The sequence below is a fragment of the Populus alba genome, chromosome 14 (genome assembly GCF_005239225.2).
Source record: "Populus alba chromosome 14, ASM523922v2, whole genome shotgun sequence".
Lineage (NCBI taxonomy): Eukaryota > Viridiplantae > Streptophyta > Magnoliopsida > Malpighiales > Salicaceae > Populus > Populus alba.
The window spans coordinates 16,505,815-16,577,903 of NC_133297.1; the positions used below are offsets into that span (position 1 = coordinate 16,505,815).

General features: G+C 30.0%; 3 protein-coding genes across 3 annotated transcripts; 1 reads left to right on the top strand and 2 right to left on the bottom strand.

Annotated features, from left to right (window-relative positions):
• The first annotated feature begins 17,393 nt into the window (after positions 1-17,393).
• On the top strand, positions 17,394-22,863 carry LOC118054062 (subtilisin-like protease SBT5.3). The gene is made up of 11 exons (XM_035065536.2): positions 17,394-17,551; positions 17,712-17,821; positions 17,911-18,008; positions 18,097-18,261; positions 19,455-19,563; positions 20,285-20,819; positions 20,927-21,024; positions 21,176-21,421; positions 21,607-21,721; positions 21,797-22,010; positions 22,138-22,863. Exons 1-11 carry the CDS (start codon positions 17,468-17,470, stop codon positions 22,671-22,673), a joined length of 2,310 nt encoding a protein of 769 aa, XP_034921427.1. The 5' UTR covers positions 17,394-17,467; the 3' UTR covers positions 22,674-22,863.
• A 63-nt stretch (positions 22,864-22,926) lies between these two features.
• Positions 22,927-26,062, bottom strand: LOC118054146 (cytochrome P450 724B1). Its single transcript, XM_035065646.2, has 9 exons — positions 25,520-26,062; positions 25,108-25,432; positions 24,872-25,024; positions 24,429-24,668; positions 24,255-24,341; positions 24,018-24,096; positions 23,774-23,880; positions 23,476-23,597; positions 22,927-23,394 (listed from the first exon to the last, which is right to left on the bottom strand). Exons 1-9 carry the CDS (start codon positions 25,729-25,731, stop codon positions 23,301-23,303), a joined length of 1,419 nt encoding a protein of 472 aa, XP_034921537.1. The 5' UTR covers positions 25,732-26,062; the 3' UTR covers positions 22,927-23,300.
• Positions 26,063-62,858: 36,796 nt separating this feature from the next.
• Positions 62,859-64,371, bottom strand: LOC118048762 (uncharacterized). Its single transcript, XM_035058595.1, has 4 exons — positions 64,342-64,371; positions 63,964-64,242; positions 63,008-63,898; positions 62,859-62,906 (listed from the first exon to the last, which is right to left on the bottom strand). The coding sequence occupies exons 1-4, from the start codon at positions 64,369-64,371 to the stop codon at positions 62,859-62,861; spliced, it is 1,248 nt and encodes a 415-aa protein (XP_034914486.1).
• Positions 64,372-72,089: the final 7,718 nt, after the last annotated feature.

Here is a 72,089-nt window from a genome sequence, read left to right on the forward strand (position 1 = left end):
AATTATAAGTTTTTTTTACCAAAAAAATGACCAACATTGCTTTTTATATTTGTGTTGATTTTAATCGAGTTTGATTTGTATGTTATGAGATAATGTCTACATTCAAAAAAAAAAAAAAAAAACCTCTTTTAAGGATGGTTTTGTCATATCAAATGTTTTGTAGGATGATGAGATTGTATATGTTTTTTCCATAGAAATGCTCTTAAAAAGATTCTTGATATCTCCAATTCATATATATATATATAGTGGAGTGTGAACAATAAAACTCTTTTATTTTATTAAAAATAGTTTTTACATCCCGCTTAAAATTATGGAAATTATTTTTTTTTCTTTGGAAATTAGAATGCATGAACATTTGTTTATCTCCTAAATATTGTTGCAGCAATTGAAGAAAGCTGCCCCTACATCAAGCCTTGGAGCCTGAAACTTCACAATCTTATGATATTTCTAGTTCAAGGATCACTGGTTCATGGACTTGCTCGCTGTCGTGGGTTCACACAAAGTGATTTTTTAAAAACAAATATTATTAAAATTAAAATAAATCAAAACTAATTTAGACAAATATTGACGTGTAAATAAAGTAAATGAATTGCATGTTAAATATACTTTTTTCCGAATAAGAACAAAATAAGTTTCAAACATACATATTGAATTGACAAATAATTAAATGAATATATTCTTATAACTTTTGATGAATCATGAGTTTCATCTCTCATGTTTTGTGTTTGTTTTCTTCTTTTTTTTAAGATAAATCCACAGAGTAATTAATAGAATGTCACTTGTTATTCCCTGAGCACCATAAAAGTTTTCCAATGAAAGGCAAACCTCTTCAAAAATTTTAAATTTTTCTAGGGTTGTATACATATTTTATATATGGCCTTTGTAAAAAAAACAAAAAAAAAATAAGTTTTACCCCCTTTAAAAAACTATCTTTATTTTAACCGCTCTAGAAAGTTATTATAACTTCGCCCTGTATGAATGGGTGAAGAGAAATTCACACAAAGATATTTAGAGACTTGTTTCTTCATTAGTTTTTCTCTTAAAAACTATTAACGAGAAGACTTCAATCAGTCTTGTCACATTCTCCAAAGAGGGATAACGATTCACTTATTAAGCTGAGTGGTTGGGTTACAAGTTTGGGTTTTAGGCGAGGAAGTGAATACTAGCCAAGCCAAGCCAAGCTAATTTTGAGTTCCTTTAGGTTCTAGGGCTGAGTTGCGTCACAAAGGTAGTTTATTACTGAGATCTTGTATTTAGGTTCAAAATATTTGGTCCATGTTGTTCGGCAAGTTGTACAATTGTCAAGAATTATATATATATATAGAGGTGAGGTGGTTGCATCCCGTGTTTTTTAGAGTAGTGAGTTAATTCCAAAAACATTCTCACAAAGGTAAAATATATGTAGAAGTGGATTGTCCATCCTGTGTTTTTTAGAGTAGTGAGTTAATTCCAAAAACATTCTCACAAAGGTAAAATATATGTAGAAGTGGATTGTCCATAATATATATATATATATATATATATATATATATATATATTATGGACAATCCACTTCTACATATATTTTACCTTTGTGAGAATGTTTTTGGAATTAACTCACTACTCTAAAAAACACGGGATGCAACCACCTCACCTCTTTCATCTTTGTTGCTAAAATAAATAGTAAAAAAAAGTGTTTTTTTTTGTATTTTTCTTTTTTATTTCTTTTATTTTCACCATTATTTTTTTTAATTGCATCCTTCAACATGCTTAATTTTGAATTTATTTTTATAAATTATTTTGATTTATTTTCTATTAGGTTATTTTTATCTCAAACTAACCTTCTAACATTTTGTTTGTACTTGGTTTATGCTCGATTTTTTAAATGTCTATTTTTGTTATTATATAATTATGTAAAAAATAGTTTTTTAAAAAATAAAATTCTTAAATCCAATGAAATCCATCACCTGAATCATGGATTTGGTGAATTAAGTCACGAAGTTTGAATCGATCCAATATATCAAAGTTTTAATATTAAAGAAAAAATCATATTGAATATTTTTTTAAAAGTCAAACAATGCTTTTTACCGATCGTTTGGATTGCTTTTGGACCTGTCAAGTCGAATGGGTTATATTGGAACAACTCCTACACAATTTGATTTTAAACTCAAGCTAAGTTAGGAATCAAATCGAGAAATTTTAAAATTTGACTAATTGAGCCAAGTTTAATAATACTATCAAATAGTTTCATGGGACTTGGATTTTTTTTTTTTTTACTTTCAAAAATTTTTAGCTTGAATTGTGCCATATAATGACAGTTCTTTCTCTTATTCCATAATAACCAAATAAATTAAAGTTGATGAAACTCAAATCTATTTCAGTAAAAAAAGTTATCGATTATACAATGATTACCTTATATCAACTACCTTTTCCTATCAAATCCAACAATTGTCAACATTTTTTTGTTCACATGAACTTAATCTAGCGAGATGTCTCTGATGATGTCCTAAAATATCCAAGTGGTATGGAGGCAAGGCTTATGTCTTGAATAATCAATTAATCTCCTGGTTTTAGCAATCTAATTCATTATCCCTAACCAATATGATTGGTGGCTGGTACCCGATACCTACAAAAGGTCCCTTTTGGTGAATTTAGGGACTCTTCAATACTTAATTAAATATATTTTTAAGAGATAATGCAACGATATTTTAGAGAGAGACTTTGCAAATAAATATACAATAGAAAATAGAGATTGAGAACTTGAAGTTTGAATGATTCATGGTATATTTATAGCCTATAAGTCTTGTCTCTTATAAAGAGGAGGAGTTAAATTGTAATTTTGCTCTGATAGTTTCAAGGATTCAAATGGCATATACCAACCACCAACCCCTCCACCAATAGAACAACGATCAACAACTCATTTTTCTTCACTTACCACAAGGTAGTTTTCCATCATTATACCACTCTATATGAGTAAGCTGATATGTGATCAAGGTTTATAAATACCTTGTTTACTAGGTAAAAATTTTAAATTAATAACTTAAGAACAATCACAGGTTTGTTTACCATTCATGTTCCTCACTCCGCTACTTTTTAGTCTCTTAATGAACATCTGTTAGTCAATACTACTTTATGATCCTTACCACCTCATATCACTACCATTTTATGGTTAACATCTCTTAGTCATTACTACTTTTTTGTCAATATTTTCTAGTCACTACTACTTTGTGAGCACTATTACCTCATATAACTACCACTTTATGATTAACACCCCCTAGTCATTACCACATTTTGGTTAACTTCTTTTGGTCACTACCACTTCTTGGTTAATACCTCCTAGTCATTACCACCATCCTATCACATCATGATCCCTTAGCCACCTTTTCATAATCATAACCAATTCCTTGTACCCTTGATCTTTTTTCACATCTTTTGCTCCTACACAATATTCCCCTCCTATATTTACTAAATCATCAAAAACCCTTTCTATTCTGATAGTGAATTTTTTTTTATGAAAGCTTTATTTTTTCCTAAAGTGAAACCAAAAAGAAATATTGTTCTTGTCAAATTATATGGATATAGAAAAAGGAAAAATTGTAAGAATTGATTGAATTGACAAGTCAAGGCATAACTGAATACAAACCCTTGAATCTTAGGGTTGGCCAAAAGTTTCTTGATTTTGTTGAATAGGTATATACCAAATCTTGGTATTTCCGTATTGAATTCTTGTTTTTCTTGGATTATCTTGTCTTCATTATAATTTGGCAAGTTTAGATCTTTCTTGCTTTATTTTAATTGTTTTCTTGAAATTATTGAAGTTTAATCTTGACTTTTTGAATTAGTTAGTTTTCTTTTTATCTTTAACATAAGCTCCATTACTTTTATTTTATGTCTTCTTTTCATCATTATATTTCACATGAATTTACATTGTTATTCATAAATTTAGCCTCAAGTTTTGTTTTGTATATTTTTTTAATTATTATGTCTTTATTATTATAAAATTATTATGTTGTTTTGATTGATTATTTGATAAGTTTCTAAGTTACCTTTAAGAACTTAAGTAGGGAAATAGTGAGGTAAAATGCATAGTGAGATTATTAGAGTAAAAAACCCAATTGAATTATGTGAAACATGAGTGGAGTGATATTCAATTGAGTGTAAACACATGAGGAAGTATGTGAGGAAATTTTTCTTTTCTACTAACCCTTATTACAGGTCTTCATAATGTCATAAAAAAATATATAAAACAATCAAAGGCAAAGGTTCTTGTAGAAAGACAAGATAGGTTGGAGGTAATAATAGAGGTTTTGATGGGAAAGATGGGTAAATTGAATATTGAGATGAATAATAGACATGATGTTCCTAGTTGTAAAGGAAAGGAGGTTAAAAGGACTACTAGATGAGCATTTTCTCCTCCAAATGAGAGTGTAGCTGAAAACTCCAATGATGATGATTATGAGCATGATGTTGTTAATCATGGAAAGAAGTCTCAGACACATTAAAATCCTTTATATGAGACACGACCAATAAGCGAATTTGGTGGTAGATTTTAGATAAATAGGGATTTCAACCAAGAAAGGATTTTAATGATTATAATGCTTTAGATCGTAAATTAGGTAGTATAAAACTTAAAATTTCAAAATTCCAAGGAAAGAATGATCAAGAGACTTATTTGGATAAGAAAAAGAAGTTAGAGTTTGTATTTGATTGTCATCGATATTCAGAGGAAAATAAGATAAAACTAGTTTTAGTTAAATCATTTATTATTCTATTATTTTATATGATCAACTTGTTACAAGTAGGAGGCATAATAAAGAAAAATTTATTGACACATGCAATGAGATGAAATAAATTATAAGGAATGGGTTTGTTACTAATCATTACTATAGGGAAGTATATTAGATTTGAATCTTTATCTCATGGTTCTAAAAGTGTTGATAAGTAATTTAAAAAAATGAAAATAACTATGATTAAATTTAATACTTCTGAAGATAAAGAAGTCATAATGACTAGATTTTTAAATAGTTTAAATAGCAATATTGGTAATGTGGCTAAATTTTAGCATTATTTAGAAATTCAAGATATTGTGCATATGGCTATAAAATGCAAAAACAATTGAAAAGAAAAGGTAGTGTAAGAACAAGTGGTTATTTAGGATCTTTTTAGGGTTGGAAGTCAAACTTAAGGAGAGATGGTAATGCATAAACAAAGCCAATAACATACCTAAAGTTGTTGAATCCTTATATGTTAGAAAGCATGTAAGGGAAATAGAGGAAAAAGGAACAAATAATGTTCAACAGAAGAAGTATAAACAAGAGATTAAGTGTTTTAGGTGTCAATGACTTTATGGCATTATGCATCAGAGTGTCCAAATAAAAAGATTATCATTTTGAGAGATGATGGAGAAGTAAAGTGAACTAGTAATGAATTTCAATATAAAGCATGCTAGCACTTAAGATGTTAGTGATGTTGAATATGTTTTTAATGATGAATCTTTGGTTATAAGGAACTATTTGATGTTTAGGTTAGTGAAGAAGATGTTGAGAAAAAAAAAATATCTTTCATAATAGATGTCACATTAAAAATAAGTTATATAGTATGATTATTGATAATGGCAATTGTACTAATATTGCTAACACAATTTTGGTTAGAAAGTTGAACTTGACTATTACTAAGCATGCTACACCTTATAAGCTTTAATGGTTGGATGAATATGGAGAAGTTAAGGTGAATAAACAAGTTTTAATCTTATTCTTAATAGAAAGATATAAGGATGAGGTTTTGTGTGATATTATTTCTATGCATGCTCCACACCTACTATTAGGGAGACCTTGACAATTGGATAGAAAATCCAAGCATGGTGGTTTTGAAAATAAGTGTACACTAGAAAATGATGGAAAAATATACACACTTACATCATTGTCACCGAGACAAGTATATGAAGATATGTTGAAATAAAAGAAGCAAAACATGCATTGTTATAAAATAATGGTGAGGATGTGAGATTAAGTGAAAATAAGATGAGTCATGAATATGAAACACCAAAGGGTGAAGTTTTGGTAATTAAAGATAAATTTGAAGGCTACGTCCAAAATAAAAAATAATAATAAAGGGAAGGCCAGGTGTGGAGAGAAAATAAGTGGAGAGAAAAAAATAAAGAGTGAGAAAAAAAGAGTGTATAGGGAAATTAGGGAAAAACTTTAATTTTTATACAAAATAAAGTGATTTTACACATGCTTATTTTTCTAATATGCCTACGATTTTACTCTTGTATAAGGATGCATACTTTAACACTAACAAACTTGATTCATGTGTTTCCAGTGTTCTTATTACAGGAATTTGAAGATGTATTTCTTGATAAAATTCCAAACGGGTTTCCACCTATAAAAGGAATAAAACATCATATTGACCTGGTACTAGGTTTGGCTATTCCTAATAGACCAGTTATAGAAGTAATTTTGAGGAAACAAAGGAGCTTCAAAGGCAAATAAAGAAGTTAACATCAAAGGGGTTTATTCAAGAGAGCATGAGTCAATGTAATGTTCCAATACTTTTTGTACCTAAGAAAGATGGTACTTGGAGAATGTGTGGATTGTAGAGCAACTAATAACAAGATGGTGAAGTATAAACATTTTATCCTTAAATTAGATGATATGCTTAATGGGTTGCATGGATCTTGTTTGTTTTCCAAAATTAATCTTAAAAGTGGATATTATTAGATTGGAATGAAAAAAGGTGATGAATGGAAAATTACTTTGAAAACTAAATAAGATTTGTATAAGTTGTTAGTCATGCTATAATATGCATAGTGCTTTTATAAGATTGATTAGTACTTAAAAATATATTTTTATTAAGGTTTTATATCATCATTTTGCACTTGAAGTATCAATAACTCCTTAACTAAAACATGTTTTATAATAACATATCTAATAATATAAGATACATTTAATTTATGGTCAATATTCATCTTAAATGTCTATCACATAAATAAAAGGATTGATTGACGAGTTTAAATACTGAAATTGAAAGGACAAAGAGATGGCCAAACTTAGAAAAGAGATGTTGGCGCAGTCCAAACTGGAACATTGTTCGGTAATTAGGTCATATATGGAGTTGTAGATCTTGGATCTAGGTCTGCTTTATATGGATGGAAATGTAAGACATAGACTTATAAATTTCATGGGAGTTCAAGATTTAAAATGTCATTTTCAAGTCCAAATTATAGCAACAACGAAGAAATCTGAATCTGTCTTGCAGCCTAGACACTGTTCAGTGTTCAGTACATATCTCAAGTTCTAGAAGTCCAAATAACCTCTTTTTCTTTTGTTTTTGCTGGAAATATAAGAAAATTTCCTAAAACTTTCATGAGTATAGTTGGTTTCAATTCTGATGTTAGCAATGACGTTTTGTTCAAACAAGAAGATAAGGATTTTCACCAAATCAAGAGTTGGCCACCCACTCAATAATTAGTCATCAAATCAATAGTTACAAATTTTGACCTATAAAAGGAGGCATTTGCCATGCATTTAGGAGTTTGGTTGTTCATATAAAGAACTTGCTCTTACTCTCTCTTTCTCTTTATATTTTTGTAATGCTTAAGTTTTGCTTTTATTAATATCTTGTTTATGCTTTTCATTTCCTTTCCTTTACTTAGTTAACTTGTATCTTATTTATGTTCTTATCTTGTTTATTTATGTTTCTCTCTTTCATTTTGTTTAGCTAAGTTTATTATGTCAAGGTGAAAAGGTTACACTAATGGTGTAAGAATAAGTATAGTATAAACTCAACATGGACCTTAATGTTTAATATTAACATGTCTTATCTTTTTATCTTACTAATTCTTAATACCTTGCTTGTTAAATGGTTAATCTAGATTTGTGTTGTATAACACTTAGTACAACAAATGATTGGCACTCTCATAGCCTAACTGTATGGTATAACCTACACTTATGCTATGAAAGGAACTTAATTTGTTGTTAATATAAGTTAGCATCATGAATTCATGACAATATTTAAAAGTTTGGTGTTACTTAAATAAGATAATTAATATGATCATGTTAACAATTTATAATAAGCCATTAATAACAAATCATCCGATTGGAACCTTCTTTGTTTGTGGTTTCCAGTTGAATAATAAAAGTTTATACTATACTTGTTTGAAATATCATTAGTGGATTCTCTAACCTTGACATTTGTTTTTATCATTGTTTAATCCTTACATTAATCTTCCATCTCAAAGCTCTCATCAACTTCTTATTCTTCTTCTTCTTTATTATTATTATTATCATTACTACTACTACTACTACTACCACTACTACTACTACTATTGTTGTTGTTGTATTATTGTTGTCTATAATTTATACAATTAACCTCTATATGGTTCGACCCCAATCTTGTTTGGTTATTTATTACTTCGACACTCTTGCACTTGGGAGAAGACATCAATCTTTTAGTCGTGTCAACAAGCTTCAAGAAAGTTACTACTACACCTCACTCTTCTTGACTTGCTTACAAATTGTAAAGAAAGAAATACAACCTAAACAAATAGGGAAAGATCTCCTCACGTGAGATAAAATAATATCCAAAAATTGTATCTCCATATATATATATAAACAAACTTTTGATTTTTCAATAAAAATAATAGTGTTTCTTTATGTCTTTCAAATATTTTCCCATGTCTCCAATAAATTCTCCATATCTCCGATGAAATCTCTTATACATAACAAAAATCTTCATGTTTCCAAAATAATTCTCCACACCTCTAAAAAATTCTTCATATCTCAGATGAAGTCTCTATGTCTCCAATAAAAATCTATCTTCAACAAATTCACCATGTCTACGATGAAATCTCTATATCTCCATTCTTTAACGAAATCTCCATTTCTTCATACAATACTTTGAATTTCTTTTAAAATCACAAATCATTCTCCTCTATCTAAGTAATAATATTTTATGATCTAAGAGGAATAAGTGAACTTAAGAAACTCTCATCTCTATTACAAACACTTTAAAAAAATCCATATGAAGGTAACATGACATATATCTTTTTCTCCTTTTACTTTCACTAGTTAAGTAATTCATATATGAGTGTTTAAAAAACTAGGGGGAAATGATATTGCATTAAAAAATAAAAATAAAAATAAAATCGAGACCATTATAGCCAAGCCCAAACAACCTTACATCCAAGTCATTTAGACAAACCCTAAATGATCTTACATCAAAATTGTTCGAGCAACCCCAAACAACCTGACATCATCTAACTGACATGCCTCACTAGGCGATTCAATCCATGGCCTAGCCTAAATAAGTTATCCACCATGCATTTTGGCCTGGACCTTGATGCGATCCAAGTAACACAAAGATATTTTAGTTTGTCTAGTGACAAGATTTAGTGCTAAGAGGTTCAAAAAGGCTTTCAATAGACTTCTTCAAGATATATGGGTTATGATAGACTTCAAAAAGATATTAAATAATGGATACAAGCTTTGATTAATTTAATTCATATTTAAGATATTCTTGTAGATGGGCATTCAAACATTGCAGAAAGAGTGGAATAAGAAGACTTAAATATGCTAGTTTTAGCATTTAGCCACTTTTTAGGTCATAATTAGAGCTATAGAAGTAATTTTAATGCAATTCCAGTTGTATTGGAAATTTGACATCCATATCTTTCTAGTGATATATGGCACGCCTCTTAATTCATTAAGACAAGAGAACACCCAATTTTTAAAGTTGAGCTTTGATTCTGCCAACAAATTTAGTTTTATTTAAATTAGTTGGGCTATTGTTTTATTTATTTTTTAGTTATTATTAGGTCTTTTTAGAGATATTAAGGCTTATATTTAAATTTGGGTTCATTACATTACTATTATTTATTAGGTTTATCCATATTTATTAGGGATATCCTTTTAGACTTAGGATTCTTTCTAGTATAAATATTTTTTTTTTGTAGAGTTTTTTTATGAGAGACTAAATTTAATGAAGAAATCGAAATTCTTGCTATCTTTTATGTGGTTGAGTGACTCTCCTACTAAGTTCATGATTGAACTTACAAATTCTCTAAATTATTGATCAACTTCGTTGTGATTTTATACTACTCATTCATGTCCCTTTATAGGTATAGGGTGATAATGATCATTACATATAACTTTGATTTTGTAAGGCAAGTTCTTATTAGGTCAAGTTGTAAACCATTCCAATATGATTTTAGTTTATCTTGGAAGGTATATGCATCAGACCCAATACCACCTAAATTCCCAGTTAGTGGCATACACCATAATGTAAAATGACAAGCTCCAAGAAAGTTAGTATGATGCCTTACTCTCCTTAACTTGCTCATAAATTGCTAGTATGACACTCATCCCTTCTCGCCAATAGCAATCTCCTGCCTACATATCACCTCAAATGGTATTTACCAATCACCAACCTCTCCACCAATAGAACAACGACCAATAACTCATTTTTCTTCACATACAATAAGGCAGTTTTCCATCATTATACCACTTTATATGGGGTAAGCTAATGTGATCAAGGCCTATAAATACCTTGATCGCCAGGTAAAAATTTAATATTAAAAACTTAAGAACAATCACAAATTCGTTCAACACTCATGTTCATCACTTCACTACTCTTTAGTCTCTAGGTGAAAACCTTTTAGTCACTACACTTCATGATCCTTGCCACCTCATATCACTATCACTTTATGGTTAACACCTCCTAGTCATTACTACCCTTTGATCACCTCCTTCTGGTCACTATCACTTCTTGAGCACTATCACCTCATATCACTATCATTTTAAGGTTAACACCTCTAACTCATTACCACCTTCTGATCAACTCTTTCTGGTCACTACCACTTCGTGAGCACTACCACCTCATATCACTATCATTTTGTTGTTAACACCTCCTAGTCAATACCACCTTTTGATCAACTCTTTCTCGTCACTACCACTTCGTGAGCACTGCCACCTCATATCACTATCATTTTAAGGTTAACACCTCTTAGTAATTTCCACCTTTTGATCAACTCATTCTGGTCGCTACCACTTCGTGAGCACTACCACCTCATATCACTATCATTTTATGGTTAACACCTCCTAGTAATTACGACCTTTTGATCAACTCTTTCTCGTCACTATCACTTCATGAGCTTTGCCACCTAATATCACTATCATTTTATGGTTAACACATCCTAGTCATTGCCACCTTTTTGTCAACTCTTTCTGGTCACTACCACCTCGTGATCCCTCCTACCTCATATCACTATCATTTTATGGTTAACACCTCCTAGTCATTACCACCTTTTGATCAACTCTTTCTGGTCACTACCACTTCGTGAGCACTACCACCTCATATCATTATCATTTTAGGGTTAACAACTTCTAAAAATTACCACCTTTTGATCAACTCTTTCTGGTCACTACCACTTTGTGATCTCCATGACCTCATATCACTATCATTTTATGGTTAACACCTCCTACTCATTACCACCTTTTAATCAACTTTTTCTCGTCCCTACCACTTCGTAAGCACTACCACCTCATATCACAGTCATTTTATGGGTAACACCTCCTAGTAATTACCACCTTTTGATAAACTCTTTCTCGTCACTACAACTTCGTGAGCACTGCCACCTCATATCACTATCATTTTATGGCTAACACCTCCTAGTCATTACCACCTTTTTGTCAACTCTTTTTGGTCACTACCACTTCGTGAGCACTACAGCCTCATATCACTATCATTTTATGGTTAACACCTCCTAGTAATTACCACCTTTTGATCAACTCCATCTGGTCACTACCACTTCGTGAGCATTGCCACCTCATATCACTATCATTTTATGGTTAACACCTCCTAGTAATTACCACCTTTTTGTCAACTCTTTCTGGTCACTACCACTTCGTGAGCACTGCCACCTCATATCACCATCATTTTATGGTTAACACCTCCTAGTAATTTCCACCTTTTGATGAACTCATTCTGGTCGCTACCACTTCGTGAGCACTACCACCTCATATCACTATCATTTTATGGTTAACACCTCCTAGTAATTACGACCTTTTGATCAACTCTGTCTCGTCACTATCACTTCATGAGCTTTGCCACCTAATATCACTATCATTTTATGGCTAACACATCCTAGTCATTGCCACCTTTTTGCCAACTCTTTCTGGTCACTACCACCTCGTGATCCCTCCTACCTCATATCACTATCATTTTATGGATAACACCTCCTAGTCATTACTTTTGATCAACTCTTTCTCGTCACTACCACTTCGTGGTCACTACCACCTCATATCACTATCATTTTATGGCTAACACCTCCTAGTCATTACCACCTTTTGATCAACTCTTTCTAGTCACTATCACTTCGTGAGCACTGCCACCTCATATCACTATCATTTTATGGCTAACACCTCCTAGTAATTACCACATTTTGATCAACTCTTTCTCGTCACTACCACTTCATGAGCACTGCCACCTCATATCATTATCATTTTATGGCTAACACCTCGAAGTCATTACCACCTTTTTGTCAACTCTTTCTGGTCACTACCACCTCGTGATCCCTCCTACCTCATATCACTATCATTTTATGGATAACACCTCCTTGTCATTACCACCTTTTGATCAACTCTTTCTCGTCACTACCACTTCGTGGTCACTGCCACCTCATATCACTATCATTTTATGGCTAACACCTCCTTGTCATTACCATCTTTTGATCAACTCTTTCTGGTCACTAGCACTTCGTGAGCACTGCCACCTCATATCACTATCATTTTATGGCTAACACCTCCTAGTAATTACCACATTTTGATCAACTCTTTCTCGTCACTACCACTTCATGAGCACTGCCACCTCATATCACTATCATTTTATGGCTAACACCTCCTAGTCATAACCACCTTTTTGTCAACTCTTTCTGGTCACTACCACCTCGTGATCCCTCCTACCTCATATCACTATCATTTTATGGATAACACCTTCTAGTCATTACCACCTTTTGATCAACTCTTCTCGTCACTACCACTTCGTGGTCACTACCACTTCGTGAGCACTGCCACCTCATATCACTATCATTTTATGGCTAACACCTCCTAGTCATTACCACCTTTTGATCAACTCTTACTGGTCACTATCACTTCGTGAGCACTGCCACCTCATATCACTATCATTTTATGGCTAACACCTCCTAGTAATTACCACATTTTGATCAACTCTTTCTCGTCACTACCACTTCATGAGCACTGCCACCTCATATCACTATCATTTTATGGCTAACACCTCCAAGTCATTATCACCTTTTTGTCAACTCTTTCTGGTCACTACCACCTCGTGATCCCTCCTACCTCATATCACTATCATTTTATGGATAACACCTCCTTGTCATTAGCACCTTTTGATCAACTCTTTCTCGTCACTACCACTTCGTGGTCACTGCCACCTCCTATCACTATCATTTTATGGCTAACACCTCCTAGTTATTACCACCTTTTGATCAACTCTTTCTGGTCACTATCACTTCGTGAGCACTGCCACCTCATATCACTATCATTTTATGGCTAACACCTCCTAGTAATTACCACATTTTGATCAACTCTTTCTCGTCATTACCACTTCATGAGCACTGCCACCTCATATCACTATCATTTTATGGCTAACACCTCCAAGTCATTACCACCTTTTTGTCAACTCTTTCTGGTCACTACCACCTCGTGATCCCTCTTACCTCATATCACTATCATTTTATGGATAACACCTTCTAGTCATTACCACCTTTTGATCAACTCTTTCTCGTCACTACCACTTCGTGGTCACTGCCACCTCATATCACTATCATTTTATGGCTAACACCTCCTAGTCATTACCACCTTTTGATCAACTCTTTCTGATCACTATCACTTCGTGAGCACTGCCACCTCATATCACTATCATTTTATGGCTAACACCTCCTAGTAATTACCACATTTTGATCAACTCTTTCTCGTCACTACCACTTCATGAGCACTGCCACCTCATATCACTATTATTTTATGGCTAACACCTCCTAGTCATTACCACCTTTTTGTCAACTCTTTCTGGCCACTACCACCTCGTGATCCCTCCTACCTCATATCACTATCATTTTATGGATAACACCTCCTAGTCATTACCACCTTTTGATCAACTCTTTCTCGTCACTATCACTTCGTGAGCACTGCCACCTCATATCACTATCATTTTATGGCTAACACCTCCTAGTCATTACCACCTTTTGATCAACTATTTCTCGTCACTACCACTTCATAAGCACTGCCGCCTCATATCACTATCATTTTATGGCTAACACCTCCTAATCATTATCACCTTTTGATCAACTCTTTCTCGTCACTACCACTTTGTGAGCATTACCACCTGATATCACTATCATTTTTTGGTTAACACCTCCTAGTCATTACCATCTTTTTGTCAACTTGTTCTGGTCACTACAACTTCGTGATCACTACCACTTCTTGGTTAACATCGCTTGGTCATTACCGCCCTCCTCACATTGTGACCACCTGACCACCTCCTTATACCACTTGCTCTTTTTCATATTTTTCGCTCCAACACAATATTCTACTTTCATAGTTATTAGCTTAAACATTAAAGTTCTTTATATTCTAATAATTGACTTGTTTTGTAGGAAAGCTATGTGAAAGTTACATGTAATCTCACCGATTAACATACTTGTATTTATTATTATTTTTTAATCACATTCATCACCACACTTATTTCAAGAGTTCATATGTTCATATTCAAGTGTTCTATATTTTACACCATCATATCCTGAAATTGTTACTCGCATTTAAGTCATTTCTGTCTAGGAGGTTTACTGTAGAAATCGGTAGCGAGAACTAGTTCGCTGCAGGGTACCCAATTCAGCAGCGAGAATTAGTTCGCTGCAGGCTGCCAGTTCAACAGCGCAACTGTTTTGCTACTGGCAGCCAGTCGGCAGCGAAAATTGTTTCGCTGTTGACGCCACAGTTTCGCTGCACAACACACAACTCGACAACGAATGCTAATTCGCTGCAGCCAACACAGTTTCGGCAGCGAATCAGCATTTCGCTGCACAACACACAAATCAGCAGCGAATGCTAATTCGCTGCAGCCGACATAGTTTTGGCAACGAATCACATTTTCGTTGCACAACACACAAATTGACAACGAATGCTAATTCGCTGCAGAAGGCTCAATTTCGGCAGCGAAATAGAGTTTCGCTGCACAACACACAAATCGGCAGCGCATACTAATTCGCTGCAGCCGACATAGTTTCGATAGCGAATTAGCGTTTCGCTGCACAACAACGCAGTTTTGGCAGTGAATCAGAATTTCGCTGAACAACATACATTTTGGCGTGTACACACACCACACATGCTGTAACAACTCCAGTATATACACCGTCGCTAAGTTCCAGTAGGACACACACATCAAAACCATTAATTTCAGCACATAATCCTTCAACAAAAATTCCAGTAGAACACACACATGGAAAACCATCAATTACAGCATATAATCTTTCAATAAATTCTAGCAGAACACATCAATTACAACACAACAAAACCCCAGCAGAACACATTAATTACAGCACAATAAAACCCCAGCAGAACACATTAATTACAGCCTAAGAAAACCCCAGCAGAACACATCAATTATAGCCTATAATCTTTCAACAAACCCCAGCAGAACACATTAATTTCAGCATAGTAAAACCCCAGCAGAACACACACATGCATGCTGGCCCACCCCATAGTTAAAGTCAGCCCTCTACCATGATTTGTTATTTTCATTTTTATTTATTTTTTTCTTTGTTAGATGTTCTGAAATTGGCTTCATTTCACTTCAGTTTCCTTGTTCTCCTAGTTAATTTCAGTTTCCTTCACAGCTGGCTTAGATCTTAGATCAATTTTTCTTAGGGTTTTCTTCTTGATTTCCGTTTCTGGTCTTAAGGGGAAGAGGAAGGGAGTTTCATGACCCCTACCTTCTGAATTTAACTAAGTTTGAGGAAGGTTTAACACTATTATTTTCTCCTCTCCTGCTGGTTCTCCTCCTTCTTCTTCCTCTCACGTTTTCCAGCCATCTTTTTCCTTCCCTTTAGGCAGCTGTCCACTCTTCTCTCAAGGTCTCATCTTTCCCTCACACGTTTACATGCACTCTCTACTGGATTGATTTAAGTTTTTGTTGTGAAAGAGGAAGAGAAGAACGACATGCAGCTGTTGTTTTTGGAAGAAGATGGGTCATCCTCTCTCTCCTCCTTCTATTTATACTCCCCATCAAATGAAGTGGGTTGTTTGGGGGTTGGTTTAGATGTATTTTTATTCTTGTTTTGGTCTATCTAAAACCGGTTTTACCCCTCCCTCCCAGCTCTGCGTTGCTGTTGATCGAGAAATCGGCAGCGAACACTGCATCGCTGCCAATTTCTGCCTCGGCAGTGAAAACTACGTTGCTGCCGATCAAGAAATCGGCAGCAAAAACTGCATTGCTGTCGATCAAGAAATCGGCAACAGAAACTGTGTCGCTGCCGATTTCTGTATTGGCAGCGAAAACTGGTCGCTGCCGATTTCTGTATCGGCAGCTAAGACTGCGTCGCTGCCGATTTCTGCATCGGCAGCTAAGACTGAGTCATCATTTCCCTCTCTCTCTCTCTCTCTCTATATATATATATATATATATATATATATATATATATATATATATATTCTTTTAGGTGTTTACAATATTCTCCTTTCATATTTATTAGCTTAAACATTAAAGTTCTTTATATTCTAATAATTGACTTGTTTTGTAGGAAAGCTTTGTGGAAGTTACATGTAATCTCACCTACTAATAATTAAATACAGCTAGTTTATAAACCCAAGTATAGCCACACAAAGCCCGACCCATTCGAAGTTCACAGCTTCAAAAGAGAATAGTTATTAATTGATCTAAACGAAAAATAAGAATATCTCATAATTTTTTTTTATGAATTCCATAAAAAAATTTATGTGTGTGGACAGCAAATGGCAGAAAATATCTAATCTATTTGTAGCATCCCCACCGGGCATTAAATGGACCCAGGTCATGATTGGCCAATTATGTTATCCTTTCAAAAAGGTCAACGCTTTTTAGATTCCCCATTCTCCCTTGTCTTTCTTTGAGTCCTCCTTTCTTGTATTAACCGAGTGTACAATACTGCTATAAAATTGTACATTCTTTTATTTTAATATGAGAAAATAAGTATTGGGTTGTATATATATTAAATATAAAATATATCTTTATTTTTTTATATAAAATAACAAAAACCATTAAGCTGTCTCATGTCAATCCACGTGGAAACAATATTTGAAAAAGATACACTTTACTGCTTATTCAATGATTTTTTTATTTTTTATTTTCTATAAATGGGAAGGCCTCTTCAGAAACAGGGGAATAGCAGAGCGAGTAGGTTGCCATTGCTATTAGTTGCTAAAAGAGGCAGAAAGCAATGAGACTTCCAAGCCCTACGCTTTGCCTCTTACCATTTCTTTTTCTGACTCTGCTGCAGAGACCCACCTTTGCCTCCATAAAGGTGAGCATTCAATCTCTGTATAAATCAACTATACATTAAAAAACACACCCACTATCTCTTTCTTTTCCCTCTTTTTGTTTTTGGTTGTTGTTGTAATGGTGGCAGCTTGATTTTTCAACATATTTAACCTTCGTTTTCTGTGTATATAATGGTGCTGTAGCCATATGTGGTGTACTTTGGAGGCCATTCTCATGGCCCTAAACCCTCGTCTCTCGATGCAAATCTAGCGAAGGATTCTCATTATGAATTCCTTGGATCCTTCTTGGGAAGGTAATGGATGTTCAAGCATAGCTACAGAAGAAATGACTGTTTATCCAGAGCAAGATATCTAATTTTGTTTCTGATTTTTCATGGAACAGCCGTGAATTCGCTGAAGATGCTATCTTTTACTCGTACACGAGGCACATCAATGGATTCGCTGCCACTTTAGAAGATGAAGTAGCAGCTGAGATAGCTAGTGAGAAACCACTGCTCCTGCTGCTCTGTTTTTTCCCTCTGTTTTGTTTCGTTTGTGATTTTTGAGCTTTCTTCCTTATCCAACGCAGAGCATCCAAGAGTAGTGTCGGTGTTCTTGAACCAGGGAAGAAAACAACACACGACTCATTCATGGAGCTTTCTGGGACTCGAGAAAGATGGAGTCGTTCCTTCTAGCTCGATCTGGAAGAAGGCAAGATTTGGTGAAGATACAATTATTGGAAACTTGGACACTGGTAACTCATTTTTTCTAAGGTTTTTTTTTTTTTTTTTTTTTTTTATCCTTCCCGAGATTTTTAGAGAGGGAGAGAGAGAGGATAGAAATGCGAGCTGAGGTAGTCTACCAAATCTTATACTAAATAAAAATAATGACATTTTTATTGCAATGAAAACTAAGTAATATTTTCTTTTTTCAATGGAGTTGGAAGCTTTCAGGTGATAACGCTAAGTGTCCTTTTCTTCTACTCTAGAAGTAACTATTATGTCTTCATTTGAATTTTCCTATTTGAATTTGGACGTGCGTCGTTGGCTTAGAGATTGCATTTGGAATGTGGAAAATCACTCTCATGTCTATCATTGTAACATGATCAAAGTATTGTTTGGAATGGGATTGAAATTGTGTTTTTTTAAAATATAATTTATTTTATAATAATTTTTTTATTTTTTATATTATTTTAAAGTGTTAATGTTAAAAATAATTTTTTTTAAAAAATATATTATTTTAATATATTTTTAAATAAAAAATTCTTCAAAACATAAATATTGTTATATTTTTTAAAAATTACGATGTTTTTTTTGTTTTTTAAAAGCATTTTTAAAAAGATTTAATTTTTTTTAATTTAAATTAATATTTTTTTATATTTTTAAATTATTTTTTATGTATTGATATAAAAAATAATTAAAAAATATTATTTTAATATATTTTTTATATAAAAATTATTTTAAAAAATAACCATACCTTAAAAAAGTTTAAAAGATAGCGCTCAAAGACTCCACCAATCACGTTCGGTTTCTAAATCTTTCAAAGGTGTTTTTGTTGACTAGCCGACCTCCAGATATGACCAAGAAGAAAATTAATGATAAAAAAAAATTAAAAAAAAAAAAAAAACTGATTAGATTGAGGGTCTCTAGATTTGCAATATTAAACTATATGGCATCGCTAAATCCTCATAATTATTATTTAGCCCCAAGTCTGGATAAGCGTGCCAGAGAGATCCAAAAACTTTTTCCCCATTTTTTTTCCCCCTAACTAGTTATACTAACATGAATACCATGAAAACAAAATGATAGATACATAATTATTAATAGAATAATAATTATTATTATGATCCAAAATGAAGCTTCATTTTCTTGGAAGAGAGAGAAGGAATAATGTAGTTGAGCTGCAATTAATTAGCTTTTAATTTGCTTAACAAATGGAATGTGCTAGGAGTGTGGCCCGAGTCTGAAAGCTTTAGCGATGAAGGGTTGGGACCGATTCCATCAAAGTGGAATGGAACATGTCAAAATGGCCATGATCCTGGCTTCCACTGCAACAGGTCTGCTTTGTTAATTTTTTATTTTATTTTTACTGTTTCTACGATGATGCAATCAAAATCCTGCTATGGTGGCTGAGTCGCGATGCGTTCAGTGTCATAATTTTTCTGCCATTAGTGATCTTACTATGCTTTCGGCCGCCATGGGAGTGCATTTATGAAAAAGGAGTTCTGGGTAAACTCTTGGGAAAAAGCTACAATGTCCAGAAACGACCCATCACAGTCAGAGAAGTGGTGGGATATTCAAAAAAAGCTGATGGACTTTGTGGGATCTATACATGCTGTGTGCTGCCATTGATTTCGAAAAGTCAAAATATTCCTTCCTCATTATGGTGGGGACTGGGGATTGCTGGTATCCCATTAAACCCATCGATTTGGAATTTTCTTGTAAAGCTAGCTAGCTGTGTCCTCATTTCTTTCAGAAATATTTGCTTTTTCCCTATACATACATACATATACATGTAAATACACATACGCTGATCTGTGCTTGACATCATCTAGTCTTCCTTGTTCCATTGCTTTTTTATACCATGTAAATACATATACAACTTTTTTTTATTGATCTTTCTGCGGTTGCCACGCCACCTTGAAAGATTTCATACTGTGTTTACACTCTTCATAGATTTGTATAGGTTTCCAAAATATTTTGGTTGTAAGATTCTGATCAGGCATTTTCCTTTGCTTGCTAACTAATTATCTATGCAAATCTTGTGTGCATATGAAGGAAGCTTATAGGAGCCAGGTACTTCAACAAAGGGTATGCTTCGATTGTTGGTCATCTCAACTCCTCCTTCGATACGCCTCGAGATGAAGATGGCCATGGATCCCATACCTTATCAACAGCAGGAGGTAGCTTTGTAGCTGGTGCGAGTGTTTTTTACATGGGCAACGGAACTGCAAAAGGGGGGTCACCAAAGGCCCGGGTGGCAGCTTACAAGGTCTGCTATCCCCCGGTAGATGGGGAGGAATGCTTCGATGCAGATATCTTAGCAGCATTTGACGCTGCTATCAGTGATGGTGTCGATGTATTGTCTGTTTCGCTAGGAGGAAATCCTACCGCATTCTTCAATGATAGTGTTGCAATTGGCTCTTTCCATGCCGTGAAGCATGGCATTGTAGTGATCTGTTCTGCTGGAAATTCAGGTCCTGTAGATGGTACCGTCTCCAATGTTGCACCATGGGAGATCACAGTCGGGGCCAGCACCATGGACAGAGAGTTTCCTAGTTATGTTGTCCTGGGAAACAAAATAAGCATCAAGGTTTCTTTCCCCTTCCTACTCGTCCCTTTTTCTTCCTTGAATCTTAAGAGAAACATTATTTTGATAACAAAATGAGCCTTTTAAAGACATGCCTGATGATTTTACAGGGGGAGAGTTTATCAGCTAAAGCCTTACCAAGGAATAAGTTCTTTCCCCTTATGAGTGCTGCAGATGCTAGAGCAACTAATGCATCAGTTGAAAACGCGTAGGGATTGAAGAATTTATCTCCCCGTTCATTCTGATTCTGCATTCCCTCTGATTAGTACTTCAATATTGTTTTTCTGCTCTGGAAATCCTTGACATTATCTGCTAATTAAGACATTTAATTTTTTTATTTTTTTGTATGTGCCATGCAGTCTGCTGTGCAAGGATGGATCACTTGATCCCGAAAAAGCAAAGGGGAAGATCTTAGTCTGTCTTCGAGGGATAAATGCAAGAGTTGACAAGGGTCAGCAAGCTGCTTTGGCTGGTGCTGTAGGGATGGTTCTTGCCAATAACAAGGATGCTGGGAATGAAATTCTTGCCGATCCTCACGTTCTTCCTGTATCGCATATCAATTACACCAGCGGTGTTGCCATCTTCAAATATATTAATTCCACAGAGTAAGATAACTTTATAACTACTGTCATTTTCACATTTTTATGCTGGTATCAGACCATGTTTCTCATATTAGCTGGCCTTCTTCCAAGATGTATTTAGGTACATGATTTAACTAGATTGGCATCATCCTAGCTGGTGTGCAATGAAATTGATGCATCGAACTGATCAAAGTTCATATTTTTGACAGGTATCCCGTTGCTTATATCACTCATCCAGTAACACGCATTGGCACAAAGCCAGCCCCCGTCGTGGCTGCTTTTTCCTCGAAGGGACCCAATACCGTCACGCCGGAGATTCTTAAGGTATTTCTCTAACAGTACTATCTTCTTGCTTCAGATGTTATATCGAACATTCAGCAACGGTTTCTCTGTACTCAGCCTGATATCACAGCACCGGGAGTGAGTGTAATAGCTGCCTTCACAAAAGCACAAGGACCAACAAATCAAGACTTTGACACGCGAAGAGTTCTGTTTAATTCAATATCAGGCACCTCAATGTCATGCCCTCATGTTTCAGGCATAGTTGGCCTTCTTAAAACTCTTCATCCTACTTGGAGTCCTGCATCGATTAAATCAGCAATTATGACTACTGGTGAGAGTATTTGCAAATTAAGTGAACTCTGGTTCATTCCGTATTCATTCAAATCAAGAAAATTCATCCTAGATCTTGACTGCAGCTATCTGATTCCCCTCTCTTCTGTTTTTCCTGAACTCCACAGCGACGGCACAAGATAACACGATGGAAACGATTCTGAATGCAAACCACACCGAGGCATCGCCATTCAGTTATGGAGCAGGCCACATAAGACCAAACAAAGCTATGGATCCAGGGCTGGTATATGACTTAACAGTTAATGATTACCTCAACTTTCTATGTGCCTTGGGGTACAACGAGACACAGATCTCAACATTCTCGGATGCTCCTTATGAATGTCCCTCCAAGCCCATTAGTCTTGCAAACTTCAACTACCCTTCTATCACCGTCCCCAATTTCAATGGCTCAATCACATTGTCACGAACAGTTAAGAACGTTGGTTCTCCAAGCACTTACAAGCTTCGAATCAGAAAACCAACTGGAGTTTCTGTTTCTGTTGAGCCGAAGAAGTTGGAGTTCAAGAAGGTTGGTGAAGAGAAGGCCTTCACTGTTACCTTGAAAGGCAAAGGCAAGGCAGCAAAGGACTACGTCTTTGGAGAACTGATATGGTCTGACAATAAGCATCATGTGAGGAGTCCTATAGTGGTAAAATGGTTCTAGAGACCAACTTGCTTCAGCTAGCTAGGTTAATAAGCCCGTTCCAATTTCTACTTGGTGGCTATGGCTACAATATTTATAGCCTCGCGTTCAACAAATGTTTATCTTAAAAGAAAATGTTGGGTTTATTTCTATTAGACTAATCGAAGGAAAGAAGCCATTGATGAATAGAAAGATGCTTTGACCCTGCTCTTATTATATCCCTTCAACTGTACAAACATGCGGTATCATTATCAGTTTCTTGCAGCACAATTTTAAGAGGTTGGTTTGGTGGTTAAGCAAATATATTGGAATTGAAATTTATTAAATTTCTCTAAACACTGGCATTTTCTATTGTTTAATAGAGTTCAAAGCAGGCCGAACAAAACAATATTAATATATAACTGCAGCGAAAAGACGGATTGTACTAGAGGTTGAGGAAAGAGTTGATAGAATTACAATCCTTCGAACATTTAGGAAGATGGAAGGAAAGGCCTTCATAAGTCGAGCAAGGTAGAGGACCTTTCTTCCATTAAAAAAAGAGGGAAGGAGACCGCATAAATACGTGAGACAAAGGCAGGATGAGTTGATTTGATTCTTTCCTGGGCCACACCCCCGACCTTGAACAAAACGCCAGGAGAGGAGCTGGGCTCAGGTAGAACAACGATCCAAATTTATCAACAGCCCTTTTCCAAATTCAACGTATGGATATGCCATGGGTTGGTCAACATCCTCGGCTGTCCATCTGCAAAATAAGAGAATCATCCAGCATTTAGTCTAAAGAAATATAAATCCAAAGCGAGGACACTTGGAATGTTATCATCACCTGAAGTTCTGAACAAGGTGGTGAAGGAAGAAGGCGACCTCAATCTTGGCAAGTTCAGATCCGGGACAGTATCTAGATCCTCCACCAAAAGGTGTAAACCTCTTGCTAGTCTGATCTTGAGTCTGAGGAGACCAATGATTTTTCTCTTCAAGAAATTATACTAGTAGGTCCACTCAAAGCCAGAAAAGTACACGAAATGATTTGTTTTTTCCTCTTGAACCATTTATGGCCCATTGGAGAACAGTCTTATTATACATTAAGATCCTTGAGATTGGTGTTATAAATTATTAATAATTACCTCCCATCTCCAAGGATGAAACTGGAGAGCATTTGCATGGACAGACGAATCTAAATGCACAGCTGTAAAAACAGGTAGGACCTTCCACCCAGATGGAATGAGGTAGTCTGAAAGGGGCAAAAAAAGAGAAGCCATGAATCTTTTAACTAATAAAGCGAGTGCATGCATGCATATTTTGATTAAGGGCAAAATCAGATATCGAGAGTGTAATCTATTGGTTTGAGACAACAGTCTCAAGGACCACCTCTGAACTTGACGTCTTTGAGAGCCTTTCGGTGTACAAATTTCACAATGTTTCCATATCTCAGTGCTTCACTGATAACCTACAGCCAAAAAAAAAAACAATAAATAATTATCGAAGAATGGTTGTCAAATTATGAACCATCATTTCAACTATGGCATGCATGGCTGAAACTAAAAGGAAATGAAGGAGAGGAAGTTAATTATACTACTAATAATAGCAAAAGAAAGGATATCATACATTTTGAGTGAATTCCATCGTCTTATAATCTTCCCAATTCAAACACTCATCTTTCTCCTTCAGGCTTCTTATTTGCTCATGCTCTAGCTACAGTTCAAAGATCAAAAAACTTGTATTTAGCAGTTAAACCCACCATATTGTCAAAAGGCAAGGTGCATGTGTGGAAAAGGTTACCTTTAACTGCTCTAATGCAGTGGGTGACTGGCCTAGAAGATGCACCACCATGGCCATTAAGAGCGAGGTAGTTTCGTACCCACCCAAAAGAGAATCCAACACAAAGCTCACTTTTTCATCTTCAGATAAGGTATCAACACTTAGAAGTATTTCAAGAAAATCATTCCTCACACTCCTACTATTTCTTGATCTTCTTTCCTCTATAATTGCTTTAACTCTAGAAGATATCCTGCTTCTAGCCTGTAAAGAGGGGTCAACAAAAAGTTGATCACATGCCTTCTTTTTGAAACAAGAGAAAAAGGAACCACATAATTATTGAAACTGCACACTTCTGTTTTGAAGTAAACAAAGGTATAGATGTCCAGGGAGCTCTAGCTAAACCTTCTTTTGAACATATATAGTAAAGAGCCAAATAGAGAACAGTCGTCTGGATATCTGAGTACCTGAACAGCTCTAGCATATGGAGTACCGGGAATATACAGAGGGATAGATACTAGTCCTCTCATAAAAGTAAGAAAATCTTCAAGAATTTCTCTAGTCTCCGGCTCCTCTGATGTTAAACCGAGCACTTGCTTTACTATTACATTGAATGAGAACTGTGAAATAAAAAGTATATCAGGAAAGGGGAAAAGGAAGAAGAAGATAGCCAAAAAGTAGGAGCAATTAAAGGAATACGTACCTTTCTAGCCTCTTCACAGAACACGACCTGTTGTTTATCTTTCCAGGAGCTCAATACTTGAATGGCAGTTCTTTCTATGTCATTCAAGAACTCTGGCTTTGATTTAGTAATGCTAACTAGAGAGATAGCCACATTTCTGAGTCTCTTGTGAGTATCACCAACAGCCACCAGCATGGAGACATTGCCAAGAATTCCGTGAATAGGCTTAGGATAGCTGCACTGGAATAACTTGCCTTCGTTTTGAAGAATGAAATAGTTCAGCTCCTGGTCACAGGACACCACCGTTGGAGAGAGAAATAAATGGGACCTGAACACGTTCCCGTACCTGAAAATATCCCATAGCATTTCACCCTAAACTGGCAAAAACTCTCATGGCGGAACCAACAACAATAAAATGAAGAATTTCTCTTACCTGGAACAGTGATCTCGAAGAAACGTACCGAGGGTGTTCGAAGGGTGAGGTTTCAAGAAACCGAGGGTTTCACCAAGTAGAGGCCACCCAAAAGAGCCCTTTGGGACATTATGACCAAGCTTCAAGAACACGGGCAGAAAATGATTCATTATTAGACCCAACAGACCACCAGTTATACCAACCAAAACACCAACCCAGAGCTCTCCAGCCATGGAAAAAGGAGTTTGTGTATCCTGATATGTTTCTTTCCAAACTCTGAAATGAGGTAAAATAGAACCCAAGAGTGTTTTTTTATACAAAAATGGACTTCGGTTTAGAAGTCTATATATAGAAAGTGGAGAGGGAGGGAGGGTGTGAAAGTGAAAGAGACCCTTTAATGCCTATTTTAACAAGCAGAACAGAAGCAATAATTTCAGCTTGTAATTCATGTGCCCTTCATGAACAGACCTCCATGTTTTGAAGAAAGCTACGTTTTATTACAGTTGGTAAATTTTGCTTTTATCGGAGTGGTGGAGGTCATAGGAAATGCAATCCACCGAGCTACTCAGGACTCAGGACTCAGGACCTAGACCTCTGCTGCTAGTACTAGGAGCGCAGAAGGTAGATTGCCCAGGTGTACGCTACGCATAATATTGCTACTTTTCCCCAGGGTCTTAGCCTGGTAAATAGCAAGCGGATTTTCTACACGTATTATAATATAAATTTAGAATTTTAATATTATGTTTATTTTTGTGTTTTAAAATATGTTTTAAAAATATTTTAAAAAAATTAAAATGTTTTTATTTTTTTATTTTAATTTAATATTTTTTTATATTTTCATATAATTTTGATATATTAATATTAAAAATAATTTTTAAAAAATATAAAATATTATTTTAATATATTCTTAAATAAAAAATATTTTAAAAATTAACAACCATGTCGTTTTCATCATTTTTACACTTTGTACTTTGAAAAACTGTTTTCTCTTTACGGTCAAGAGTTAATTTTTTCATCAGAAAATTTTAAGAATTAAAAAATGTCTTTGTTCAAAACGAAATAAAAAGAATTACTCTCTTATTTTATCAATTACACTCTCCTTTTTTTAAGAGAAAAAACTTATATATACATATATGTGTGTGCTATTAGAGCGTGTTTGGCAGTGTGGTAGCGGTTGTTTTTCAAATAATTTTTCGTGCCGAAATACATGCCAATGATGTTTTTTCATTTTTTAAAAATCATTTTTGACATCAGCACATCAAAACGATCCAAAACGTACAAACCAAACTCAATTTTAGCAAAAAACAAAAATTTAAATTTAGGCAAAATACCGTTTGGAACGCAATGCCAAGCGGTGTCTTAATATTTATCTATTTATTTTTAATTCTATCTCTATTAAACTCTGTTAAGTAAATATGAACCCAAATCTCATCTCTGCTTCTTTTCAAATAAAGATACTTTCTAAACAACTGATTTATTAAAGTCATTTTATTCCTAAAAAATTCATTCATAATTATTAATAATTAACATACTAAGTTAAGAAATTCAATTGAAATTTAAATTAACTATGACAAACCTATTAAGAAATTCTATTCCAATTTTATGAATAAGATTTAATGAAATTCTATTTTTCATCATTACAGAGATTTTAAAAATAAAAAACATATATATTTTTTTATCTAGTACATCATTAACTTGTGAAAAAATAGTTTTGTTTAGGACAATTAAGGATGAGATTGAGGTTTATATTTATTTGATACATCATTAATTTTATCATTACTGGGTTGTGTTGTTTTCAATAGCGTAACCATTTTAGTTGCATTTTTTTTCCAAAGCTTTTTTTCACTTGTACAAGTTTCCAAGTATTTTGTCTTGCCCTATTATTTTAAAAAATGACCCTGCAAAATATAGTAACTTTATTGTTAATGTAACACCCTAGAATTTCTACACGTAAAATAACTTTTTTGAGCTTTAAACTCAAGTAAATCAGGGTATTTTGTTTTATATAAAATAAAAGATTATTACGGTTTATTTCTTACACTTGATCTTCCTTTGTTAAGCTAACATATATGGAATCAAAAAACCTGCAAGCATAGTGTTCACAATAAACTTTAATTTCCTTTCCGTTTCATAAGGAATCAATATATAATATTCAAAATCAATTATAATTTGATATTCAAAAACTTAAGTTTATGGATCATCTTTTTTATTAATATATATATATATAACACTCGTCAACTTAATTATTCTCAATTTCACTATTTACATCCAATTCATTATTTGAACCCTTCACTCTAAAATTATAAATGTGTCAACACTCATCAACTTAATCATTCTCAATTTTATTATTTACATCCAATTCATTATTTGAACCCTTCACGCTAGATTTATATAGATATATATTTATATAATTATCATGTCATCCAATAAACAATTTTTTCTACCCATGTCTTAATAGGAAACATTATCTATATAACAAGAAATATCATTAAAATTCTTGTTCTTCGTACCATTGATCATTTAGCAACTGACTTGCTTATAATGGTAGATTTTAGTTGTATTATCACCAATTTTATCTTTTCATATTATATCAGCAACATTAAACCATTGTTAACATATTCGCACCCCACTGAGTAAAAACATATTCAAAATTTACCTTACCTTTCAACTTAGTGATCCATTACATCATACAATTGGAATATTATTACATTTCTTTTCCATTGTATAATCATGCTTCTAGTAGATTCTCCTCACATTACTTTATGCTTTTAGCCATAATTTTTCTCATTCTTTTTTTTTTTTTTATGAACAACGTAATTGGCAATCATGTTCCAACACATGGTCAGCATCCCTAATGGAATATCATTCTGCCACTAAAACAACCATAAATTATTTTCATATCACATTGATTTCAAGTCAATTTATATCATATTACAAACATGTTATTAGATATATATTTTATAATTTCATACATACATACTAAGAACTATTCTAAATTGTGTCACTTATATCCTAGTAACACATTATCAAATACATCATTCCATATGTTTTAGCAATTTTAAAAAACCATTACTTTTGTTGTAAGTGATCTTTGTCCATTTGTTCTTTTTGTCATTTATTCTTATAACAATTCTCTCCTAGGAACCAAACAAGGTTGTCCCAAAAACATCACAATTTATATCACATAAGTTATTTAAATCAATATTTTTTTTCACTTTATTATATTATCACAATAATCACAAAGTTTTCTATACAAAAATCCATACAATACAACATTACTTTATATTTACTTGACTTCCAAAAACAACGATACAATTAATCCATTTTTATCTCCAAGTCATCCTTTATATTATAACATCATCATCCTCATCACAAAGATCATCTTCCTTATCACTATTTGAATTTACTAGATTATTTACCCTTCCATGCATCCTCCACTGGTGATACAATCTTCATCTCCATGATTCATAAAGGTTAGGCAATTATCAATTCAACAATCTATATCATGAACTCAATCATAAAATTCCTATTAATTTGGCACTTAATAACATAAACACAATTCATCACTTTTATTTAACAATTATGTTTCACCAAACATTTTATTGACAACCCGACAAATCGGTCATATAGGCAATACTAACTCCATACAAGTCCATTTAAATCAAATTACATATTTCAGTCAACAAACAAATTGATGCCACTAGCCTATTACCGAATAACTAGTTTCATAACATATCCTATTATCAAGCTCTAGCTCTATTATCGGATAACTAGTTTCATCCTTGTCTTTTTTCTTTCATGGCACATATTGCAATTGAAATAGATGCATAACACATTTCAAGAAATTATAGTTATTGAAACTTAAGAAACACTTTTAATAGATACAGGTGCAAGACATTTACCTAGTGGATGAACTTGTATGAAATTTCTTGCTGCTAACCAGACTCTACAACCTCTCATATACCTAAGAAGTTTTAAACAATAATTTCATATCAAATTAAACCGAGAACTTCATTATAGTTTCCATTTACTCATATTCACATCAATCCATCAAGATATATTAAATTTATAGCTACTTTTCATTACTAAAATTACCCATATCCTATAATTCCTTGGCCCATTTAACCAAATATTTAAATCACCATTTAACATTTATATTCAGCTCAATCTCATTCAATACAATGACTTATAACTACCCATTTTTATTTTAATAAGAATTCTCAGTCAAAAATCAACATTTACATTCCATGGTATTTTCTTTTTGTTTTCTTCAACTTGGAGTTATTTGATCATATTCGAAATTGGGTTTTAACAATAATTTTCGAAACAACAATTTACACAAAGCCCATTTTCCAAATATGATTGAAACCTGAATGTAACAATCCATGGCTCACTTTTAAAATTTCATGCAACTTTCTCATACACAATCTTAAAAACACTTCATATACATAATCAAACATGATTTTTCATCAATTTAAATTAAGCCATTTAAAACCATTTACTCTCTTATATGGTTGAAATCACTATTAAAAGGGTCACAAATTCTCAATCCAAATTTTCTTTCAATTCCTATCACTCGAATAATTTTGCATCTCACCTAACATAAACCAATCTAATTACCATAAAGACTAAGTCAACCAAACTCATCCTCACTCGATAGTTTAGGTTGAATTCCACCCTAAGAAGAACACGAGTCCTCCTTCATGTTTTCAATGAATTAACTTCTTTTCAAATCATTAAACATGTTATATAACCCTACTAAACAAAAATTATATACAAGTTTGAACTAGCAAATTTAATTCTCCCATCACTAGTTTAATTTAACTTCATAAACAAAGGATACTTTAATTTTCTTTAGAATTTTTCTTCAATTCCATAGTACCCATTCATTAGTTTCATTATATGACACAATTAAGCATAAATTTCATTTTAATTGTAACCAAAAAATTCAATCTCTCTCTACTTTAGTGTTGGTCAAAATCCACCTTTAAAGGAGACATACATTTTTTTTCTTTAAATTTTTCACTATTATCATATGGCTCATTCATTTTCCATCCTAATTAGTCTAATTAATCATGTAATTAATGCAAATTAACTAAGAAATCAAGTAAAATCCAACCCTCTTATTTTCTCTCTCTAGACAAAACATGGTATATAAGGAGGGAATAATTTTTTCTTTAAATTTTACAATAATGTCACTTGACCCAATCTTTAATCTTGCCTACTAACATATTTCCATAACAACATTACCAATTTAAACAATCTAATTCATCAACCTAATTTTTTATAATTTAAAATTCAACATAGCATTATCCAAAACTCAAAAGAAACTTAAATCAATCTTAGTTTATGATTTCTTACCTCTTAACAAGATGAAATCAAGATCAAAATGCAAATGAAAATCAAATTTCTCTTCACTTTCTTTTCCTTCCCCCTCTAGTTTTAAATTTCATTTTTCTATACTTTAAAGACCTTTTTTAATCCTCTTCATTTCACATCAAATTAATTATTGTTTCTATTATTTATTCATTTCTTTTAAACCCTAAGATTTCATTACTCATTGAGACCTTACTACCTTCAGTCCTTCTTTTTTTTTTGTCGGGGTTTACAATTAATAGACTATTTTAATGACTTATCATATTGATAGTTCATGTAGAGTAGCAATTGATATGTTAATTTATTACTTAGTATTTTAGCAAACCTATTGAGATAAACCTATTCTCTTGTATCATTATTACAACAACAACAAAAACTAAAAGTTATGGTATAAACATTGTAGATGTAAAAAGTAATCGTTGTTGATTAGAACAGTGCCTTATTTGTTTTTTTTTTGTTGGCATAAATCTTTGTTCTTCTTTTTTTGCAAGCCTTGGGTGGCTTTGGGAATCGTCCCTCTTTGACTAGGCTTTTGTTGTTAAGCTTCCATTATTTTTTTGCTCTAATTTTAGGTGGTTGCTGCATTTTTTAAAGAGTTTCTTCTTAGGTTTGGTTCAGCTTCTCTTTTAAGTGGCTCTATATTAAGAGCTGCTTCTTCATATGATTTAGATAATGACATTAATGTTTATTAAATGCACAACTCACTTGTATAATTATGGGTCTCTTCTTAGTATTAGAATACTTGTTGTTTTTCTTGGGAAATCACCCTTTTCTTTTCTTTTTACTGAATGTTCTATTTTGGTTTCTTTTAATCTGTTTTACTTATGTTTTTTTCCCACTAAAATTGAATCATATAAGCATATTTCCTTGTACTATTTTTGTTGGGTTTTATTTTCCTTTGTTTATACTTTAAATGTCATTTTATATTGGTTTTTTATTTAATATTTCTTGCCTTTTGTTTCTTTCATCCTTTCAAATCACTTTTACAGGGGGGATAATTTAATAGTGTATTTTTTTTTGTTATGGCTTCATAAGTTCATTATTGTTTTTCTTTCCTGCAATTTGTTTTTACATTTCCTTTTTGTTTTGAGCTTTCATTATTGTCATGCTATTTAATTTTAACTTTTCATCCATTATTAGCCTAGTTGTTGTTTTCCCTATTTTTTTGTTCTTTTTTTTTTTCTTGCTTTTAGCTTTGTTCTTTCTCTATTTGTTTTTTTTGTTTTTCAACATGTAGGTTGTTTTCATGCTTAGGTCCTCATAGTTGACATGGGTTTAAACAGGCTTCTCAGTTTTTTTTATAGCTTGAAAAAATTTGTTCTACGAGGTTTTCAGATTTTCTTTGCTTTGTTTGTTATATTATTTTTGTTTTTCACAATCTCCCATTGCCACTGATTTTTATTGCTTTTATTTTCATTGGCATGACATTAATAGCTTTTGGCTTTAGTCCATGTCGGTGTTGATGGCTCTATTTTTGTGTTTCTTAGTGTTTTTATTAATCATATGAGATTTCTTTTTATTGATTGTTTATTCCTTGATTTTTTTTCCATCAAATGTCATAGGTAGGGATGAAAATTTTACTCATACCTATTTGATACCGACCCGAACCAAATTATAGGAATTTTTTTGTTTGTTCGGGTTTGGATAGGGTATGGATATTGCCATGTCCAACTAAAAACCATACCCGAACCCGACCCGAAACTAAATCATTAACCTTAGAGGCTAAAAATTAGGATTGTCATTTCTCATTTTCCCATCTACTCTCTCATTCAACTTTCATTCTCTTTTTAATCCCTCTCTAACTATACTTCTTTTTCAAGGCCTCTCTCTCTTTTATTTCTTTTCTTTCTTTTAAGCCATATTTTAGTCTCTTTTTCTTTACAATAACTCCAAAGCCTTCTCTCTATTTTTTTCTTTTAATGAAAGAATTAATAAAGTGATGAAGGTTGTGTTTTAAAGGAAGAGTATTGCTATCAATAAGTGTTTGGCGACTTCCACACTTGTTTTTTCTCTGTTATTTTTTTGTGATTTTGTTATTTGCAATATACATGGGGATTATATGTGTGTTTCATTATATGGTTGAAGATTTTAGTTTATTTTTTAGAAGGGAAGTATATTGAGTTCTTTGTTTCTATATTTGTTCAGGTGATTGATCTTGACAAATTTTATTTTCTTATGTAAAACAAGATAAGATCTTTAAGAGGTATATTGAACTCTCTCTATTGTTTTTGGTGATTTTTGCTTTATTTTTTTAATATTTTACTTCTGGTAATTTTGGTTTCTTTTTCAAAGTGAGGTATATAGTTTTTTATTGCTAACTTTTGTATTGATTCTAATATTGATCTTGATGCCCAATGAATACTCGTTAAATACTTGAAATCTGGTCGTGTTTAGGTTTAGGTAAACAAATTTAATCATGTTCGGGTATAGATTTTGCAAGACATGACCTATGGTTACCTATTGTAACCCCTAGTCATGGAGCTAGTTTTCCCTACCAATACAAAGTTCTTAACTTTTTTTTTCTCTTAGCCTTTTCTAAGTGCAACATCAATGTCATTCATCATCAAATAGCTTATTTTCCCTGCATTAGTTAAGAAATATTGATAAACTATATTAATGGCTTAAAGAATTTGATAAGCCTATATGTAACAACCTTGTATTTTTCAAATTTCTGTAATTAAAACATACATATTAATACCAGATTTTTCATTTAAAAAAAAAAATTGACAACATTTCCCCTATTTGTTAACACTACCAAATAATCGACCTTATCAATTTTCATATCAGCCATCTTCTATCACACAATCCAATCATCTTTGATATTTTTTCAATGATCACCATAATCTCAAATAAACTATATTCATTAATACAAACTATTTATTCTCCTTCTATAGCATAAAAAGTTACATTGTATTACTAATTATCTTTAGAATTAAATAAATTACAACAACAAAATTAAAAAATGTATAAAAATATCACATTTATCTAACTAGAAAATATTAACTAATAAGTTACATCTCACCATATAAAAACTAGAAAGTTATACATGTTGAACTTATATATTAACTAGAAAGTTATACATTAGTTCAACATTTTATGATGTCATTAATTTACTAAGTTTTAAACCCTAATACATTAACCTAAAATAAAGTCATATTACTATCTAAATTATAACAGAAGGGATCACAAACACAAATCACTCTATTCCAGATAAGTGTGGAATGAACCTATAGTACAACATATAAATATATAATTAATATAACACATTATTTGCCTTAGAAAATAATTAGTTTTATAATAATATTTCCTCTTTGACCACTAATTATTCTCAATCTTAAAACTAATTAATTTATCATCTATTATTGCATCGTACAAAACCCTGCCCCTTTTTTTATCACTTTATATTGACATCATTATTCATGACACCATTGAGTATTCGACTTGATAATTTAATCATGTAGATAGTGACATTCATCATTATCACTAGTTACCATTTCCCAAATGACAACTAAACTTCTATCGATATCAATACCATGATATCATTAATTACCTCACCTGATAATTAACTCATGCCGACAACAACATTTCTCATTATCATTAGTCACTTTTTTCCCCAGTGACTCATCAACTTATGTCGATATCAATGCAAATAATATCATTAATTACCCTCACTTGGTAATTAATCCATGTCGACAACGATATTCATCATTATTATTAGTCGCCTTTTTCTCAAGTGACTAATCAAATTATGCCGATATGAACACCTATGATATCATTAATTACCTTCACCTAGTAATGAATCCATACCGATAATGATATTCATCGTTATCATTAATCTTTTTATTCAAGTGACTAATCAATCGATGTCGATTTCCATATTGCTACTATTATTTGTCATTCTTACTTTAAATGACAAATTAATTCTTTACTTTTCTTTTTATAAATTATTTTCTTTTATCATGAAAATTTCATTATAACTAATATTAGTTTCACTACTTTCATTAGTCTCCAAGTTCCTTAGATGACTAATCATATTTCGTCCTTCCACATTCACTTCTTTTACCAAATTTTTACATAATCTATTTCCTTGATATTTATTTAAGGTAAGGCATTAAATAAGCAAAAAGATAAAATGCATTGCTATGTAATTTATTTTAGGCATGTTGGTACCTGCTGGTTGCACGTGAAGGTCCTACACCTCCCATTTGTGGATTTTCTGCAATGATATCACTTGTAATGTTATAACAAATAATATCAATTTTTTCATAAACACAATTAGGAACCCTATTGAGCCCCTCCCTTTTATCCAATAAGTCTATAATAATTATAAATGGATAATTTCTTTCTTATATACATTTCCTATTATAAATTTAATTATTCTTTTCTAAAAAATTATCATTTCTTTAATACTATAAAATAACTCACCATTTAATTGGGTTTATTACTAATTATCCAATTTTTTTCACCCAATTCCTACAATTGACAATTTCTCCTCTTAACTAATCTTTATTCTTGTTTTTAAACTTGATAATGATAATAATAATAATAATAATAATAATAATAAAATGCCCTTACATTCATCATAACCAAAAAAATCATTTTTCCATAATACCCAAACATCACGTTATACCTCAATATGCCAAAAAAATTCAAAACTAAACACAATAAAAGTTCTTATTACCTTGAAGCAACAAAGAATCAAAGTAAAATTTGGAAGAAAATTTAATCTTTTTTCACCCTTGCTTTCCTCTCTTTCTAACATTAAATTTTCTCCTTCAAGCCTTTGAACCCACTAAAATCACCTGCTTTCCCTCTTTGATCACTCTCTAGGCCTTTCCATCTATGTGTGTGTGTGTGTGTGTGTTTATGTTTATTTATAGCTCTTTCTTACAACATCAATATATAAGTCTATATTTTTTATATGTAGGCAGCTAGCTATTGATTCTTGTCACCATTGCTTGAACTTTTTCATCTTCAATTCCATTAATATAAATGTATGCGCCTTTTTTTTAGTTGTTTTTTATATCCCATTCTTTTTCTTCTTCTTTTTTTCATTTTCATTTCTATTTATTGTTATTAAAGCTTTTGCTTCCCTACATCGTTCTTTGTTTTATGAGAGCTTTTCCATTTTTTTAGCTTGTAGGTCATTCTTCTTGGAATGCTTTGGATCATTTGGCCCTAGCACCACCTCTTACAAAATTGATGCCCTTAATTGTGTTCATGAAAGCTCAACTTTGCTTATCTTTTAGTTTAAATTTTCTATAAGATGCTTGATATCCACTTTTTATCTATTTCAATAACTTGGTTTTTGTTGGTTCTAATGATGATGATTTGGTTTTCATATATAGATTATCTAACTATAAAGCATTCCTGTGTTTTTTTGAAAGGTTACATATGCTCTCTCACAATCTTGTGAATGTTCCATGTATGTTAAAAAATAATTTGTTAACACTTTGCAAATACTGATCAGTAACCAAATAAAGATAAGTGTAAAAAACATAAATGAACAAGTTATTTGATTATGAAAGGAAAACTTTTAAAAGAACCTTTCAAAAGATTAAAAAAAAAAAAAACATTTGGGGTAGCCTAACCCAAGATAGACAACTTTCACTACTTTAGAAGATTACATGGGGAGTATTTTTCAATTATAAATCCTTTGTATCTATATTACCAGACTTGTCAAGATAAACACTCTATTTTATATTCTACCATAGTAGCTTATCAGAGCACCTGATGATCTTTAAAATATTATCATCCTAATTAGAACAATTGATTGCTAACAGTTATCACGTGAACACCCTCTAAGAGTCTACAGGCTTTCTAACTATTCAGTGAACAATTCTTCTTAAGAATTTTCTTCGCACTTCACTCATGTATCAAGAGTTATGCTGCAAAATTATGTGTAACTCCTTCGCTAGTTGGACACTTTTGCTCTACTACTAGTTTTGCACTCAAATTACTTTTGATTGTCCTTTTTTAGATACACATACATATGGTAAGGATAAAAACCTTTAACAAAACATTATCTTCAAGCTTCCTAGCTTCTTATGTTCTTAATAAATTATTAACATGTTTCATAAAAATACTTAGTTAATAGTAATCTTTTGATAACTTGCATTTATCTAATTTTTATAAGACTTATATGGACTTCCTATATAATTTATCCAAATAAACTAGATAATTACATAAATAATCATGTTAAATCCTATCAGATAAACTTGAGTAATTCCTTATCTAATTTGAATAAACTAACAATCTAAATAAATTCATTTTAATCAACACAAAAAATCATTCATTAATCAAAGCCAATAATTTTGACATTTAAACCCTAGTCTATTTTTTGCACCACTTCCAAATAGTAACATGGCTTTGCTTATTTTTCGCTTTGAATTTGAATGAAACCATGTCAAAAGAGGACCAATTTGTTATCTTAAAACTTAACTAATAATGAGCCTCACAATAAACAAACCAAGTATTGATGGTATATCATTTTAATCTTATGAACTGTATATAATGGAAACAAAAACTTCAAGCAACTATTTTAAGATTTTTTTTGACACATTGATAGAATTCAAGGATGCAACAAATTATTTTTATATATACATTAATTGTCAATGTGTAATCAAGATCATTATAATTTAGAAAAACAAAGTTCTTTATTGCAGTAGCTTGGTTTATATTAGTTCTTAAAGATGATGGTTGGGTTTTTATGTGTAGGCAATCTAACTATGAAGGCATGACCAAGCTTTTTGAGAAGGCCATGTTAGAGCTTGTTTATTTTTCGTATCTCTTTTAAAGTTTAGCTAACTTCCTCCAATATTGTTCCTCCTTCAATCACTTGCCATTGCCATAAACTTATAATTTGTACTCTCTTTTTTTCATCATGTGAATCTATGTTTTATATTGCTAAATGGATGTTTATCTAGATATGATACCCTTTTAAATTTTACAATTCGTTTCTTTTCTACTCTTTAAGCATGTTCAAGCATATCTTTTGTATATTAACTAACTTTTTCTTAGATACAAAAATGATATGATCCAATAAAAGTTTGAACAAGAAAATCTAAATTTTAGAATAATCATGCCTCTGTTTAGTTTTATGCTATCAAGTATAACTCTCAATTTGATCGTTGGATCAGGCTAAACTTTTACCAAGAGTTTCCACATATAATTTTCTATATTGGGCTAAAATCTGAGGTCAATTGAAGTTTGATAATGTCTCATGGTATAGGTTAGTAGGTGCTATACAATTTATTTATTTATTTATTGTCTTTTAACTTGTGAACTTCCTATTTGAAGAGGATTTTTTTTCTCCCTATAATGCAAGGATATTCAATATTTTTTAAACAAATTCCTAGTTCTATAAGGATCTTTAATTGGCTACAACTTCATTTTCAAGTATGGCAATAATTCCTTAATGTTCTAAAATCTTTTTCCTACAAGGATTCCTTATTTATTTTAGATACAAAAGGAAATAAGGAATGGAGTATTTAACAAAAAATTACTTTTGGTTTGAATTATTTCTTTGTATTAATTTGAATTATTTTAAGATTTTATTTGTTGTTTTATTTTATTATTTGAATATTTACATTCAGTTTAGGGTTTTTGTTTTAGTTTGGGTTTGTTTTGACCCAAAATTAATATTTTATGATTATTTTAGGCATTAGGCTTGTGTTAGCTTATTATTAACTTGGGCTCATCGGTTTGTAACCCAATAAGGGTCCATTGGGATTATTTAGAATGATTTTTTTTTCTTTGTAAAAAAATTCAGCAGCCATGATGTTTTGAATAAACTTGTGTTTTGCGTGATGCGACACTTTTTTTTCTTTGTTGGGAAAAATATCAACAATTGACTTATCAAGATATAATTGACCTTGTGGCGTCTTCGTATACTTTTGGTTCTTATTTTCCTATATACAATGGGTCCAAGTTCTTTTTCAATACCTTTGGTTCTTAAATATATGGTTATCTCTAGGTCAAGGTTTATCTATCACAAACCTATATTTTAGCTTTCTTGTTCTATTTATCTATTTCATTGTGGGTTTGTAGATCCTTATATCCACGGGTTTTGCATGAGTTGGTATTAGATCTAAAATTCAAATATCAAGTTATACCTTTATGAAATTTTTGTTTTTATATTCGGCATTTAAATTTCTCTTTGATTTTAATCTTTTACTTCTTCTCTCCTAATTCTACAAGGATTTTTAATGCGTAGCATCCTACTTTTCCAAATGTAGTAAGGTTTCCTTATTTATCCTAACTATACATGGAAAAGAGGTATGAAGTATTTGGTAGCAAATTACTTTTGAGCTGTATTATTTCTTTGTATTCACATGAATTGTTTTAAAATTTTATTTGTTGTTTTATCTTATTATTTTGATATATACATTCAGTTTAGGGCTTGTGTTCTAGTTTTGGTTTGTTTTGGCCCAAAATCAATGTTTTAAGACTGTTTTAGGCATTAAACTTATGCTATGTGACTAGTACCTTAGGCCAATGATTTGCAATCCAATAAGGGTCCATTAGAGTTATTTAGAATGATTATATATTGTCTCATTTACTGCAAAATTTAGCAGTAATGATGTTTTCAAGAAACTTATATTTTGCATATTACAACATTTTTTTCTTTACTAAGACAATAATCAACAACTTATCAAAGTATAATCAACCTTATGATGTATTCATATACTTCAAGTTCTTGTTTCTATATAAACAATAGGTCTAAGTTCATTTCCAGTATCTTTGACTTTTAGGTATGAGATTATCTCTGGGTCAAAATTTATTTATCACAAACCTGAATTTTAATTTTTTTGAGTTGTTTATCTATTTTATTTTAGGTTTTTAGATCTTTATATTAATGGAGTTAACATCAATAATAATAATAATAATAATAATAATAATAATAATAATAATAGTATACCATTTCAAGCAAACAATTATTGATTACATGTTTAGAAATCTTACCATACCAACTCCTGATAATTCATTTCATTATAGAGATAACAATTTGGCTAAGCAATCATTACTTGGCTTTATTTTACCTAATTTCACTAGGATTTTACACGGTTTCAATGAATATAAAGGTAAAACCTAACAAGTGTTTTTTGGAGTAGGATTTCTAAGGTTTTACATAGCTTGATATTAGCAGGGATCTCCTTATATGCATGCATACATGTAAATTGATTTCATAAACTCTAAATTTTATTTTATAGCTTTGCTTAAAGATCTTATTTTAAGGTATTACAATGCATGATAAATATATGTTGTTGTTTATGATGTGATTATATGTTATTTATAATAATGATTGTTTTAAAAAAAAACACGCATTTGTAGATGCTAGTAAGTGTGTGTGTGTGTGTGTGTGTATTGCTTTGTCTTACCAAACTATATTGAATAAAAATAAATTAAAATTTAGTAAAACAAACCCATGATACCTACTAAGGAAGTAAAGGAAAACTATGAAAACAATTAGTAGGAGCTTACTAAGGAATAAATCAATTGAGATTATGTCTTTTCCTTGCTTGGGTCTTAGTCAAGCCATTTATGGATAAAAAAATTGAAGAATTTTTCCATTGCTTTCTTAAGATATAAATATTAAACAATAACTTATGAGTTGTTACTTATTTATTAAACCAACACATTAAGGATAACAACTAATGTAGGACTTGGAAATATCAATCAATACCACCACAAATACCACTATAATGGGTTTGTAGAAATGATGATCATTTTCGGTTTGATTCAGTTTTTATAAAAAAAAATAACCAAATCAAGATTTAATAAAAAAAAAAACCAAAACGAACCGTTAACCAGTTTAAACCGATTGATTTAGGTTCGATTTTGTTTTTTAGAATAAAAACGTGTTCAAACCAGTTTTCCTCAGTTTTGGCTCGGTTTGTTTCCGATTTGGGTTCGGTTTGAGTTTTTCGGTTTTAAACTTAAAAAACTAAAACTAAACTCAACCAATCGGGTTTTTTATCATGGTTTGGTTTTTTTGGTTATTTTTTCATGGTTTTCTCAATTTTATTGTTTTTTTAGTTTTTTTGCTCACCCCTAATTTGTAGTGAATAAATATCAACTCTTACATTTGATATGAGATTAAAACTTGTAACCTTTAATAATTCTGGCGATAGGCGTGGTGAATTTCCTTTCTTGATTTATAGAAAATGAACCTTAGAGGCGACTACTAAAATAACATATTATCTTGAATGTACTATGTTAATATAAAAGAATCGTCTTTAAAATCTTCTAAAAATAATCTTAATTTTAAATAATGAGTATATCGATATGAAAATATTCTTTCATTTAACAAAAGAAGTAAGTAAAATAAAACCTTTCTTATATCATAGACTCACCAGCACTACTATACCTAAAGGTTGTTTAAAGGACATGGGTTCCAAACACATCATTAATTTGAATTGGAATTTTTTTTTAGATACTTTGATCAATTGAAGAAAACAAAAATTCAAATTATGAGGAATTGAAGTGTGGTGGTTAATAAAATTTTCTTCCTTCCTTGATTTTGTAGGTTCAAACATTAAAACTAGCATCCGTTAAAAATTTATTAAATTTATTTGAATATATCAAATTAAATCATTTGAAAAGAAATATCTTGATTGACATATAAATGTTAAGTATAAAACAAAATTTCACCTTACCGATTTTTATTTAAGATTTAAGGGATTGGTAGGATAATTAATAAATTTTGCTTTAAAAAAAAAAAATTGTATGTGCTCAAACATATGGGTTATCACATAAAAAAAATTATTAAATTCTTTTAAAGGCATCAAAATGGTATTATTAAAATTTTAAAAAAAATTGGCTTGATTTCCACAACAGTATTTTCCTTTTATTTTGGGCGGAAAACACTTTCAAAAAATTGTGAAAAATTTAGAAATATCATATTGATTATATCAAATTTGGTCCTCAAACTTTTGATTGATATATTTTTTGTTTGAATATTTTTTTTTTTTAATTTCATCTCTTAAAATTTGATTTAATTTGATTTTTATATTAACTTTAGCCCTTATTTTTAAGATTGTTATTTGCTTTTCTCTTATCATTTTTTTAATTGAAATTTTTTATCTATCAAATTTGGTCCCATTAATTTGATTGTTACTTATTTTATTTGAAATAATTTATGAAATTTTAATTATTATAATTTTAATTTCATCATCTTTCAATTTTTTTATTTGTTAGATTTGATCTCCATTATTTTGATTATTATTTATTTTATTTTAGGATAGTTTATGAAATTATATTTTTTTCAATTTCATTCTCATTCAACTTTTAAATTTGTAATATTTGTTCCTCATTATTTTAATACACTTGAAAAAAATAAAACATTAATATGCTATTTTCCAAGTCATTTTCCATAACATAACAAAGTGTTTTCCAAATTATTTTTCATGACACTATCAAATATCTAAAAATAATTCACTTTTCAAGAAAACCACTTTCCAAAAAAAAATGATTTTCCAACAAATAAACGAGGCTTTAAGTCAAAATTAACGGATTTCATTAAGAGAGGTGAACAAAGAGATGTCTAAAAAAATCCATGACAGATAAGAGGTGAATTATAAATTATTTATTTATTTATTTATTTATTTTATACAGAATTCAATTCTAAATAAAACTTGTTAAGCTCGTCCAAAAAAAGGATCTTGCAAATGAAGCCATCCACAATGGAACCAATTAATGTTCTTTCAATGTTTTTTTAACTGTAACCTCAAATTTAATTTCATATAATAAATTTTTAATTAACACTACTAGAAAATTAGAATAAAAGATAAATGCCAACAAAAAATATTTCATCATGATTTACAAATAAAAAATGCGATGAAAAATTTCCATAAGTAATCTCAAGAGAAAAAAAAAAAAATCAAAACAAAACTCGTCAGTATTTCTGTCAATATTGCTAATATGTCAAATCATCAAAAATAATGTTGATGGGATTGTTGTTGGTGATTTTAATAGAAACTAGAACTTGACAGCGGTTCTCCACAACACATTTGCCTTTTCTTTTCTTTTTTTCAAAACATTTTCCTTGACAATGGCTCTCCAAAACCCTCTTTCTTTCTCTCTCCCTAAATCCGATTGACAACCACTTCTACAAGCTCCATAAATACGACCATCATAATCTGTCGACGTCATCTTAATATTTCTCCGAAGGCATAAGCTTTCCTTAATTGGTTCCATTTCTTGTCAAGCTCCACTCCATTAAGTTGGCAAACCCACTCATTTATGTTTTAAGTTAATTATTAAGTTAATGTATTGAAATTTATTTGTAGTATTTGTAATATTCTTCTATATTTAAGTGTTTTATTTGTTTTATAATGATAATTTTGTTGTATTGATGTATGGTTTATATTTTATGGTTTGTTTGAGATTTGGATAAAATACATTTAATTTGTCACTTGATAAAATTAAGTATGATTTTGTAACTTTAATTTAATGAGTACCAATTATTTTTTGTCAATTTTATGGATTAAGTTGAAAATTTAAGGAAAACTGGTTTTGTGTGGAATTGATAATAATTAAAGGTATTAATTTATGTTGAATAAGACTGAATTGAAGAAATGATGGATAATTAGTTGGGTCCCAATTAATTTTATTCAATTTAGGGTTTTGTTGAAAATATGAAAAAATTAAATTAATGTGTAATTGATAATAATTAGGGTATTAATTGATTTTACTTATTCTTGAATTTAATAAATAATGGATAGTTGGATACCAATTTGTTTCTGGTCAATTTTATGGTTTAGTTAAAAATTCAAAGAAAACTGATTTTGTGTGGAATTAATAACAATTAGGGGTTAATTATGTTTCAACTTATGAGGTGTTTGATATTTATTAGATTATGAATTATATTTTTCTAAACTGGAGAAATTGAGTTACTTTGGAATTAAAGAAATGATGGAATATTAAGTTATTTGTTGGTTTGTGTAGGTTAATTGTAATTGATTATTAATAAATAGCTAATTTTTTATATTTATATTTGTTGGATAATTTTGTTATATGTTTTTTTTCTAATCTGTGTTCATTGTTTCCTTTTAAGTACTATGTTTTAAAGAACAACAAGTCCAAATCCAACAAGAGCTCTCTTACTTTATCAACAAGTAGTGTTAGTGATTGTGTTGTAAATCTAGAAAAGAACCATGAAGAGACACCTAACATAAAAGTTATTGACCAAAACTTAACCATAAAGGACAAATTTAGGCCACCACATGTAAATGGATAGCAAAATAGAAGGAGTACCTCTTAATGTAAGTATTTTGTCTCATGATGTTATTTATTTTTATTAAGTTATTCTAAGTTTTACAATTATATTAAAATGACTTTTTAAATTGGTTTTTAGGTTTATCAATATTGAAGCTGCTCATTTCATCACATCTATGATGAAGTGGTCATTTGAAGAACCATTATTACAATTAAGTCAATTTGATGATCATCCTAAATGGATGTATATGGTATATGCTTGGAGGGGAAAGTTTAGGCCTAGATAAATAATCTCAAATTTGAGTGACTAGGTTTTTAAATTATAAAAACTAATTAATATATGAAATCAATAAAAAAAAAATTGGTGGAATGAGAGCAACAAGGTGCTTCGTGAGGAGAGTATGGAAAAACCATAGTGCGACCAGGTAAGTTTCAGGAACCAATATTCTATATGTTTTTATAATTAAATGTTATGTTAATATTATCTTATTCTAAACTTGTTTTATTTTATTTTCTTACATAAATTTCTATATTATAAATTTAAATCATATATATGAGTTAACTATTAGTTGTAATAGGTTGCATAACTTTGTGTATGATGCCACAAAAAAGCAATGAAAAAGGTTGAGTCAAATGACATAGAGATGTTGAAAAGATATAAACCAAAGTACATCACAGACTATAATTGGGAAATGTATCTTTAATTTAGGGTACAATAAATTTTTACAAAACGCTCAAGATCCATTAAACAAAATCAAAATAATAAAACTCATGGTTTGATGAGCAAGCACATCAGAGAAGCTAATTAATTTACCTGTCATACTAAGCTTATAGTAAGAGTTCATTGTAATATATTTTATTATTTTTCTTAAAGTTTTAATTACATGTTTATTAATAAGACTTTAACAAATTATTTAATTTGCATGAAAAGCAGCTAGATTGAGAATCAACTCCAATGAAGTTATATGAGAAAACTCATATCAAGAAGGGGATGAGGAAAGAAAAGAAGAAAAATATTGTCAATAAAAGAGAAAATACATTCGTTGTAAGTGATTTTTATAACTAACATTGATCTAAAATTATTTATTTGCATTAATAATAAGAAATGTAATTGAATTTTAAAAGTTGATTTTTTTTTTCTATAAGAGAGATATAATGTTAACATGGTTAAGGGATTTATTGAAAACACTTTCATCTGCTCTCCTCATGATTCTTGAATGTAGTTGGAGGCTACTGTAAGTGATAGACCTAATAAGAATCAAGATTATGGTTTGTTTATGGCTTCAATCTGATAACTGAGAAAGGACCGCAGTGTTTTAACTTTAGACTTGCCATATTTCAGCCTAAGTTATCATCACATGAATTTGATGAGATTGTACAAAAAAAAAAAAAAAGGTTCAAGAACAAATAGTTATTGAGATAAAGAATATGAGTGGCACAACTCCTTGAACAAAATAAGATATATTGGGCTCAACTAATTGCAGCAATGAATGTATCTTTTCCTCTTCCTCCTGAACCTATTGGTTGATCATCTTTTTCTCTTCCTCTGTCTCCACCTTTAGTACCACCTTTAGTACCTCTAATGTGATATAATGAGTATACTTCACCCTGTTGATATGGTTGTATTTCAATTAGAATTTTATTGGTTTCTACTAGTATCTTTTACTGTTTATTTCTATCTTTTTTTTAAAAAAATATTTTTATATCATATTATACTTATCTTATTGTTGTGCACTATCTAGATGAATTTTCTACTTAAATATTTCAATTGTGAAAACTTATAGGTCTACTCATTTAGCATTATTCATTGTGAAATTTGCATAAGTCAATTTTTAAAGATGAATTTGCACTATTTATGGTTTGAGATTGTAATAGGTATGCTTCACCTCTAATGCCTTTTGTTGTGGGTTTATTATATATGAATTTGTGCTATTTATGATCATGGGTTTATTGTAAGCAAGTAATTGTTGACTTGAAGATCATAACAAACAAAAAAAAAAAAAATTAAAATCTCAATAAAAAAAAATTAAAATCTCTGACAAAATTAATATTTCATCAATAATTTTATTGGAAATTTCATCAGAATGTTTCTACTAATTCTTGAACTTTTGGTAAATTTTACGGAAGGTATAGCAATTTTGTGTAGTATATTTTGATTTTACTAAATAAAATGTTGTCAACATACCATGAGATGATGGAATTGTGAAAAATTAAAATCTGATAACCAAAATTATATAATAATAATAATAATAATAATAAAACATTGTCCACCCCCCCCCCCCCCTCTCTTCAACCCTTACGAGCATAATTTTTCAAAGGTGAGATAAAAAATGCAATTGCAAACCAATCTAAGAATTTTTAACATAAGTTTTCCTAGAAAAAAATTGAGCATGGGTGAGGTAGATAAAATAAAGGAAAAGTTAACTTGTGTTATTAGATATTTAATAAATATTATCAAAGTGTATTTGTTAAACTAAATTTATTGTTAATTTACGTTAAAAAAATAATGTTAAATGATATGTATTAAATAAATTAAATAATTGCTATTTTTTATGATAATGGTTTTTAGTGTTTATAATAAACTCTAAATAAAAAGAGTAATGTTAATCTTACATAATTCACTTATCCAAAAATGTCATCATGAGAGTTATTAATGAAATCCACTTATGGAATGCATGAGATGCACGTTCAATGGTTAATATTTTTGTCGGTGAGTGAACCATGTAAGATTAAAGTTACTCAGATAATAAAAAAATAAAAATTATAATTTATTAAAAACATTAAATGACTCTGATAAATGTCCTTCCTATACCCCTTAGCCGAGCCAAATAAACAATGTCCTTTTAAAATTATTTAAAACAGAGATCTCATGTAAAAAAAAAATCTTTATGGTAGTGTTTTGATTAATGTTTGGGACAAAAGAGATAGAAACAAGAGAATAAAAATGTGTTTATTAAATAAAAAAAAAAGATAAATATTTTAATTCTAAAATTATCCAACTAAATATATAAAGATAAAAATAGTTATTATCATAATTTTATAATATATCCTGAAATAAGGTTTTGGTTACAGGTTGAGAGGATTAACTCATGTTAATCCAGTTTTTTTTTTTTAAATATAAAAATGACGATGTTTTGATAAAAAAAAAAATCAAAAAACAAAAGTGAAGATTTTTTACTATATTTTATCTCGATTTAACCCAGGTTTTTAATCGGTCAATCCTTAATCTGTTTTTTTTAAACCTAGATCGGTTTAGAGCCTGAATCGACCTGAGTTTTATAATTATAATTATTGTAATATTATTAATTTGAATATAAAATAAATTAAAAATAATATTGAATTGATATATAAATTTTTTATTATATCTTGTCTGTCGTCAAATAGATAAGATTAAAAACAATTATATTATCTTATATACCTCTACAAAATATACTTTTATCTTCATCTTTATTTTATCTAGTCTCTTGTGGTCTTCCTGTTTTTATATTTTATGTATTAAAACAACAACCAACACTATCTAGAAATCTAATCACTGAAAATGTAATATTTAATACTTGGTTGAAAATAAAGAATCATGATAATATGTATTTAATGTATTTATTTTGCATTTGGAAAATCAAGAGAAGTTTAAATAAATCTAATATTTTATCCTTTAAATTTAAAAATAGGTTAATTTGGGAATAGAATTTTTTTTTTTTTTTAAAAAAAAAAAGAACTACTAATGAATAATTACATAAGTAAATGAATATTTAATTTAATCTTTGGAGAAACACGTGGATCCATGCAACTTAGTTTTATAATTCTGAGGATCCACGAACCCCATCGTGTCCTCTGATGTAAGAATGCCCTTTTTGACTGAGCATTCTCTCTCTATCTATCACTATTTGAGATGGCACCAGGAAATGTCAGTTTAGAACCAACCAAGCTCTTGTTTTTATCTTTAAAATCTTTGACCGAATCTTCTTGTTCATTTGGTAATAATTATTTTTAAAAAATATATTAAAATATTTTTTTAATTTTTTAAAAATATTTTTAATATTAATATATTAAAACGATTAAAAAAAATATATAAAGTAAAAATAATAATTTAAATTATTTATTTTTTAAAAAAATATTTTTAAAATATAAAAACAAACAAAGATTATATATATCTTTCAATATTGAAATTGAATAAGAACATATTTGATATTGTAATAAGGGTTATATTTTTGAACTTGGAACTGTGCAATTAAGAATATGATTTGCACTGCGTTTTCAAACACTTAAATTTTAACTGGTGAAGATTGTATTTTATTTATTTGAATAATTTTTTTATTTTGATATTAGATTAAAAAATATTAATTTAATATTTTTTTTTAAAAAGAAAGAAATTAAAAGCATGGCTCATCGTCAATGCAAAACAATCACGTAGCGGAAGTAGAAATGAAACCCTTCGAACCTCCAACCCCAATCCTTTCATCTCTGGCAACTTGCATTTACTGCCTAGCTCAATTGGTGGTTCAAATTCAAAGCCCTTCCGCAGCCCGATTTATGTAGTTGTTTTTGTTGTGTTGTGGCTCGTGGAAAAGCTGATCCCTTCCACCTGACAACGAATTTGGAAAGATTTATACGCAGAGTTGGCTTTGTTTGCAAATATTGAATGTAGGAATATGGGTCTTTATATATATATATATATATATATAATTTGGAAAAATCAACAGAAGCTAAGCTCTAAGATGAGCAGCACCATAAACATAACTTACTTAAAAGAGTGTTTGTTTTCATGACTGTTTCTGTTTTTTAAATAGATCATAGAAATAAATTATTTAGTTAATTATTAAATATAATATATTGTTTGTGGGCTTTAATATAATTTATGTTTAAAATATAGGGTAATCAAAAGTAGCTTCAAGCTGCTTTTTTTTCTTCTGTCATCTCTACTCGAGTGGAGATTGAATTAATTTGTTCTTCATTATTTACGTGAATAATGGAGAATGTCTCTATTATTCATGGCCAGACTGGATGTAGTCCAAATCTAAAAGCATTAGATCCATCCGACATAATAAAATAAAAAAAATCTATTTTTTTTATTTTTAATTATGTTTTATTTGAAAAACTAATGTTTAACATTATTCAATGACACTATATAAATTAGAAGGAGATTGCATGATAACATAACATTTGCAGAATTTTATCGTAATCTCAATTTTATTCCTGATAATATTTTACCCGATGTTATTGCACACTCAGAAAACCATGAAAACTATAATCTTTGTCGGGTGAATTTTGAACATGATGGAATTGTATATAGTTTAGTGGAATAATAAAAAATATTTTATATAAAGTATTATTTATTTCATGATGTAATAATATGAGTTAAATCTATAATATTTAAATAAAAACCATTTAAAAAATAGGGATTAAATAAAAAATAGTTTAATATATTTGATTAAAAATACTTTTCAAATTGAGATTATAAAATAACTAATATATATAAATATATATTATAATCTCAATTTCAACCATATTTTTAATCAAATATATATATAAATAGTAAATCAACTTTAATAAAAAATAAATTTTACAAAATAAATTTTTTAAACCACAGCTAAAAAATTCATCACAACTCCGAACACACTCTCTACCTGATAATAATAATGAGAAGTTTGCATTTCCTTTACGAAAGAACATGATCATCAATATAGATATTCTAATTCCAATCCAACGTACTACAAAAAATCAAGAACGAGAGGGAATTAGCATTGACCCTGATATTGTAGAATTATTTATGTCCATCTTATGTTAAATTATTAAATTTTTTGCCCTCACACTAGCATTTTATACTCTTTTTTTCTTCTGTCATTCTAGAGTTGAAGTTCAAGTTGTTGTTTGTAGAGTGAGTTTTTAGTTACTTTTATGAGTTTATAGAAATTGGTTAATAGTGTAACTAAATTGACGAATAATAAAATCACAAGGATTAAAAAATATAATTTTTGGAATCAATGCAATGTTCATTTTATTTATATTTCAAGTGTTTCAATAAAATAAAATATATTGTTTATATACACACACGTGCGTGTCAAGTGATAATATTTTATTTATTTATTCTAGTTTATTTTTATACATAACTATATGTTTGATTGTTTCCTTTTGTTACAAGGTTAAATCTTATTCTACTTTTGTCATCTTACATGGTATTTATCATATTATATTTTTCTTACATGTAAGTTCGTCCCACCTTTCTGTGACTATTTTTTATTTTTTGATTTACATGGGTGTCCGGGTAAGCTTGCACGCACCATGACTAATCTTACGGCTCACTGAACATCTTACAAACCCAGTAAGCATGTAAGGCACCGCGGGGGTGACAGGCGTGCACGGTAAGGTTTGAACCCAGGATGCAGAGAAAAAAAACAAGTCCCTTTAACCGCTGGGCTAAGATCTTAAAATATTATTTTGTGGAGATTGCTAGTGTCTAGTGATCATCCCAAATACTCTTTTTTTTTATTAATAATAAAAAACTCATGACCAGAACTCATGGTGCCCATTCACATAAACATACTCTTTTGAGCTCACTTCTTCTAATAAATATAACTCTTGAGAACAAAATTTTACAATTATATAAAAAGATAATTTAATTATTTAAATTTTAAATTTATTTTTTTATAAATCATTGGTTAGAATTTTATAAAGATTGTATCTATTAAAAATTTATATAATTATTAATTTTAAAAATTTTAAAATTAATTAAGATACGTTTTTCTAGGAAAAAAACAAAATCGCTGAAAATTCACTTGACATGTTTTATCATTAGGACCATGCTAGGGCTTATAGCTGAGCCATGCCTATATTTGACTACTCGCACGTGAAGCTCTGCCTCTCAATTAAGAAAGATCCGTGCTAATTACTGCATGGGTGCTCTTTTCTAGGAAAGGAACATTTTGGTCATTCACACACGGTACCACTTTGTCCTGTATTAATTATGCATAGCAGTAGCTACCACCCAGATGATAAATTGGATTGCATAAATAAATAATAATAATGACAAAGGAAACATCAATAAAAAATTAACTTAATAGATAATATCTTGAATTTATTTTTTAAAAATCATAAATTTAAGTTATTTTAAGGTCATTGAAGTTTTAATAAATCATACTTTGATTTTTTTTTTTAAAAAAAAATATAAATTTAAGTTCTTTAAAATCATTAAAGATTTAATAACTCGGAACCTTTAATTTTCTTTTAAAAAAATATATAAATTTGAGTTTTTTCATAACAACTAAAAACTTATATGATCGTTAATTTTAAAGTTTATAGGATTAATTAATGTATAGTTAAACTGTCAAATATTCATATTAATAATAAAAAAAATAATAATAAATAAAGCAATCGAATTACAAGGTTAATTTGAGATTTTTTTTGTTTGTTTGAAAAGCTCATGAAATCCTTGCATCTTTTATTAAAAGCGAAGTTTTAAATAAATTAGAGCAATAAACTTTCGTCTCGGTGTACTAAAGCAAGCTTCATAATATTAAAAAAATCAAATAGAAAATTAATTATCTGGGCACTGTAAATGCAGAATTAGTGGAAGGCAAAGCATTTCATGTTTCATGTCGTGAAGGCAAAAAAGGCAAAGGAACTTGGAGAAGGTAAAACTGTAGTGGTCATTGCACGTGCGTCCCCTCTGCTCCTGCAAACCACAGAATCCTTATCAAGAAATGGGGACAGCTCATGATTCACAAAGGACACACACCCGTGCGAGTGCTTAAAATAAAGGAAAATAACCCTTTTCATCCGACGACAAGGAAAGTGGCTATGAGTTTTCATATGTTTTTTTTTTATTAAAATTTAATTTTTAAAAATTAATTTAATTTTAATTTTAATTTTTTATATTGTTATGATATGCTGATGTTAAATATATAAATTTTAAAAATAAAAAAAATATTATTTTAATATATTTCTAAATAAAAAATACTTTAAAAAATAATTATTACAACACTCCACTCGATGAATGTCTACTTTCCTTACATGTCCTCGTAGGGAAGGATGCAGAAGCCTGTCTGTTTCAAACTTTTGATTTTTTGGGTGAGAAAAGCCCTCTATGCTTAAGATCTTGTTATTATTATTATTATTATTAATAATGTGAATGTCCGGATCAGTTTGCGTGTACCTCAACTAAATCGCATTGTCCCTGAAACTAATGACTATGTAAGCCTCTAGTGACCCTGAGATCTATGAGACTCGAACTAATTATCTTAGAGAGCAAATCTAAAATCTGATTAGTTGAATTATATCTCCAGAGTTGATCTTGCTTCTTGAATCATGTCATGGAGGAAGATATAAATTTAAAAAAATAAAAAAAAATATTATTTTAATATATCTTCTAATAAAAAATATTAAAAAAAATTCATGTATTTACTTTCCTCACCTGTCCTTGCAGGGAAGGATGCAGAAGTATGTCTGTTTTATATATATATATGAGAAGATCTTGCTTCTGGAATCCATGTCCATGTGGGGGTGGCACCACACCTCTCCCTCTCCTTGGTGGTTAGCTAATAATGCTTGACTTGGACAGTGTCCTCCACCATAATATATATATGTTATGATGATATCTTTTAGCAGTGATCGAAAATAAGCACGCGACACATGAGGAATTATATCATTACTTATCCTATCATACAAAAGTCACATTCATAATTTTAATGATGAGTCTGATTTTATGTGAGAGATTAAAGTATAGTTTTTTGGTATATTTAATAATAATTTTTTATGTGGTTCCCTAGGCATTTTCAGGAAGGTTACTCTTGTTGAATCTCATTTTTGTAATTTTTGTTTTTATTGATATTTTGTATGGTTAATATTTTATGATAGGAGAAACAAATATATAAAAGATAAGGAAATATTGAATTTTAAAAAATAAAGATATAAAATAAATTTGTTTTCAAAATAGTTTTTGAATGAATTTTTTTATCTTCAAAATGTAAATTACACAGATAAATTTATTCTATCTCAAGATACTAACCAAAAGCTACATGAATGATTTTACTAATTATTTTCTATTGATAAAGGTTTATAGTATGTTAATTGACACATATATGTGAAGGATGTTCTTATAATTAACTCTGATTTTTAATATATGGTGGTTTTGCTTTGTGAAACAGTAAAATTATTGAAGTTATAATCACAATTATGGTGCAGGTTCGGGTTTCGAGAGAAAACATTCCCCCCCCCCCAAAAAAAAAAAAACATTATGATGTTTTCTTTTGAATGATTAGTAGTAATTACTGTGTTGGCTATGATTGAATAATTCATATTCAGGCTAGTGATTGTCATATTCATGTACAGCTTTAGACTCAAAGATGACCATTTGTGTTGTTTTTGTTTTTTTGTTTTTTTTTTTTTAAATAAGACTAATGCATGTTTTATAGTAGGTTAATAATTATTTTTTAAAGTATTTTTTTACTTAAAAATATATAAAACTAATATGTATTTTTTATTTTTTAAAATTTATTTTTGATATTTTATACATTAAAATGATAAAAAACACCAAAAAATATATAAAATTTTATAAAAACATCATTACTACTAAAAAAAATAAACATGTCATAATTGAGGACCTCCTCCTCCTGAGTTAGAACAATAAATATTATTGTTGTTTACTATAAATAAACTTTTGTTTTGTGATGTTCTATTCACATATTTTAATATTAGATTTATTAAAAATTAAACTCTGTTAATTATTTTAGTTTTTTATATGTAGAATTATCATGATCTTAGAAAAAAATCTTGACTTTAGGTTGATGCTCAGTTTTATAATCATCTACTTTTTTATATCGTATTATTAAATAAAAAATAGTTGAGAAGAAAAAACATAATTATTATGAATTGAGTTTCATGATATATTTCTATTTACTTTCTATGAGATTTTACAATCTTAAAAAACCCTACCAATATTGAGTTGATGCTCAGTTTTTTGAGCATTTTTTTTTTATTTTATCATTAAATAAAAAATAATTGCAGAAAAAACATAATTATTAGAGATTATATTTTATGATTTATTTTAATTTATTTTTTATGGGGTTATCATGGATTTAAAAAAAAAATCCTAGTATTGAGTTGGTGCTCGGTTTTGTAAGCGTCTATTTCTTTAATCATATAATTAAATAAAAATAATGTTAAAAAAGTTAGTAAACTCAATAGAGTTCATGACTCAGGTTATGAGTTTGATGGGTTGACCCAGTTAACACAATGTGCCATCGTCTCAATATTTTTTTAAAAAATATATGTTATATTGAAAATATTTTTAAAGTCTAAACACATTTCTTCAAGTTATCCAAGTTTTCCTTTAACCCTCAAAGTCAACTGGATTATGCATGAACAACTTTTATACAGTTTAATATGAAGCTCGTGCTAGGCAAAAAGTCTAATAAAGAGGTTTTAAGTTTGATTTGTTTGAGTTGAGTTTAATAACACCATCATAGAACTTTTCTTGGCCTAGACATTATTTTTTTACATATAATTTTTTTTTATCCCATTGTAGCATAGTGCAAGGAATTATTTAGTAAATAACTATAAATTATTAAATAAAAGTCAATGGATTTTATTGTAGTAATTCTCAAGATTGATGTCCTGTGCTATGTCATGAGCCTGATTAGATGTATTTTAACATAAAAAGGAAGAAAAACATGAGACTTCGGTCATTGACTCGACTATGTTTTAATAAACTTGATTAATTTAATAATATTATTAAAAAAATGGAATGACACTAAATAAACTGAACTAAACAAGAAAAATGATATTGATTAATTGCAAAAAATATATATGAAAAGATACCCCCCTCGCATTCTTAAAAGTTATCCATGATCTTATTTGATAAATAAAAAATTAAATAAGATGGGGATAACTCCATAGAAAGCAAAATAAATAAATTTGAAACTCAATTCCTAAAAAATTAAATTTTGAAGGAAAATAATTGAAAAAAATATCAATTTTTAAAAATCAAAATAACCCAACTTAAGTCCCTTAAGTCAACCAAGCAAATCTACAACCTGATCGTGAGATCGGTATAACCATGTAGAAAGAAGATTGAACAAAAATTACATAAATCAATTCTTAAAACTAACCCAATATTGAAGAGTGAAATTAAAAAAATTATTTAAAAAAAAACAAAAGAATCCCAAGTCATCCTGAGTTAACATGCCAAGCTTGCAATCGAGGACATGAGATCGACATAATCTCATAGAGAGAAAAGAGAAAAAAATCACGAAACCTAATCTCTAACTAACCTGATTGTCATAACCTATTTTTGAGTTATTCCTCAAATTCATTGTTTTTTTCTTCCTAAAAAAAAATGATAATAGTAAAAAGACTTACATTTTGGCAAAAGCAAGTTTGGAGGATTTCAAATGTATAAAAAATCAAGTAGCAATTTTGGATGGAATAAAGAGCCTAATTGTACCCCATTTTACTTAAAACTAAAGAGACAATTTAGATTAAATGTCAAATTAAATCATTATTAGATGAATCTATATAAAAATCAAGCTTGGGTACATAATTAGATTTTTAATAGGCCAATTTGATTTTATCATAGGCTAAATTAAATTGTAATTATGTTTAAGAATTAATTTGAGTCCAATTGAAGGGTTTAATTAGGTGCAATGACTTAATTATACTTTAAATGGGTCAAACTAATTTAATTAGAGGCTTATTCGGTGAAAAATTAAGTTTGGGAGTCCAATTTGAGCTTAATTGAGAATATTAGAATTTTAAAAGACCAAACTTAATTTTCACAAAGCCAATTGGTTCAAATCAGGGGTAAATTTGCAATAAAATCAAAGTTTTGGGGTCAATTAGGGGTTATACTGAAGAAATTTATAGTCAAGTACCATTTTGCAAAAGATGTTGAACTATGGGTACAAAATTGAATAAAATCAGGGTGACATTGAAAAAAATTAAAAGTTTAATGGTAATTTGAGGGTCAAATTGCATAAATCCAAAATCAATGACTAATGTGAAAAAAAACACTAAAATTTAGGGCTGACGTTGAAGTTTGACAGAGGTAATATTGCATAAAATTAAAAGTTTAGGAATTAAGGGTGCAATTGAAAGAAATTAAATGACAGGAGATCAAATTGAACTTTGGCCAAAACTCTAAATTATAACCCTAAAAAGTTCAAACCGACACTGTTTTGAGTAGTAAAAAAACAGACAAACCAGACGATGCGTTATTTGGTATTGTTCATCTTTTTCATCATTTTTTTCACCTGAAAGCTGATCGAACGACCATATTTTCAAGGCATTTGGTGCTTCAATTCTCCATAAACTTTATCAAAACTTGCACGAAAATGATAGTCTAACACTTGACCATTCCATGATATGGTCTTTTCTGGCCGATTGACACCACAGTGGCTATAGTGCTGGCCCAAAATGGCTACCTCAGGCAGGCTTGAGTTGTAAAAATCTGATAGTTCATGATGACAACTTTAAACCAACGATTAAGATCCTTCCAATTTGAGTCAAGAGCCAAGATTTGGCATCATAAAAGACAACATGTCCTAGGGTGCATTCCATGCCTTGAGGGAGGAGAAATTTGAAGCCAAAGTAGCTTCATTTCAAAATATTTGTGATTTCTTGCATGTTTTTCCAATAATTTACATAATATCAGGTTATATATTTAAATTTTAAGATACAGATCTGGTATTAAAATAACTAATTTTCTTTGAAACTTTTCTTTTGAAAATTAAAAAAAATAAAAAATTTTAAATTAACTTCCTCCTTAAAAACAAACAAACAACAATTTTTTTTTTGTTTTCGTGCATACGGCCTAAATCCAAAAAAAGTTTCAAGCATATTTCATAAAAAAACAAAAAAAATTATTTTTGTAAAATCGATATCATAACCAGTTTATAATTATTCTTTAGTGTTTGAGAAAAAATATAAAAAAATCATTCATTAATCATTTTGTTCACTTTATATTTAAAGTGTTAGGATTTAACTTTAAACTTTAATATTTGAAGGTGTTAAACTACATAGTAGAGTATACCCTCAGGTATTCAAGAAATAAAGAAATTAATGCGATGCTAAAATTTAGACCATATAATAGTCAGGATTTAACCCAATAAAGTAAAGACTTCCTCATGAAGAGAGATCTACCATGAATTATAGATAAGACCAATGGATAGAAATAAAACTTATAAAAATAATCAAACAACAATGCAGTTTACCTTAAGTAGAGTGCACTAGGATGATGAATTTTCTCCTTGCACAACCAGTCTCTGACCTGAACTCTTGCAAACTATAGGTTTTCTAATTATAATAATACTAGGTGACAGACTCTTAAACTTTATAATCATAATTTTATGATTATACGCAAACCCTTTTTCCAACACACCTTTTAGGAGGCGGCCCGCTGTCATTTGACGCCTCATGACACCAATGACGAAGGATGAAATTGAAAAAAAAAATCAATTTTAAAAAGATATAAAAAAACCCAAAGTCAACTCAGGCTAATCTTTCAAATTCATAACCCTAGGTATGGAGGATAGGACTAACCTATAGAAAGAAAATAAAAAATATATATATGAAGCCAAACTCTCAATCAAACCTTAGGTATGGAGGCTAGGACGACCCTATTGAAAGAAAAGTGTGTGTGTGTGTGTCTATATATATATATATTTAAGAAGGATCCAAAACAAAACAAAAGACAATTAAAAAAATAAGAACCAAATTTGACATAAAAACTAAGATGAAACCAAATATTAAGTGAAGACACCTTCCACCTTTGATAGATAAACATGATTTCCATAGAGATGAGAGAGAAAAGGAGGATGAAAAGAAGACAAAGGTTGTCTGAGGTGCATCACTGCGCTACTGTGAATGTGCGCCATACTAATTGACAACTCTCGTCAAGATGATTTTAAAGTAAACATGGAAGGTAACATAGAGACATCAGAAGAGGTTGCATGTGTCGCTAAAGCATGACAACATCTTCCAACATGTGCTACCTGAATTTTCTTTTGAAATTTGATCTCCCTTGCCTTAATTGTTCTAGATTAATATAATTGTATTTTATTTTATAAAACTGAGCATAAGATGTGTGCATAATTTTTTTTTTCTCGATAATTCCTATATTTAGGCAAAAAAAATAAAAATCAAGTCTAATCTAAAAAAAATCAATGAGAAAGGATCAAATTGGAAAAAAGATGATGGAACGAAAAAAGAAAAAAGGGTTGAATCTATCCCCTGACCTTGCAATTCAATCCATGATGTTGTAAGAAAAAACAGTTCAATACTTGTCAACAATTCAAATTCAAATTCAATCCCAATAACTTTAATGGTTTTAATTTATTTTATTTTCATTTAATTTTTCCAAAGTGAGCATCTACTAAGAGTCAATTTTGTATCAAGCCAACCAAAACTAAGAAAAAACCAAATTAAAAATTAATCTAATGTAAAAGAAAATAATCTAATCACTAAAATACTATATATGATTTAAACAATTAAACATCATTAAATAATATAGCACACCTTGCTTGCACATAATATATAGTAGCAACATACAAGGAAGGTACACATTCATTACATCTATAAGATGAAGTGTTCATACACAGCATCATCCACATTCACGACCTTGAAGGTCATCATATAAGTTTTTACAAAAGTACCTATTAGTAATTCATGACTATTACATAGTTATATAAAATGCATACATCTAAACGTGTTATTATATGATTTATCCTAAAATACATAGCGTGTAGTTTTTTCTAAACACCATAACTATGAGATGTACCTTTTACATATCAAATTCAATGTAAGCATAAAAATAATATGTTATAATATAATTGAACATTGGACATATATATTTGTAACTATGTTAGCAATTTAAATAGATAGATTCTCATCATATTTTCCTATTAGGTTTGCCTTTAACATTTCATTTCACATCATCGTGCGACCTAACATCATATTATTTCTTGGTTTATAATCTACACCAATTAATAACATGCACCACTATTTGGAAACCTTAGTACATTGGGTATCCTTCCATAAATGGTTATACCTTTTGAATTATGACCGACTAGTCTAAGGTTCTTATACCTTAATCACAAATGTAAATGATACGCTAGTATTCTTACTTGGTGTATTCCTAACTATTCTCAAGAACATATATTGTTATTATTGCCAACTAATACTAGTCTTATTCCATTAATTCTGTCATCCAACATGGATACTGACAACCAAAGCTAACTTCACAATTTCCTTTCAGTTATCAATGAAGATATTATTAACCGAAACTAATTACATCATTCAATCTCAATTATCCTATATGAATGTCATTAGCCAAAGATAATCACATCATTTAATCTCGGTTATCCGATATGGATACCATTAGCTGAAGCTAATCACATCATTCAATCTCAGTTATATAATATGGATACCATTAGCCGAAGCTAATTACACCATTCAATCCCGATTATGCGATATGAATACTATTAGTCAAAACTAATCACATCATTTAATCCTAGTCATTCAATATGAATATCATTAGTGGAAGCTAATCACATCATTTAATCATGGTTATCCGATATAAATGCTATTAGCAGAAGATAATCACATCATTTAATCTCAGTTATCTAATATAGATACCATTAGCCGAAGCTAATCACATTATTCAATCTCAGTTATCCCATATGAATACCATTATCTGAAGCTAATCACATCATTTAATCATTTTGTTCCATGAGTAATTTTAATCAATTGAAAAGAGTAGCAACATTACGTATAATTACTTCCAGGATTTAATAGTACTCAACTAAATATGAAAATCACCTACCTACTCCTCTCGTGGTATGCCCTCACTCGATCAAAGATCTGATCCCAATCGTGCCTTCTGATACACAAAACAACCATTACTCAGTGTGTGTGTGTGTGTGTGTGTGTGTGTGTGTGTATCCAGGTAGTGTCGAAGACCATTTTCCACACATATACCATAACAAACATACATTCATTCAAACATCTCCTATGTTCGTATAATAGTGTAGTGATAATATTGTAGCAAGACATTTGTACCTAAATTTAATGAAGGTCACCTACAAAAATGTTATCATTATGACACTGAAAATCATCAACGAAAAACTAAGTCATTTTGACACTGAAAATTATCAACGCAAACTACGTCACTTTGACGTTTCTTTTCTCTAAGCTCATTCATACGATCAATACCAAGTTTCTTCCTCTTAAGATCATACTTCAACTTAGTTTTGGACATAAACCATAACCAAATTCACTCCCAAATTTTATAAAACAAGGCAACATGTAATGTTTCTATTCTATGACAATCACACAAGATTTTCAGTGAGGTTACTCTTACCAAATGGTTTTTATAGAAGATTTGGGGAAGGTTTTGGTGGTTTTCCTCCTCTCCCTCTTAGTTTTTATCTCCTTTTTTTATTGTTCCAACCGGCCTTTTATCCTTCTCCTCTCCTCATTTTTCCAGTTTTCTTTCCACTCTTCAACTCTTTTCTCACTCAAGTGTTTAAAGGGGTGACATGCAAGGTGTTTTAGATGAGTGTCTTTGCAAGAGGAGGGTTGTTGCAGCTTGGGTTGTTGCTGGTTTTGGCATAGAGAAGAAGTCATCTCCTTTTCTTCTCTATGTATTTATACATCTTCTTAAATGTAATGGGTTGTGTTTGGATGTTGGGTATTCTTATCCTTGCTCTCTTTTTTTGTTATCTTTGGACCGGTTCTATCTTGTTTTTCACTTAGTATAGGCCAGTCCATTTCTTTTTTTTTCTTTTTTTTTTAAAATGGAATTTTACACTTAAGCAAAATTTCCAACACTATCCCCTTAATCATGCTCTACTTAATTTCTTCGGTTAATTTTTCCCAATATAGATGTAATAGTGTGTAGTATGGTCTCAATTTTAACAAATTACATCGCAGCCACATACACATATATTATAATAAAATGTAACATGTACGGCACTGGAATACTATTTTGGACAAATACATAGGCCATGTAAGTGTGTACACACAACAAATAAGCTTGTATAAACTAGTTCCCTTTAAAAAAAGAGAGACTTTACACCAATATGGATGATCACCAAATTATTATAAGCTTACAGATAAGATAAATATATGTTTTATGTAGTATGAATACTGACAATAATAGTTGAATCTCTTACCTAGTCACTACCACAACCCCCGAAGCTACCATAATCTCTATAAAAAACTCCATCACAGAAACCGACATTTATCTCGACCTCGTGCCCTTTTCACTATCATCATTTCCTTTACTATAATTTCTAGTACAAGCACAAGAACAGACACAAAATATTGTATAAACCACTATGCAAAAAATGATTACAGCTACCCAAGGCTTTATCCTCACTAGCTAGTAATTAGGCTTTACAGGTTCATGCACTAATTCAGACTGTTGGAATGTATATAAGCACCTAATATCTACAGAATCATAAATTTCCTAGAAATTTAATACAACAGCGAAAAGGGCTCCCTCCCAGCTTTCGAAAATCCTAGTGGTTTTCATATAGGCTAGCCGGAAAGATGAACACCCAAATGCCTGAATAGAGATTCTATAGATCTTAGGCTTTATCTTAGTGCATTTTCTGTGCTTTGTTTCTTTATGTTGTTTCCTTTTAGTTTGTCAAAAAAGGTGAGGTTTTATAAGTGGATAGTATAATATAGGTGGTTATGATCATTATTTTACAATTAAAAACAATTCCTAGATCGATCCACTACAAATATTCTCAAAGAGTAGAGAATGATCAACGAGAGCCAACGAAGTCTACTTTATAATGAGTGAGCTTTCATGGAAATACCTGACATATATAGTTTATCAGTGTTGGTTAATAACCGAGTCTCACATAATGGTTTATTGATAAGTTAAGTGCCAACTTTCTTTATTCACAAGGTTTTGACTGATTCCCTACAAAATCACACATGTGGCGCCAAGTTCATTTAAAAAGTTAAGCATCTTCAAGGATCTCAAATAGGCATTATAGACTTTTGATTTGTCCAGGTGGATGCTCTATCTCTACGTACATGTTAGAGGGAGAGTGAAAAAGGGGGAGGTGGTTTTATGATCGAATGTTCTCAAGAAACTCTTCCTTTCTATTTCTATCGGATGAAGCCATTATAGAGGAAAATTTTAAATTCAGTTTGACGTAATAAATAAACAATAATTAGTGTAGTTTCTGCTTAGAGAGTGGCCTTTCTGCACTCTCATAAACTCAAAGTAGAAAACACCTCATATACACAGCTTACTTTTCATGGATAATATCCTTCGTTTTCTACTATCATCAGAAATGTAATTAACATATATACATAGAAACAGGGGCGGAGCTAGGATTATTTGTTAGGGGGGGCAAAAAATATACTATATTTTTTTAATTTATTATATATAAAAAGTAAAAATAAAATAAAAATTGCTTGATTTAGTTTTATTTAAAGAACGTATTACAAAATATATAATAATCTTTGTACCTATTAAATACAAACATACAAAGTATATAAGAAGCATTAACTAAAACGAAACATTATTTATGTTTAATAAACTTTGAAATAAAATAATAAATAATAATTCTTACATATTTATTTTAATTGTGCTTGTCGTTCTTTCATCGAATAGAAATCATCGATTATCATATCAATTGGGAATCTTTCAGCAATTTCTTTTTCTATATAGACAATCAAATAATTTGAAAGAAAATCATCCTCCATCCAATTGCGAAGTCTTGTTTTAACAATCTTCATAGCTGAGAAAGCTCGTTCAGTAGTTGTTGTCGAAACAGGAAGAGTTAAGATAAACCGAATCAACCTGTCAATGAGTGGATAAATTGTTGATTTTTCTGTTTCAACCAATCCTTGACATAAATCTGCAATCGATGACATATTCTTTAACTTTGGATGATTGGGTACATCAAGCTCATAATGTTGCAACTGAAATCTTAAATGAATTTTTTTTTGGTCAGAAAAATCTTCAGGATAGAACTTGTCAACAAGTAAGCATATATCTTCAATATTGAATAATTTATAGCTATTTCTAGGATCTAAAGCTGTGCTCAATTTAAGAAGCTCGATCGCCTGCTCATTGAATCTGTTATTTAGCTCTTGTAATTGTTGATCAATGATAGCTGTAAATATATCAACTCGGTAGTGATGCTCAACTGTTACTGATTTTGTTTTACGACGAGATAGTCCCACACTAGAAAAATAAGCATCTATATCAGGAACTTCAATGTCTTGATGCTTACAAAATGATGTCACTTCTTCTAAAAGAGTTTCCCAACCATCGTCTCTTAACTTCTGAATTAAAGTCTTTGTGCTAGTCACTAAATGCATAGCATTTAAAATATCTTGAGATTTTTGTTGCAATGTTTGACAAAGCACATCAGTAATTCCTATAACATTCTTCATTATATGTAAGAAGAATGCAAAATCAAATGACATTAGCAACTTAAATGAAAAGGCCGCATCACCACGTTGAGAATAAGTAGATCCATCTAAAGCAATATTTTCAAGAACCAAGCAAGTTGCCCCATACATTTTTATCAAACTGCAAATTGATTTGAAATGTAAACTCCATCTACTATCTCCAGGTCGTTGCAAACTACCTACTTGATTAACTCCTTTACCCGTTTCAATCTCACCAATATCAACTAGATGCTCAATTGTAGCTGCTTGAAAAGCTCGTAACTCATCATTACGCTTGCAAGAAGCACTAACAATGTTAATAACAAAGATCAAATTCTGAAAGAAAGTGTGAACATCAGATATTTCTCTAGCTGCAGCAATAAGAGCCAATTGTAACTGATGAGCTAAGCAATATACATAATATGCATAAGGGCAATCATTAATGAATAAAGCTTGCAAACCATTCCACTCTCCACGCATATTACTGGCACCATCATATCCTTGACCCTAATATTTTGAACATCAAGATTATGATGAGATAAAACAAAGGAAATCTCTTCCTTAAGAGTTGCAGCAATTGTATCTTTGACATGAACTATATCCAAAAAACGTTCTCGTATAAATCCACTTCTATCAACAAACCTAATAACAAAGGCCATTTGCTCTCTTCTAGATTCATCTCGAGCTTCATCAACAATTAAACAAAATCTTGCATCACCAATCTCATGACGAATTAAAGACTGAACATTTGTAGCAAAGACATGCAAAATTTCTTTTTAAATTTGATGTGAGGTGTATTTAGCATTTTGTGGAGCATTACCCAAAACAAGAGCACCTACTTGTTCATTGTATGATGCTAAAAGTTCCATCATTTCAAGAAAATTAACTCGGTTTTTTTATTCTGGATGTTCATCATGCCCTCTAAAAGCACATGTTTGAAATGTGAGCCAACGAACAATATCTATTGAAGCTTTAATACGCAATCGATTATTCTGAACTTCTTGAGTAGTTTGCCTCTTAACTACCTTCTCAATATGACATGACTGGTTTTTCAAATTTTCCAAGCACCTGGTAGCAAATCTATGAGCTGAATTTGGACCTTTTCCCATATGAGTCAAAAAAGCACATCGTTCCCCATCATTAACTTTCTTCCAACAATTAAATCCTTTAACAGTAAATGTGTCTGATCCTGGCTTTCCAGATGGTTTACTTGGAAATAAATAGCAAGGGAAACAAAATGCAGTATTTTTCTCTGAATATTCAAGCCATAACTTTTGAACCAATGAGATTGAAATCGACGAGGATGTTTATTACTAGTTAGCGGATATTCAGACATCAAAGGTTGATATGGCCCCAAATTAATGTATGTCCTTCGAATTTCATCTTGTTGATTAACCGGGTATTCCCAAATTTGAGGACGATTGCTTGGATTTCTAATTAAGTGAGCAATATCGATTCTAGTAAGAGGTTACTCACTAATCAACGCAGATTCTTTGTAAACTGAAGCACATAGAGGCTGCTCAACCATAACTTCAACATTACTTGGAGTTGGTTCACTAAGCTGTGAGTTATCAATATTTTTCTTTTTTTTTTTTCAAAAAAAAAATCAATTCTTCTTATTTTTTTCATGGTTCAACCTAAAATCAAAACATAAACAGTGAGAAAAAATTGATAATTTTGGTGGCTCTGCTAAAAACAAAACATAAAAAAAATCCATGTATAATCAAAACAAACCAATAAAATATATCTAATTAATTAGAAAAAAAAAATCATTATAACAAGAATTCAAAAAAACTATTATTAGAACTAGCAAATTTGAAAGAAAAAAAGCAAAAATTATAAAAATAAATCTTATTAAATTCTTAATAAACATCTCAAAACAAAATAAAAATATATTTTAAATTTGAGTTATCGATATCCAATTACGTACCTTATTTTGTTTACTAAGAGATAAATCAAATAGTACTCTGCTTCAATTTTTCCGCATAAAAATTCTATTTAGAATTTTTATTCTTGTTTTTGTTTTGACCGGTTACGTTGTGTTGGAATTGCAACAATTTATATTAGGGTTGTACTTTGTAGCATATAAGGAGAGAAAAGACAAGAAACACATTCACCTTTTATATTTATTTTTCATTCCCTGGAGACACTTATTACTTTCCATGTAGGCTTGCTTTTTTTTATCATAATTCATTAACTAATTACACAAAATTGGTGGGCTGTGGGACATTCTTTTTAGCCTTTTGTTCTCATCACTTGACAGATATACACGTGCTTAGTTCCTATTGATTCACCTTTACAGATATCTTTAACAAACGAGAAGAGATTGGAGTATTTCTGTTTTACCTCTACAAAAAAAAAAAAAAAAAAAAGTCTTGCAGAGGTTCAGGCCCCTGCTTGCCTCCCCTTCACTCCGCCCCTACATAGAAATGCACTCTCATAAACTCTAAGGGGCATATTCGAAAAATCCTTAGAAATTTGATTACTTTCTTTAAAGTTACACACTTTCATCCAAGCAAAGAAATTTCTTATCCTTAGTCCTTACTTTCTAAATGATATATTCCTTTTTTTTTTTTCCTGGTATGGGTTAATGACCTCTATGGTCCCTATATTATCTATTTTGTTTTAATAAGGTCCAATGGTACGAGATTTGGATTAATAAATTCCAAAGATAAAAGACCTGATTATGATAAATTCTATAACATAAGTGCCTCAAAGCTTTTTAGGGGAGCATGAGAATGAGTTTCAACATGCTTTTCATTAAAAAAAAAAATTTTTTTATACTTTAAATTAATTTTTTTTTCTTAGTGTTTTTAGATCATTTTGATGTGTTGATGTAAAAAATGAGTTTAACAAATAAAATAAAATAAATATTATTTTCATGTTTTTCTAAACAAAAAACACTTTGAAAAAAAATCATTACTATACTCTCAAAATACCCTCTTTAAAGGAAAAAAAGGGTAAAAACAAAAGTCCGCTTCTCTTCCCATCCTTCCCTTTCCCTCCAATTCCAGTCTCAGTCCACTCACGAACACATAAATAAACCCTAATTTGAATAACACTCCAATTCCTGAAAGAAAAGGAGAACTAAATTCTAATGCGTCAAACCACATTTTTTAAGATCACGTCTCTCATCCACCACTCCTAGGCCAATAATTTCTTTCTTTCTCTCTGCTCTCTTTTATTCTTGCTAAATTTTTGTTTTAATTAACATAAGAAAAACATGGAAATAAATTAATAAAAAGTGACGATGTCAATAAAAATGTGGCAAGTGATGATGATTATAATGCTAATTATAAAGAGAAAGGTTAATCTCATGTAGATTAGACAAAGGTAGAGGCATGTGTAGCATGTGATGGGTTGGGAAATTATCGGCTTGCTATGTGACTGATAGAGTTCAGTTTCTAATCATGAAAAGTTATGCAACAATAAATTCAATTACATGAAAACATAAATAATTGCAACAATAAAAATTTAAATAATTTCAATTGAAATAAAATCTCTAATTATAACATTTTTTTTTATATAAAATTCAACACAAATTCTAATTGCTATAATTTCAATGATGTCATGAATAATATCAATTATTTAAAAAATTATCTAATTGCATCAATTAAAATAAAAATTATCTCAACTACAATGACTACTCAAAATTCAACATAAACTCTAATTTCTCAAATTAAATCCTTATTGATTCAATAAATAACATCAGTTGTACAAAAATATAATTTGTTTGATCCAAATCTAAAATGATCTCAACATCAATAAAATACATAATTATCAAACACCACACAATCATAAATCAAAATTCAAAATTTCACAATTCAATAATGAAACACATAAAAGTACTGAACCTTGCTTGAATGGTGACATCATATCCATGCGCCTTCTCAAGCACCTTGATGACACCAATATGCCTAGGTATGAAAAGCCATTCTAGCAATGATCATCCTTTTTCTTAAAAATATATGCATCCACCTATTAGGGTCGAAATTACATATACAACTTTATCACCTAATTAGAGATAAATTGCATATAGCATTTAGGGTATGTTTGATAACATGGTTCAAATCATGTTTCTTTTAAATTTAAATTTTTTATTTAAAATTTTTTTTTATGTTTTTAAATTGATTTGATATACTGATATTAAAAATAATTTTTTTAAAATAAAAAAATATTATTTTAATATATTTCTAGACAAAAATTATTTTAAACCATAACCGTTATTATATTTTCAAACACCCCCTAACACTAAATAACCTTAATTCTATTAAAAGCAACTCACCGATAGTAATTAATCTTATAATTTGTGAAGGTCCCAAAAGTATTTTTCAATTTAATGTAGCGATAAAGAATAGTAGCTGCAAGAATACCTATTATTTGTGAAGGTGTATTTTTTATTTAATATGTTTGGATATATATTAAATTAAATTTAGTAATAGGCTATTTGTAAACAATTATCTACTATAATTAAATTAAATTATATTATTTAATTTGAATTTAATTAATAAATAAATTGAATTTATATGTTTGAAAAATATAAAATTTAATTTTTTTAATATTACTTTCAACACCTTCAACTTATTATTTCTTTAAATGTCTTTAAAAAAAGAGATGAGTATTTTGATAAAACTAGTTTTAACATTAATTTATCATCTTTTAGTGTAATAAATGAGAGGGATTGATCTATGACTTACTTTTACACTATTTTTAACGATTGAATTTTATTTAAAATTTAATATTCAACATTCAAAATAATTTTAAACATGGGGATTTTATTAAAACATTCAATTTAGAGGGTTATATACCGTCTGTTAATACAAATTCGAGGCCATTACCTTGGGTCAAAAAATCAAACAGAACTAGCCACCAAGGCATACAATTCTAACCGTCTGTTAATACATAATTCTTGCAAATAATTTTTTTACCCGTAACTTTTACTATGTTTTCGAATAGAAACATGAAAGAGTATCGAACAAATCTCACCAAAGTATTATTTTCTCTGGTCCATTGAGAGAAATATCTAGAATACAAAAAAGAAGAAAGAAGAAAGAAAGAAAGAAAGAAGAACGCCTCTAATTGTAAACATAAAGGCTTTTCTAATTTTTTTTATATAAATTTGGATGTCCGAGCTAGCTTGTATATACCTCGACTAAACTCACAGACCTTGAAGTTAACAATCATGTAAACCTCCAGTATCTTTGAGGTTTGTGTAACTCAAACTGGTGATTTTTAGAAAACAAACTTAAAACCTGACCAGCTAAACTGTTTTTAATAATTGATTTTTTTTATTATTATTTTGACCTAAAGGGTTTCATCCCAAACTCCAAATCTATAAATTTTATCCAAGGCCAATAGGACCTTTCAGTCTATTCAATAATTAATCAATTGAGGATAACACAATTGGAATATATAAATTGTTCCATATGTTTGAATACATGCATTTACAACTATATAATACCAATTTATATTTATAGCGTGAAATGGATGAAATTCCTATTGTAAACTTGCTTTATTTATATTGGGAATCGAATATCGTATATAGTATAGCTAAGCTTAGCTTATATGTTTTTATAATCTTTTCATAATTAAAACTCTTAAAAATACTTTTCTATATTAGTCTCTTATAAATCTCTACACATAATTTAAGATCTCTCTATTTTATATTCCTTTTAAATTTTATTCTACTTGCTTTATCATACTTTATTAACTTGAATGATAAGAAATGTGATTTAAAGGTTTGGAGAATTTTTGTTGCATCCAAAAATTCTAACAAATTATTATATATTAGAGAGAAGCGTATCATATGCAAAATTATACTTATGCAGAAGTGGTGTTTTCTCTCTAAAAATAGTGCTAATACATGCCACAATCCCATGCTTCTTCTAAACCCTTACCATTTTCAATTACTTTGTCTAATAATATTTAATATATTTTTTGTAATAGTAAAATTGCTTTTGAAAAAATTAAGGCTAGGTTAGTTTCTAAGGAATTTAAACAAGGAATAGATTTTTTTGACACGAATGCACCAATTTCTAAAATCACTACAATTATATTATTAATTGCTTTAGCTTTCATTTATAAATTATAAATCCATCAAATGGATGTTAAAAAAACTTTTTGAAATGGTGATTTAGAAGAAAAAATTTATATGGATCAACTAGAAAGTTTTGTTGTTCCTGGTTAAGAAAAGAAAGTTTGTAAACTTATAAAATCTCTTTATGGTTTAAAACTAGCTTCAAAATAATGACATGAAAAAATAATCAAGTTATTTCATTTGATGGTTTTCAAACTAATGTTGCTGATAAATGTGTTTATGTTAAACAAATTAAAAATGATTGTGATTTTATAATTATAGGTTGATGATATTATTATTTTTTTGTAGTGATATTCAAGTTATAAATATTACTAAATCTTTCTTGTCTGAAAATCTTAATATGAAGGATTAATATTATTTTAGGCAATAAATTATTAAAAAAATAGCAATGGTTTTTAACTCAATCACTTTACTTTGAAAGTTATTTAAAAGGTTTAATTATTTTGATGTGTCTCATGTATGTGGTCTTTTCAATCCTTCTACTAAATTAAAAAAAAAATGGTGAAAGTGTATGTCAATATAAATATTCATAAATTATTAGATCTTCATAATATCTAGCCAATCATACTAGATTTGATATAACATTTGTAGTTGGTAGATCAAGTAGATATATACATAATCCTAATGCATCACACTGGGGTGCTTTAAAAAGAATTTTTAAATATTTAAAAGAAACAATTGATTATGCACTTCATTATATTGGTTTTCTTATTGTAATAAAGGGATTTAGTAATGCTAATTGAATTTTTTATTCAAAAGAAACAAAATCTACTAGTAGGTGTATTTACATTATTAACTAGTGCATTTTGTTGGAAATATATTTAAAAAACTATAATTACTCATTCCATTATGAAAGCAGAAATGGTTGCATTAGATGCTACTAGTTTAGAAACCATGTAGCTTAAAAAACATTTAATTGACATACCATTTATTTCTAAATCAATATCACCTATACCAATGCATAATGATAGCTAAGCTACTATAACTAAGGTTAAAAGTAAATTTTTTAATGAAAAAATAAATCATAATATCTCATGGTGTTATTTCTTTTGATTTTGTTAGATCTAAAAACAACATTGAAAATCCACTCACTAAATGTTTAACATGCTAATGATTTATTTAATTGTCGAGAGAAATAAGACCGAAATTGTTAAATTAATCACCAATAGTGGAAATTTGTCATTAAATTTATTACAATCCCATGAATGAAATTCAACAGACAAAAACAAAATTGTTGGGTGATCGGAGAGGGGGGCACACGCGCGCGCGCGCGCACACATATATATATATTGCGGGGTGGTCTCATGTTCTATTTCTATGATAATATGCTTTCTATTATGATGATTATGAAGAGTTAATCTTTGAATGAATCCAAATACAAAAAATCTTGTGGGATGTTAGTCACAAAACATCTTTGGAGGATTCATGTAAGTGGGTGTGGCGGTGGGGTAACCAGTGTAAGAGCTTGGACTACTATTAAAGACAATAATGAGACAAGCTACATGCATATGAGAAAATAAAAATGCAACATTGATAGAACCTCAAAACCACCCATATGTTGTGTGTGTAACAAGTTTAAACTTGGTCTAAAGAACCTAGTTCAAAACATCTTGTTATTATAGTTCTTCAAGTCAATAATTATTGACATTAATTATAGGTTTAAACCTTGAAAGTACTTGTTATACAACATTAATTGCTCATTTGTATTTTATTTTATTTATTATATGTATGAATAATTTTAAATCATGAGGAGGAATGTTAGAATATTGATTTAAAATTATAATTAATGATAGTTATTTTTTTAATTAGTAGATTTTATTGACTTAGCCATTTAAATTTTAATGGTGGTGTATAAAATTTAAATGGTTGACATTAATATAAATAGGGATGACATTTATGGTTAATTTAATTTATTATTTATAATTTTTTAAAATATATTTGGTAACTATATATATATATATATATATATATATATATATATATATATATATCTTAAAAAATACCTTCCTATTTTAGTCTCTTATAAATCTCTACACATAATTTAAGATCCTTTTTTTTACATTCCTTTCAAATTTTACTATATTTACTTATAAGTTATTAACTTAAATGAGCAAAAGAATGATTGAAAGGTGTGAAGAATTTTTGTTACATCAAAATATTCTAAGAGATTGTTGTATCTGAGAAGAGAAACATGTCGTATAAAAAATCATTCTAGAGGGTGTTTTCTCTCTAAAGATAGCGCTACTACGTTCCACAATCCCAGACTTTTTCTAAACCCTTACCCATTCCATATTTACTCTTAGTTATTATTTTTATTATTGATCTTAGTTGCTAATTTAAATATTAAAAAAGAAAAAAAAAATCTTGGTTGCATATATTTTCCTAATTCTTTTGAATATCCTTGATTTTTCCTAACGTTTTTTTCTTGAATCACCAAGAAAAACGATTAACAAATACATTTAGATGTAAATAAAAAAGAAAATCACAAAA

What these genes read in the sequence shown, in the direction of transcription:
- LOC118054062 (XM_035065536.2), top strand. Translation starts at nt 17,468, where the DNA reads ATGAGACTTCCAAGCCCTACGCTTTGCCTCTTACCATTTCTTTTTCTG. An exon ending in CCACCTTTGCCTCCATAAAG is followed by an intron (nt 17,552 to 17,711) that starts GTGAGCATTCAA and finishes ATGGTGCTGTAG; the next exon opens with CCATATGTGGTGTACTTTGG. An exon ending in CTTGGATCCTTCTTGGGAAG is followed by an intron (nt 17,822 to 17,910) that starts GTAATGGATGTT and finishes TTCATGGAACAG; the next exon opens with CCGTGAATTCGCTGAAGATG.
- LOC118048762 (XM_035058595.1), bottom strand. Translation starts at nt 64,371, where the DNA reads ATGGAACTTTTAGCATCATACAATGAACAA. An exon ending in TAGCATCATACAATGAACAA is followed by an intron (nt 64,243 to 64,341) that starts GTAGGTGCTCTT and finishes ACAAATGTTCAG; the next exon opens with TCTTTAATTCGTCATGAGAT. An exon ending in TATGCGTGGAGAGTGGAATG is followed by an intron (nt 63,899 to 63,963) that starts GTTTGCAAGCTT and finishes TTAGCTCATCAG; the next exon opens with TTACAATTGGCTCTTATTGC.
- LOC118054146 (XM_035065646.2), bottom strand. Translation starts at nt 25,731, where the DNA reads ATGGCTGGAGAGCTCTGGGTTGGTGTTTTGGTTGGTATAACTGGTGGT. An exon ending in CTTCGAGATCACTGTTCCAG is followed by an intron (nt 25,433 to 25,519) that starts GTAAGAGAAATT and finishes GGATATTTTCAG; the next exon opens with GTACGGGAACGTGTTCAGGT. An exon ending in TTCATCCTTGGAGATGGGAG is followed by an intron (nt 23,598 to 23,773) that starts GTAATTATTAAT and finishes TGGTCTCCTCAG; the next exon opens with ACTCAAGATCAGACTAGCAA.